The sequence below is a fragment of the Vicia villosa genome, unplaced genomic scaffold (assembly GCF_029867415.1).
Source record: "Vicia villosa cultivar HV-30 ecotype Madison, WI unplaced genomic scaffold, Vvil1.0 ctg.000113F_1_1, whole genome shotgun sequence".
Classification (NCBI taxonomy): Eukaryota; Viridiplantae; Streptophyta; class Magnoliopsida; order Fabales; family Fabaceae; genus Vicia; species Vicia villosa.
Window position 1 is genome coordinate 1,486,190 of NW_026705021.1, and position 72,089 is coordinate 1,558,278.

Sequence of the window (72,089 nt, forward strand, 5' to 3'; positions counted from 1 at the left end):
TAGCCGGAAAATTGAAGCTGTGATTAGGGAAATCGGGAAGTTTACCGTATTTTGCCGGAAGGAGTTTCCGACTACGAATATTGAAAGTGAGTCTCCGACTCTTGACAGTTGGTTGAGTCTCTTGAGGTTCTTCACTTGTCTCTCCAATCTTATTCTTTCCCTTTGCACTTCTTGAAACTTTGGGTGCCATTGTTGAAAGAAGTTGAGAGTTAGGGTTTAAGTTGGGATTTTCGGATTTGATGAGTGGAGGAGAATTTGAGTGAGATATGTGTAAGAATGGAGGATTATATAGAGTTTTGAGGTAGTGGGTGTTTTAATTTTGAGAGTTATGGTGAGATAGTGGAGCTTTTAATTTGGTTGACAATGGAGGTGGAAGGTTTTGGAGAAGATGAAGATGAATGTTGAATGAGAGTAAATGAGTGAATGTGAATTAGTGAAAGTGTATTTTAAGAGATAAGTAGCATTTAAGAGATATAACAATAAAACTTAAAATATTAAATAAAGAAAAGTATACGTTACAGCCTAAAGAGGAAAACGAAAATCTGGAAAAAGTACGTGGGAACCGGTTCGTCCCTACATGGGAACCGGTTCCTGAAGAACACAGAAACAACGCCTCTGGAAATTACTATGGGGAACCGGTTCGTCCCACCTGGGAACCGGTTCCTAGGCTGAAAATTTCCAAAAACTTTAATTTTATGAAATATAAAGCATACATATCATACATATTTACCAAGTCATAATGAATGAACATTTATAAGGCACTTTTAACTTATAAAATTTTAGAAACGTGTACCTTTGATGTATGAAAATGACGAATAAATTTTAAACATCACCTTCGTCTAAAATTCCAAGCTCTCGTCGAATTTTGTAAAACGATTCTTTTGGGAGAGGCTTGGTGAAGATATCCGCAAGTTGATTATGAGTATCTACAAAAGTGACTTCAACATCTCCTTTAAGCACATGATCGCGAAGAAAATGATGTCGAATGTCTATGTGTTTGGTTCTTGAATGCATGACCGGATTCTTTGTAATATTTATAGCACTTGTATTGTCGCATCGAAGAGGAATGCATCCGAGATCAAGTCCGTAGTCACGAAGTTGTTGCTTAAGCCAAAGAATTTGTGCACAACAACTACCCGCTGCTATGTATTCCGCTTCGGTCGTACTAAGAGCAACACATGCTTGCTTTTTACAAGCCCATGATACTAATGCATTTCCAAGAATGTGACAAGTACCACTTGTGCTTTTACGATCAGTTTTACATCCTCGATACTTAGTAATATCAATTGGAGTACCGGATTCATTTTGATCAACATATGTACCGGAGCCCATTGGAGTATTCATTGCTTTGCAATTATCCATATCAAACTTCTTCAATAGTTCTTTACAATATTTGGATTGATTGATAAAGATTCCATCTTTGAGTTGCTTAATTTGTAGTCCAAGAAAGTAGTTCATCTTTCCCATCATAGACATCTCGAATTCTCCTTGCATCATCAATGAGAATTCCTCACACATTTCTTTGTTAGTCGATCCAAAAATGATATCATCAACATAGACTTGAACCAATAAAGTGTTACTTTTGATTTTCTTAATGAACAAAGTTTTATCAACCTTACCCTTTTCGAAACCCTTTTCACACAAAAAATTGCTAAGTCTATCATACCATGCTCTTGGTGCTTGCTTTAAGCCATAAAGAGCCTTTCTCAACTTAAAGACATGTGTAGGATTCTTGAAGTCTTCAAATCCCGGGGGTTGTTTGACATAGACTTCTTCATTGATGTAGCCATTCAAGAATGCGCTCTTGACGTCCATTTGATAAAGCTGAAAATTTAATGAACATGCATAAGCAAGTAAAAGACGAATAGCTTCTAACCTTGCAACCGGAGCAAATGTTTCTTCAAAGTCGATTCCTTCTTCTTGATTGTAACCTTGGGCCACCAATCTTGCTTTGTTTCGAACAATTATACCATTCTCATCAAGTTTGTTCTTAAACACCCATCGAGTACCTATGATATGTTTATTACTTGGTCTAGGAACAAGTTCCCAAACTTGATTTCTCTCGAATTGATTTAATTCTTCTTGCATTGCATTTATCCATTGATCGTCTCCTAAGGCTTCATCAACTTTGGAAGGTTCAATTTGAGAAACAAAAGCCATGTGTAAGCAAGCATCTTTGAGATTTAATCTTGTTGCAACTCCTTGACTAATATCACCAATAACTTTATCAATAGGATGATCTCTATGAGTTCTCCATTCTTTTGGTAGATTATTGGTGTTTGATTCTTGTTGTACACTTTCTTGTTGAACACTTTCTTGTTGTACTTCCGGTGCCTTCACAATTGTATCATTTGAAAGTTCTTCTGGTGCCTTCACAATTGTATCATTTGAAGGTTCTTCCGGGGGTAAATCTAAAGGATCATCATCATCACAAACAACTTCGTCGGATTTCTCATCAAACTTACCAAGATTGTCTTTGTCATTGTTTAGAACAAATCACTTGCATCCAAAAATGTGAAAGTGAGCAATGTTTGGCTTTCTTCCTTTGAAGAGTTCATATGGAGTCTTCTTTAAGATAGGTCTAATGATTACTCGATTTCCAACATAACATGCCGTACTAACCGCATCCGCCCAAAAATATTTAGGAAGATTTGCATCACTAAGCATTGTTCTTGCAAGTTCCACTAGAAACCTATTTTTCCTTTCGACTACTCCATTTTGTTGTGGAGTTCTTGGTGCTGAAAAATTATGAGAGATACCATGTTCTTCACAAAATTCTTCAAACGATGCATTTTGAAACTCTCCACCATGATCACTTCTTATGGATACAATCTTTAATGATTTTTCATTTTGGATTTGTTTTGCATACTTCTTAAAGGCTCTAAAAGCATCACTTTTCTGCACAAGAAACAAAGTCCAAGAATATCTAGAATAATCATCAACAATAACTAAAGCGTATACATTACCTCCGAAGCTTCTTGTCCTTGATGGACCAAATAGATCCATATGCAACAATTGAAGTGGTCTTGTTGTAGTCACCACATTCTTTGGTTTGAAAGATGATTTGGTTTGCTTTCCCTTTTGACATGCATCACATAGTTTATCTTTGACAAACTTTATCTTAGGTAAGCCAATAACAAGATCATGTTTGGTTAACTTATTTAAATGATCCATATGAATATGGGCTGCTCTTTTATGCCATAACCATGATTCATTATTGTTTACCAAAAGACATTTTACTTTCAAAGATAAATCATTTAAAGAAATCATAAAAATGTTATTAATTCTTGTACCTTTGAGTTTTACCTTATTGGTGACTTCATCGATGATCAAGCATTCTTCCTTAGTGAATTTGATCTTGAAGCCTTTGTCACAAAGTTGGCTAATGCTTAGAAGATTATGCTTTAGTCCTTCAACATAAAGAACATCTTCAATGGATGTGAAAGGTGGTGCACCAACTTTGCCTTTGCCAAGAATTCTTCCCTTATTGTTGTCTCCATAAGTGACAAAACCCTTGGCCTTTAACCTTAGATCTGAAAATTGGTTTAGGTCTCCCGTCATATGCTTTGAACAACCACTATCTAGATACCATAGGTTTGAGGTGGTCTTCAAGCATGCCTACAAAACAAATTAAGTTTTATTAGGTACCCAAGTGGCTTTGGGTCCATCATAGTTAGTTCCTTTCTTCACCCATACATAATGTCCACTAGGAACACTAAAGTTCCTTACATAACAAGCATTTGGTGTGTGACCAATAATACCACAATAAAAACAAGTAGGTTCAAAGTTACTTCTATATCTAGGAGGATAAGATTTCTTCTTAACAAAGTTCTTCCTTTTAGGATAATGTTGCATTACTTTAGGCTTGATCACTTTCTCTTGAATTGGTTGGTTACTAGCCTTGACAAAGATAGTCTTGTTGGATCTTGGTTTATCAAATTTAGAGAAACCAAGTCCGCTCTTATCATTGGAGTATCTTTGTGTGCTAAGAACATTTTCCAATCCAATTTGCCCTTTTTCATATCTTTCTAAAACACGTTTTAATTGGACAATTTGGAAGGAAAGCGATTCACAATTCTTGCATGCAACATTATCTTCTTGAACACTAATCATTTTTTCTTTGTCATCTTTATGTTCTACTTCAATTATCTTAACTTTCTCTTCTAAAGATGATATTATTTTCTTTTGAGATGAGATAGTTTTATAGAGAATTTTGCATTCTTTTAATAATTCATCAATTGCACCTTGTGCACCATTATCAAAAAGAGAGTCATCATAACTAACCTCGCCTTCTTCATCGTCGGAGTGGTGTGATGCCATTAGTGCTAGGTTTGCACTTTCGTCACTATCGGAGTCCGATGAGGAACTTACTTCATTATCTTCCCATGCTATGTAGGGCTTTTTATTTTTGAACTCCCTTTTGCCTTTGAATCCATTCTTCTTCGAAAGCTTTGGACATTCCGGCTTTATGTGTCCTTGTTTCCCACATTCATAGCATGTAACTTCTTGTGATGAAGTGGATGCTTCTTTATCTTTATGCTTTGAGAATTTCTTTCTTTTGACATAGTTAGTATTATCAATATTATTTTTATTACCAAAAAATTTGCCTAACCTTTTTACAAGAAGCAAGAAGTTTTCATCTTCATCCGATGTATCTTTCATTTTGCTTTCTTTTGAATCTACTTTTAATGCAATGCTTTTGGATTTCTTCTCTAAGTTCTCATGCTTTTCCAATCTTCCAAGTTCTGTCTCATATTCTTGAAGTTTTCCAAATAGTGTTGCGGAAGTAAGTTTTGATAAATTCTTCTTTTCGGATATCGCCGTCACTTTTGGTTGCCACTCCCTTGTCAAAGATCTGAGCACTTTAAGATTAAGTTCTTCGGTAGTAAGAGTCTTACCAAGTGCCTTCAAGTGATTTGTCAAATGTACGAATCGTTTTTGCAAATCGAGAATAGTTTCTCCGGGCTTCATTCTAAACAGTTCGTACTCTTGGCTTAAAGTATTCAACCTTGATCTTTTAACTTCAGCGGTACCTTCATGAGTTTCTACAAGAGTATCCCAAATTTCCTTTGATGTTGTACATGTTGATACTCGGAAGAATTCATCCATACTAAGAGCACCATGAAGAAGACTGATCGCCTTTTTGTCAGCAAGAACCCTTTTTCTATCATTATCATCCCATGACGCTTTAGGTTTCTCTGATCCAACACCATTAACGACCGTTGTAGGAACATGAGGACCTTGTAGGACAGCCTCCCAAACTTCTTCTCCTTGTGCTTCTAGATGAGCCTTCATTTGGATTTTCCAAAAGTCAAAATATTCACCACAAAACAATGGAGGCTTGTTGTTAGAACCACCATCTTTGAAAACCGGTCTTTGATTTGCGGAAGCCATTCTGGATCTTTAGGAACAAGTTACCTATAACTTGCTCTGATGCCAAATGTAAGTATAAGAGTGCGCCTAAGAGGGGGGGTGAATTAGGTTTTCAAAAATTTAATCGGTTTTATGAGAATACTTCTAATAATTTTTGGTTAAGTGTTTGAAGGTTTTTGTAAGGTTCTTTTCTTTTCTTTGGTATTGGTGATGAAAGCGATAAAGTGCGGAAAAGTAAAGAACGCAACGATATATACTGGTTCCCCTCACAATCCGAGAGTACTCCTGTCCCCTTTCAAACACGAAAGAGATTTCACTATAGTTAGAATTATTGTACAAGCCTATGCCTACTATCTAACCTATAGGGTGATCAAAGGTTCTTAACACCTTTAAGACCAAAACAACACTAATGTGAATGAAGAACAATCCTCTTCAAACACACCACTTACTTCCAACAATCCTGGATAGTAAGGAGATAATTTTCTTTGAATTTTTACAAGAGATTTAGATGAAGTTTGTATAGCACTATCAATCTTGGATTGATCTTCTTCTTCAAATAAACAATTCTCAAAATGAATATAAGTGTTCACAATGTATGCATGAAACTTTGAATGGATTTCTCAATGAAAATGTGTATAGAAAGTTTCACTTGAAAATAAGATTTGATGAACACTTGGGAATATTGAAAGATGAAGAATGTATGGTTTATGAATTGTTAATGAAGAAGGTGAATAATAATTCTGAAATATGTAGTATTTATAATGTGTTAAACACCTCTTTGAATGGTTATTTTTCCATGAAACAATGCAATGATCAAGTGGTAAGAAAATGGATTCGTTTGAATAAGATCATGCAATGAAAAAACACACTGGTTCAGTAGGAACCGGTTCCTGCCTAGGACAACCCGGTTCCTGCTGAACGTTACAGCAGAAATTTCAAATTTTGAACTGAGGAACCGGTTCCCACCTAGGGACAACCCGGTTCCCCATAGTAAAACACAGAGAACTGAAAACTGAGAAAGCTGGGAACCGGTTCCCCTATAGGGACAACCCGGTTCCTAAAACCTTTATTTTGAATTTTAACTTTGAAAAAGGTTTTAAATGTTCTTTTGAGGGATGACACTTTGTAGTATGTTTATGATATGCATGAAAATATATTTGTGAACAATTATATGTCAAAGTGAGTATTGTTTATACCTTTGACATTTTAGCTTGATTCTTGAATCTTCACAATTTCTTCAAGACTTTGAAATGATGTATTTTTGCTTGATACTTGAAATTCTTTTTGCACATCCTTTATAAAAGCTTGATGTCCATATTGTCTTCATCAAAACACACTATGCTTGAGAAGCTTGCATTTACAGTCGGGTGGTGTCCTCGAAGACCAGCCGAGGAGATGGCTGCCCCTTGGTTTCCTCTTGATACGTTTGGTTGCTTCTTGTCAGTGTGGCTGACAGGTGGCAGTTGTGGAGACTGTCATCATTGCAGCGCCGTTTTTAGGCATAAATGCAGACTGCGCCGCTTGGGTTTCCAAAGTTGTTTCGTGACGTGGCATCTTTTCGTGGATGGAGCTGCCTTGGGGGTGTAATCAATGATGGCGTCTCCTAGGCTGCCTAGGCTATCATGACACCCTTTGGCCTCCTTCCCCTATATAAGGAGCGAGAAGACCATTCATTCGTCACTTAACATTTTGCAAACTTACAAGACTCGCCCACAGCACTCTTCTTCGTCTCGCACATCTTTCCTCCGCTTCTTCAAGTAAGTTCCTCGTCTCCTCCTTGCTTTTATTTAAGTTTTATGTTTAGCTTCGAGTGCGGCGGGCAGGATTGATGAGTGTGTCGAGCAAGCTTCATGAGTTTGCCGAGTAGTCATAGGAGATCGTTGTTTCTTTCATGCGTTTGTCGAGTAAGATTTGAGTGAGCGGGACAGGAATAGTTGAATTAGACGTCCAGGCTTTAGATTTAATAAAGAATAATTTGCATGAGACGAGCGAAGGAGACGGCATGCCTCAGTTAGGGTGTGAGTTTGCCGGGGAGCTAGATGCACCTGCCGTCCATCGCTGTACGCGGCGACTTTACTTTGCGGGTACTTCTAATTTGGTTCGTCGGTATCCGATGGGGGTGGAATTCTTTCCTCGTCTCTTTTCCTCGCCCTTTAACTTGACTTGCGGTGGAAGGGTGGATTTGACCAGTCGAATTCACTGTTTCCTCTGCTTTTCAGGTAAATGGCCGACGAGAACAAAGACGATGTCGTCTTCGACATATCAGACGGGGATGAAGCTGTTGGTTGCTCGCAGGAAGAGGGCGTTCCCGTCGTCGAGACTTCCCCGAGGAAACTTGAGGAATGGATGGCCGTCGCTCCGAGGACGATTGCGTCGCGCTTCTCGACGCGTCCTAAGGAAGCCTTTAACGTGATCGAGGACCTTGACCAGGACGAGGAGCCTTCTTGGGGCGCCTTTGTGCCTAAATCTCACCAGAGGATCTGCTCGCAATTCCCTGGTCCTCGTTTCGCAATGTATGAGTTCGTCTTTAAGGAGGCTGGTCTCCGTCTTCCCTTCACTCATTTGCAACGGAGTGTCTTCAGTTGGTTGCGCTTGTGCCCGTCTCAGCTTCATCCCAACGCTTTCGCGTTCTTAAGAGCCTTCGAAATCGTATGTGGGTACCTGGAGGTCGAAGCGACCCTGCCTCTTTTCTTCAGAGTGTTTCATTTGCAGAGGTTGCGCGATCCGGACGGCAAGTGGAGTTGGGTGTCCTTTAAGCAGCCGAAGAAGCTGTTTGCCATTTACCAGGACTCTATCAAGCATTTCAAGAGTCGGTATTTTATAATTAAGCCACTTACTCCTGAGGCCGAGAATCATTTGTTCGAGGAACGCGAGTATATTGAGGATGGGGTGAGGAGAGTGGGCCCAGCTGCTCGGTTCCTGTTGGAGTGGCAGCCTGACCACTTCGAGCATGGGACCGACTATTACATCTTCCGGGACGAGGATCTCAATGAGCGCGATACGGGGGGGTATCAGCGGCTCGCTTCTTTCGTGGATGGGTTTAGACCGGCAGTATGTACATATCCCAACGGGGATCCCTTAGTTGAGGAAGATGGAGGCCCTATGCTGGAGCCTCGGCATATCAACACAAAATCCATCCTCGAGTGTGGGAGTTACGGGGATGCGATAATTTTGTTAGGTGAGATAACTATTTCTTGTTCGAATAATATCCTTTCGGTTCTAACTCTTTATTTTGCAGGAAAAATGGCCGACCTGCATGACAAGATTGTGAAGATGAGGGCAAAGACCAAGGGGCCCGTCAAGCTGACCGTGAAGCGATCGCGGGTCGAGGAGGTCAAGGCGGCTCCTGCGGGTGCGCCTGATGGTGGCTCCCCTTCGTCGGTTGGGACGACTTCGGGAGGTTCTCCGGCCGGGAAAAAACAAAAGAACGAGGGGACCCCCGAACTTCGCCCCCTTATTAATGACAACCCGTCCGAGGATGACATAGTGCTGCCCTCATGTACTTTGCACAGGGGGATCTTCTCGAAGAGAAATGTGCTGCTGGAGCGCGAGGAGGTGAGGCATATAGTCAGGCGTGATCGGGCGGCCCGGGATAAGGACTTGTCCGAGGATCTCGAAGGGATGATGAGGGTGGCCGCCCTGGCCTTGGCCCTCAATGCCCAAAGGGTTTGCCCTCAGAAGGACTTTGATGCTCTGCAGACCAAATATGATGAGCTAGAGCACGAGTTTGAACAGTACAAGGATAAGTATGAGGTTCAGAGCGGCATTGTTGAAGACCTCTGCAAAGAGCAAAACAAAGTCAGGGCTTTGGAGGCCGAGGGAGAAAGGCTCCGTGAGCGAATTGCTGAATTAGAGAGGTCTCATCTCCCTGCTGCCGAGGAAGATGAAGACGAGAAGCCTTGGTGACCCGCTCCCAGCTTCTGGGCAAGGTGAGGGAGCTGGAGGTCGACTGTGTCGCTACTCTAGGGGTTGGATTTAAAGCCGCGGTGGATCAACTGAAAGTCCTCAATCTGCGCTTGGTGACGAGGGGCATCGGTCCGTACAACAAGGTTGTGGACGGACGGATTGAGCCGAATCCGGAGTTCGAAGACTGGGAAGATGAGCAGGAGCCCCAGGGTGAGGACAACGGCGCCGAGGAGGAGGATGGTGACGTCTAACCAGTTTCTTTTTTATAGTGGCCTGCGTGCCAATCGTTTTGTGGCCTGCGTGCCAATGTTTTGTGGCCTGCGTGCCAAAGTAGTCAGTTGGGCGATGCCCGGATAATTTTTGTAATATTTGGATATCTCCGGCCAGTTTGGTCGGTTTTTAATATTGTTCTGCGTTTTATGCTCCAATGTTTATTTGTGCTTATCTGATTTTATCGTTGAATATTTATGTTTGTGCTCGACCGAGGTTTATAGCCCGGGCGTGTAGGGAACGGTCCGGGTGCGCAGAGCAGGTGTGCGCTATAAGCGAGCTCGAGGCCGCGGTTGGGGCCAGGTGCTCGCGGCGTGAACGGTCCCATCGTGAGCTGGGGTTCTGCCTTGCAGGTACTTCCGCGGAGGGTCTGTGTGTAAGGCCCGCCGCATAGTCGGCTTTGCCTCCTGACAGGGGTTATCCGACCGTAGCTGTCGTGGAGCGTACGCGCTTGTACCATGGCGCGAGTCCTTGCCCAACCTTTCCTCGTGTTCGCTACGAGCGGCCGGGTAGCGTTAGGTTGTTTCTAACTGTAGTAGCGTATGAGTTTTTCAGCGTTCCAAGGTCGAGCAAGTTTTTCGCCGAGAAGGTTTTCGAGGTAATATGCACCGTTTTCGGTTTTATCGTAGACTCGGTACGGACCTTCCCAGTTCGGGGCTAGTTTGCCCTCGCGCGAATCTTTCATGTTTCTGCGGAGAACCAAGTCTCCGATTTCGAATCCGCGTTTGATAACTTTAGTGTTATGGCGTAAGGCTATCTGTTGTTTCAGTTTCGCTTCTCGGAGGGAGGATCCTGTTCGGATTTCCTCGACCATGTCGAGCTCTTCTCTCATAGCTTCGTCATTGAGTTCCTCCTCGAGAGGTGACTCAGTCCGACGAGATGGTTCTCGGATCTCCACGGGGATCACGGCTTCGGTGCCATAGGTTAACTTGAACGGTGTTTCGCCTGTGGTCGAATGTGGGGTCGTCCTGTACGCCCAGAGGACGCTGTGTAGCTCTTCGACCCAAGCCTTTTTCGCCTCGCCTAACCTTCTCTTTAGTCCACGGAGAATGACCCGGTTGGCGGCTTCAGCTTGTCCGTTCGTTTGAGGATGTTCGACTGAAGTGAAGTGCTGTTTCGTCCCGAGTTTGGTTACGAACTCCTGGAATTTTTTGTCCGTGAACTGGGTGCCGTTATCGGTTATGATCGCCTGTGGCACCCCGAACCGAGCGAGTATGTTCCGCTTATAAAAGCGGAGTACGTTTTGGGACGTGATTTTGGCGAGCGCTTCAGCTTCTATCCATTTCGTGAAGTAATCTACAGCGACCACTAGGTATTTATTTTGGTAGGACCCGACCGGGAAAGGTCCGAGGAGGTCCATTCCCCATGTGGAGAAAGGCCAAGGCGAGGAGAGAGATTTGAGCTCGTTCGGGGGCGCCAGGTGCATGTCGGTGTGTCGCTGACATTTATCGCACTTCTGGACGTATTCTTTGGCATCTTGCTGCATGGTCGGCCAATAGTAGCCGGCTCTGAGGGCTTTCCTCGTCAGTGATCGTCCGCCGAGGTGTTGGCCGTTGATTCCTTCGTGAAGCTCTTGGAGTACCTCAAGTGCTTGCGAAGCGTCGATGCATTTAAGGAGAGGGATGGAGAAGCCTCGTCGGTATAGTTTGTTTTCGATGATAGTGTACGAACAGGCTCGTCTTTTAATCGCTGAAGCTTCCTTTGCCTCAGCGGGAAGTTCGTCTTTCGTGAGGAAGTTATATACTGGGGTCATCCAGCAATGGTCGTCCCCGATAGCGAATATTTGTAGAGCCCGCGCGTTTTCGCCTATGCTTGGCCTGGGTAGGATTTCCTGGATGACCGACTTGTTTCCTCCTTTCTTTCTTGTGCTCGCAAGTTTGGACAATATGTCGGCGCGCGAGTTGTGTTCTCGGGGGATATGCTCGACTTCTGCTTTGGTGAATTTTTTCATCTTATCCTTGACGAGCGTGAGGTACTCGGCGAGTATGTCGTTTTTGGCTTGGTAATCGCCGCTGATGTGGGATGCGACGAGTTGGGAGTCTGTGTAGATCTTGACCTCTTGTGCGCCCACATCCTCGGCAAGTCTCAGGCCTGCAAGGAGGGCTTCGTACTCGTCCTGGTTGTTCGACGTGTTGAAAGACAGGACTAAAGATACTTCGATGATGAGTCCTTCGTCGTTTTCTAAGATAATTCCTGCCCCGCTTCCCGATAATGCAATTGTACAGGGTTTTACAGTCGATCACCAAGAATCTGGTTTTGACTTGCCTGGAGGCTTCCCCTTCTCCGAAGGTGACAATCAGCTCGACGTAACCCCATGGTTTGGTAGTAGCTCCGTTGAAACCTTGGAGGTCCGAACCCACATAGGGAGTGAAGTGTGAGTAGTCCAGCTGGAGTGTCTGGAAGAGGTGGGAATACATGATGTCGACCGAGCTGCCTTCGTCGACCAGGACCCGTCGGACGTCGAAATTCGCCATTCTAGCTCGGACGAGCAGGGGAATTGTGGCGTTTGGAGCTCCGCCGGGCAGTTCTTCCAGGTAGAAAGTGATTGGTTCTGACTTTCCCTGGAACTTCCGCAGCGTAGGGCCGAGGTCCGCGTTGGCGCTGAGCAACTCATCGAACTTTCTCTTGACTGAACTGATGGTGAGGGAGCCTGGATCCCCGCCGTTGGAGACGACCATGGTGAATGGGAAATTTTCCCATTTGCTGAGTGCGGTAAGGATCCCGGCTGATGGCATGAAATCCTCTGGGCGAGTGACGGACAGTGCTACTTGTAGGGGCCTGTCATCCGGCGAATTCCCTTCGTCAGAGTTTCTGTGGTCGTTCCTTCGGGAAGGTTCCCCTTTCTTGGTGTATCTCGAAAGGCGACCCTCCTTGATCAGTGTTTCAATGGCATCTTTGAGATGGATGCATTCCTCGGTCAGATGGTCGTGACTTTTATGGTATTTGCAGTACTTTGATTTGTCGGTTCCCGGCCTTGCGGGGTTCGACTTCGGGGGCCTGATGTTTGATTTCTTGAAGTCGGTGTTTTGGCATTCGGCCAGGATCCTCTCCCGCGAGGTGTTCAGAGGGGTGTAGTCGTTGAAGCGACCAGATGGTCCTCGGCGCTCTTTGATGTCGAGAGATCTGTCGTCTTTCCTTTTTTCATGCCCTCGCTTCGAGCTTGGGTGCTCATAGTTTGAACTGCGAGCGGCGTCACTGCCTCGCGAGGCTTTGATGGCAGCAGCCTCTCCTTCCTCGAACGCGATGAAAGCTTGAGCTTTACGAAGGAGGGCGTTCATGGAGTGGACCTTCTCAATCTTGATGGCCTTCTTAAAGTCACTGCCGGGGAGAAGTCCTCGTTCTAAGAGGTATCTCTTCATGTAGTCTTCTGTTTGTACTTGGACGGCCTCCTTGTTGAACCTATCGAGGTAATCCCGAAGAGGTTCGTTGGGCCCTTGTATCACGGCCTCGAGATTGGCCTCTGATTTCGGTTGTCGTCGGGAGGCTGTGAAATGGCTCAAGAAGAGTTCCTTGAGGTCGGTCCAGGAATGGATGGAGTTGGGACGGAGGTTTCTATACCAAGTCATTGCTCCCTTCCTGAGGGTGGTCGGGAAGATGCGGCACTTGATAGAGCCCTTGATATTCAAGTCATTGCTCAATTTGAATTATGCTTTCATTTTTCACACGCCGTCCAAACTTTACTTTTTTTTTTTTATTCATTACAATATATTAGATACAGGAATTAGGTACAATTAGATATAAGTTAGTGATGCGTTACTCTAATTAGTTAGTTGGTATTAGACTTTTTAACTAAGCATGTTGAGGTTACTAGTGAAACCTCAAATATCAAATCATTATTCCATTACTTTTGTCTCTTTGATAGGGATGTTTATATCGATACAATGTTGTTTCAAAATCAAATGCATGTGTGGTTTTTTTTTTTTTTTTGAAAAGGCTAAGAAATATATTAATAGGATACACAGCATAAGTTATGCCATGATAAGTTATGCCATGATGCTGGTACAAGATTACATTTATATATAGTGCTAACAGAAGCCAAACATTAAACTTCTAAGACCACCATTACAAGTATAATTAGACCACAAAAATTAAACACGCAGCAGCAAGACACACACCGATCTACATCCAGAGGTAAAGTGTGTGAAGGGTAGGAGATTGAGATAAATGAGAAGGTGAAGTTTTTAGAGAAACATATGTTTGGAAGAAGAAAGGTGGCTTGGGAAATTGAACAAAAGTAAGCAATAGGTAAATGATTGAATCACGTAAACTACTTTTCTTGCTTTTATTTTTCAGGTTTTGGAACAGCTGAGTGTGAATGATAGGAGAGCTTGGGTAATTATATTATGTAGTTTATGGCTTAGTCGCAACATCTGCAACACCTTTGAAAAAATTATCCCTGTTTGGGTTAGTGTCATTGAAATTTATGATTATATTTAATTTATTTATTTTTTCTATTTACTATTTATGTGCATGTTTGGTTTGGTTTTTGGAAAAGTCAAAAGTAATTTTAGAAGTGTAAATTGATTCGGGGTGATTTTAAGATATTTGGTTAGACAAAAGTAAAATTGATTTCGTCTCTAGAATTGATTTTACTTGAAGCTAGAATTTGTAGCTTTTGCCTCCAGAATTGACTCTGGATGATTTTTACGCTGTAATTTATTATTCAATTCACTTTTACATAAATGTATTCAAACATATATCAATTATGCGAAACTCAATTCTGATAAAGTCAAGGGTTAATACTCATTTACCCTTGCCATATAGGCGAGTTTTGATTTACCCCTTTAAAAAGAAAGTTTTGGATTATCCCCTATAATTATAAAGTTATAAGTCTTTTTCCCCTTAAGAGGAAAAATTACCCCCTTGAAAATATATTTTTTTGATTTACCCCCTGATTTTTACACACTTAGGGGGTACCCAAAAATTACAGGGGTAATCCAAAACTTTTTTTTTTAAGGGGGTAAATCAAAACTCGCATATATGACAGGGGTAAATGACTATTAACCCTAAAATCAATTCTATCAAACTCAATTCTGCTAGAAAAATTTCTGTCTACTGCCAATCCAAACACACCCATGTCTGATACCCATATGACAGTTATACAACACATGTCCAATAACTAAGACAAGTTTTCTTTAAAAAAAATTGTGTTTTTCCTTTCCTCAACACACTTTATACATTTTCTAGACAAATCTCACACACGAGTAAAATGGTTAAACATTTATCGAAACAATATTAATTAAAGACATTAATTTTGATTAGAATATTTTTAATTCTTTTGATATTAGATGAATAAGTAAAACTCAAATACTATGTCATATATAGCAATGTCGGTGTCCTAGATTTTTGATATATTGATATCGGAGTGTCCGTGTTCGTGTCATAAAACAGTATTTCTGTCGTAGTCTGTGCTTAATAGATCTCTAGAAGGTATTGAATAATGTTTGGGTAATGATGTTATGGAGCTTATGACTTAATTGCAACCACAAGTTATGGAACCACAATATTTAATTGTTAGCATTTATATTAGATTTTGATGTACATTTTCTGACCTCCAGGCATTTATCATTACAAGTCTTGATACCACTTAGTCAAAAAAGAGTCTTGGCAGTTGGTCCTATAGAAAATTGGAAAGAAAAGTATTTAAGAAGCCGCCACCTGCCCCAGTCAATAGTGGCCATATGACCTGGTCATGTTCCTGATTTTTTTTCCAATTCTCCATTCTTTAATTACTTTCCATAAAAGCCTGTATAGTAGCAACATACAATATCACTAAACAACAATCATAACATCACACTTGCAAGAGTAGAGTAATGAAACATATCATCATGCCAATTCATCTTCAATTCTTGATATCAGTTTTGCTGTTCCTCTCTGTGCCAGTTCTATCCCAACTTGACCACCTCATGTTTGCAGGATTCAAGGATGTTGATCCCAACAATCTAACCTTGAATGGAATTGCAGAGATAGAGAAAAACGGCATCATAAAGTTAACAAATGAAACAAGCAAATTATTGGGCCATGCTTTCTACTCTCAACCTATTCAGATAAAGAATTCAACAACTGGTAAAGCTTTCTCCTTTTCTTCATGTTTTGCTATTGCTATTGTTCCTGAGTATCCTAGACTTGGCGGTCACGGCATGGCTTTCACAATAGCACCTAGAAAAGATCTCAAGGCTTTACCTATTCAGTATCTTGGTCTTCTCAATTCAAATGATGTTGGTAATTTCTCTAACCATCTTTTTGCTGTTGAGTTTGACACTGTTCAAGACTTTGAGTTTGGTGATATCAATGATAACCATATTGGAATAGACATCAATAGTTTGCAGTCAAATGCATCTGTTAATGCAAGCTATTACACTGATGATTCAACTTTACAGAATCTTAATCTCAAAAGTGGGAAACCGTTTCTTGTTTGGGTTGATTACGATTCTTCATCGGATCTTATTAGTGTTACACTTTCTCCAACTTCAACCAAACCGAAAAAACCATCCTTGTCTTTTACTATGGATCTATCACCTATTTTTCATGATACTATGTATCTTGGTTTCTCTGCTTCAACTGGTTTACTTTCTAGCTCTCATTATGTTTTGGGTTGGAGTTTCAAAATCAATGGACCAGCACCTTTTCTTGATTTGTCTTCACTACCGCAACTTCCACAGCCAAAGTCGAAACAAACTTCTTTGATAACCGGTGTTTCAGTCACAGCTTGTGTTATTGTATTATGTTCTATAGCAGTTTCTATTTACCTTTTCAGAAAAATCATGAACGCTGATGTAATCGAAGCGTGGGAGCTTGAAATTGGACCACATAGATACTCCTATCAAGAGCTTAAGAAGGCTACAAAAGGCTTCAAGGAGAAAGAGCTACTCGGGCAAGGCGGTTTCGGAAGAGTTTATAAAGGGACATTACCGAAATCAAAAGTCCATGTAGCTGTCAAGAGAGTTTCACATGAATCAAAACAAGGGCTGAGGGAATTCGTATCGGAAATCGCAAGCATAGGCCGGCTTCGCCATAGAAATTTAGTTCCGTTACTCGGATGGTGTCGTCGTAGAGGCGACCTTTTACTTGTATACGATTTCATGGCGAATGGAAGCTTAGATAAATATTTGTTTGAAGATTCGGAAAATGTGCTAAGTTGGGAACAAAGGTTTAAGATAATAAAAGGGGTTGCTTCGGGCCTTTTGTTTCTACATGAAGGGTATGAGCAAGTGGTAATACATAGAGATGTTAAAGCTAGCAATGTGCTGTTAGATTTTGAATTCAATGGAAGATTAGGTGATTTTGGATTGGCCAGGTTGTATGAACATGGTGCTAATCCAGGAACCACAAGAGTGGTAGGAACATTAGGCTATTTGGCACCAGAGTTGCCTAGAACAGGAAAGGCTTCAACAAGCTCTGATGTATTTGCATTTGGCGCGCTTCTGCTCGAGGTTGCTTGCGGAAGAAGGCCCATTGAGCCTAAGGCATTACCAGAAGAGTTAGTGTTGGTGGATTGGGTTTGGGATAGGTTCAAAGAAGGAAGAGTACTTGAAGTAGTGGATCCTAAAATGGATGGTGATTTTGTTGAAAGTGAGGTAATGATGGTGTTGAAATTGGGATTGATGTGTTCAAATGATGTTCCTACTATAAGGCCTAACATGAGACAAGTAGTTAGGATTTTGGATGGAGAAGTTGAGTTACCAAATGAAATGAGAAAGCCAAGAGGTGTTGAACCACAAGAAGGATTTGATGAATTCTTGCTTGCTCTTGGAACTTCTTCTTCATATGAAAAGACAAATTCAAACTCCTAGGTTGTATATAAAGACAAGAGTACTATCTCTTATGCTAATTCACCCAATAACTTGGTAATGTAAATACCCGTGAATGATCCGAGACTGTGCGGTGTTGGTTACCACTTACCCCTCTCTCACTCTCATACATTTATGTAAATTTGTAATCTATTTGTAATGCTAAATTCTTCCTGTCCTTATAATTGTTCAATATCTATGCCTTCTGAGATTTAAATTAATTTAAGTTAAAACTCACATAGCTTAAAGGAAAACTCATTTTACATCATAAAGCTACTTCTATTAATTTGTTCAGAAGTGAATCTAGAGCCAACAATGTAGATCGAAACCTTGTGCCTAATTTTGTCGACAATAAGAACAATGATAAATGCATAAGAAGAACAGTAGTGAAATCATTCGAAAAAAGTACCTAAATTTACCAACAGCATCACATTATCAGCATTTTGCAATTCATTAAAACATATACTAATTCAATCTAAAAACAAGTTTTGTAATCAAACATTTCTTGTTCCACTGCATTTGATTCCTAAACATATCTAAACCAAAAATTAAGAAAAACCAATTACCAAAGTCTCTACTTCATGATCTTGAAGTACTTGTATTTGTCTTGTTCTTATGCATTTCATCGTTCTCCTTCAACCTATTCATCTCGGTCTCATATTCTTCAAGCTCTCTGAACAATGAACCCAAGTGCATGGTTGAGAAATTTCTTGACTTCACAATAGTTCTAACCTTCCGCTGCCACTTCCTACTCAAACATCTCAAAACTTTGTTGACCAAATCTTCATTCGAAATTTCTTTTCCCAACGAAGCAAGATGATGAACAACATCATAAAACCGCATTTCCATATCGCGTATCTTCTCACCATGCTTCATCCGAAATCTCTCATATTCACCGGTTAGACGGTCAATCTTAGCCCTTTTGACTTCACCGGTCCCCTCATAGACATTTCGCAAAGTGTTCCACATTTCTTGAGCAGTCTTGCAGTTATGGTACATAACAAAAGAAAGCACATCATTACTTATGGCACAAATTATCCAGTTTTGTGCCCTCGAATCATGATGAACCTTTTTCTCCTCCTCATCCGTCCATAGCTCTTTCGGCTTTTCGATAGTCAAGCCGTTAACCGTAGAGTGGGCACAAAGGGACCCTCTTCTATGGCAAGCAAGGCATCAAAATCAAAAGCCCCAACGTAGGCTTTCATTCTATTTTTCCAATAATGATATTTTTCACCGTTGAAAAAAGGGGGTCGTTGTCCATAATCATCATCAGAATCAGAAGAGATGTTTGAGGCCATTACAAACCCTAAAATTAGAGACGAGGAGGTTAACAATAAAGTTACAAATAACGGTGCAAAATGTTACATGAGTTATATTTTCATAAAAGGAAGCGGAAACGATACCTGTTGGAAGAATATGGAAGAATGTGAAGATGGCGCACAGAGAATACGTAAGTAAGGAAGTAACTCACATCATCACATGGGAATCTTTATAATGTTTGGATTTGGAATTCAAAATTTTAAAACATTTTAAAATTTGAAAAATTTAAGTTTTTTTTTTTTGACAAGGAAAATTTTAAGTTATCAATTGAAATTCTATTTTTGAATTCTTTTGCTTAGAAGAATTACTTGCGTTCAGGTTCAGGCGGGCACGCCGCTTTCTTTAATGCGCAAACGGCGAGTAAAAATATAAACGGTGTTTTATATGTGTTAACTTTTTATTTTAATTATAATTATTTATAAAATAAAAAAATAGAATAAAATAGATATAAAAACTGCAGTTAGTAAAAAGACTTTGAAGTAAAAATTAAAATAGGCTACACTAAAATTATGTTTGCCTTAATATATATAATAATTATAGATTATTTATTAAAATTTTAATGTTATTTTATAAATTTTAATATTTTGAGACTAAATTAAAAATTTGGAAAATAGGGACCAAGTTGTAATTTTAAAATTTTTAAAGGAACTAAATTGTAAAATTATTAAAGGATTAATTTGTAATTTAAAAAAAGTAAAGATAATATCATAAATTTAAAAAAAATATATATGAGAACCAATTTGTAAATTTTGAGATAGTATAATTTAGGGGTGGCAAAACGGGTCGCCCTCTCCGCCTTAAGCCCGCCAAAAACACAAGCGGGACGGGCATGCCCGCCAAGTAAAATGGGCATAAAAATCATGTCCGCTCCGCCAAAATGATGGGTTGGCGGGCGGCGGGCTTACCCACCTATTTTTATTTATATATTTTTTAATTTTTTTAATAGATTAGTAGTTTTTTACCTTTTAATTAAATTTTTCACTTACTTTTTAAAACAATTTTTTATAAAAACAATTTTTTAACAAATTTTACTTAAAAAATATTACATATATATACAAATAAATATATAAATAAACCATCAAGAATTGGAATTATTAGAATTAACTAAAAAAAGTGAATTTTGGAAGAGGGGCGGGCTTTGGCTGGTGGCGGGCACTGGCGGGGAAGGCTATGGCGGGCGACGAATTTTGCGGGGCGGGCTTTGGCGAGCGGCAGGCCTAAAATCCCAACCCAACCCGCCATTTTTTGGCGGGTGCGCGGACCGGCCCGACGGGTCACAATCCGTTTTGCCACCCCTAGTATAATTAGGGGTGGCAAAATGGGTGGCCCGCTCTGTTTAGGTCCACTCTGTTTAAGCCTGTCCAAAAGCGGAATGGGGCGGACTAACTTAGATGTCTGAGCTCAAAAGTCAAGTCTACCCCGTTTACTAACGAGTTGGTGGGTTGGCAGTCCAGCCCGCTAATTTTTATATTTTATAATTTGATTTACTACATAATTTACAAAAATTTTAATTAATACCAAAAAGGTCTATAAAAGATTTTTTTAACCACACACAATAGAATTTTAACTTGTCATATAAGTACAAACAGTTCAAAAAATAAAATAAATAAAGATCAATTACAGAAGAAAAAAAACTTAAGCACAATAAAAACGTATCAAAATAAATAAACAATACATATCATTCTAATCCTTTTTAAAAACTAACTACTAAAAGAATCCGATTAAGAATTTACACAACACAAACAACGATAATAATTAAACTGCATAATATATCATAATGCATAAAATAGTAGTGCATAAAATATCAACACTTGACTTTCTCACTGTTTACATTATATAGACTCTCATATTGACTGATTCCTTAATAGTTAAATCCTAAAATTATCAAATGTATACACTCATCAAATTCTTCATTTTCTTAAAATTAACATTTATTTTAAAGATAACATATGAGCAATTGTATTGACAACTTAATAATTATGCATGTCATACAATTGTTTTTTTATTACAACTTTTTTTAATCAACACATGTATTAGAGAGTTATAGAAATGGCGGGTCAAACGGACTAATCCTGCGGACCTGGTCCATTTTACCACCCCTAAATATAATGGTATGTGATTTTACATTCACGAAATAAAAGATAATTTCAAATTTTTTGATTTTTATGTATTATTTCAAAATCATGTTTTCTTGTATATTAACACAATTTCCTTTTCTTAGAATTAGCATCTATTTCTAAAGATAACATATGAGTTAATGTATTGACAACTTAATAATTATGCATGTCATACAATTGTTTTTTATTTCAACTTTTTCCAATCAGCACATGTATTAGAGAGTTATAGAATAACATTACAATTATAATTTAATTTGTATGTATAATAATTTAGAATACAATCAAATCAACATCATCCTACGAGAAGAGTGTTGTTTTGATTCTAAGTAAAAAAAAAAAACAAAAAGTCTGCAGGAAAAATCCGCCCCGCCCGCCTTGGCCCACTTTTTTTAAACGGGTTAGGCGGGACGGGCCAACTTAAGGTACCGAGCCGAAAACCTCAGCCCAGCCAGGCAAAAATGACAGGTCAAACGGACCGACCTTGCGGGCCTAGGCCATTTTACCACCCCTAAATATAATGGTATGTGATTTTACATTCACGAAATAAAAGATAATTTCAAATTTTTTGATTTTATGTATTATCTCAAAATCATGTTTTCTTGTATATTAACACGATTTTTTTATAGAATTTAATTAAAATATACTGATGGTGAAAAGAAGTTTTATACAGGAAATGAATCTCAACCGTTAATCTGTTAAAATTAGTTGACTTTATTTTAATTTCAATTAAACTAATTCATTTGAGTGATGATGAAGCATTGATTGATTAAATTTTTTTATTTGTATTGGAATGATACTATGGTTACTGGAAAATAATATAAAGAATGTCCCAAGATTCATTAAATCTCTAAAATTCTAAAATTATATGATTTTGCAATTAATTTATATTTATATTAACATATGTGCAGGGGCGGAGCCAGGATCAAAATCCAGGGGATTCCCATGATGAAAATAAAATATACAAAAAATGTACGAAAAATTAATGACAAGAAATATGATTATATTACTTAATAAAAATGTACTAGTATTTCAATTACAACTCAAAAATAGAAAACATTCTAGTCTAATCGTAAATGCATTCTTCTCTTGTTCATACCTTGGAAACGCTTGATGATATCCATATCATCGATTGTATTAAACACCTCTTTCTTCACAAATTTCACTAAGCAATCATTTAGACATGAATTAGCCATTCTACTTCTCAACTCATTCTTAACATATTTCATCCCCGAGAACACTCGCTCAACACTTGCAGGCGCCACCAGTAAGGACAAAGCTAGTTTGACAAGTGTATACACAAACCTAAATGTCTTATGCTTCTTTGTTTGAACAAGAGTCCTACAAAGTTACGAGATGCCAGTCAAATTGGAAAAGTGATTGTCCATCTTGACACTCTCAATATAAGTCTCCAACTCACTAGATAATTCCTTATTTATAAGATCCTCAAAGTCATTTGGGTACAATCTTGCCTATCTCACAAGTGATTTGACGTCAAATGATTCAAATGAATAACAAGGACTCAAGCAAGCAACACAATTGATCAACTCAGTATTTTTAGGTGTAACCCAATCATTCAACTATTTCAATACCTCATCTATGACATGTAAGAAGCAATCATTCTTGAAATAATGAAAATTTGTAACAAAAGGAGCAAGTCGTTTGGATTTATTATCTTTCACATACCGAGACTCCATGTCAGGCACATCAATTTCAACATTACCACAAGAAGCCACAACTTTCTCATAAAGTGTTTCCCATCCACCATCTCTAAATTCTTGCAACTTTTTCATGCATATTTGGACAATTTTCATGGCATGCACAATATCTTGATCCCCCTTTTGCAATGATTGTGACAAATTATTTGTCAATGATAAAATCTCAACCATTAAGTGCAACATAACCACAAAACTAAAAGTTTGCATAACAAGTAACAAACTTTTTGGTTCACCCTTAGAATGACTATCACTTTTCAAACACTTCAATAATAGGAGTAAACAAATCAACAAACCTATTAAGAGTTCGAAAGTGATATCCCCAACGTGTATCACCAGCTCTTGCAATGGACAACACTTGATTTAAACCAGTACTAGTTTCCACCAATTCTTTTTCAATTAGATTTGCAAAATGAGCAACTTGTTTATTCCGAAGTAGAGCTTGTCTTTTGTTAGATGACCGTAAGAAAGTAACAATACGAGACACTTCACAAAAAAACCAATCAACATCTTCACGCTTTCTCGCTATTGAAACAAGAGCCAATTGAAGTTGATGACCAAAACAATGGACATAATAGGCTTGCAGATTTTGCTTTTGAATCAAAGTCTTCAAACCTTCAAATTGACCAGGCATATTACTTGCTCCATCATTGTATAAAGTTTCAATTGATTCAATTGGGTTGAATTCGAAATTGCAAATGGCATCACCATTATCACATAGTTTCAATGGATTAAACTAAGTTGAATAAAAAATTTGATAAATAATAGAGAAACTTATAAGAAGAGAGATATTGATGCAGTTGCTACTTAGATTAGGAGTGTTGTTTTGTTAAACCTAAAATACCAAAGTGTAGTAAAAAAAGGGTTAAAAGAGAGGAGGATAAATTAGTAAAAAAATTAAAAAGTGAAGGGTATTCTAGGGGATACCCAATACCCCTCTGTCTCCGCCCCTGCATGTGTGATTATATTTATTTTAATTGTGTTGGATAGGTGTAATATATATATATATATATATATATATATATATATATATATATATATTGATCTTTACGAGCAGAACAAATGGCCGACAATCTTGAGGCTTGAACTTCTAGGCGGCTGAGAGAAAAAAGATGGTTGTACCTGCAAGGCACTCTGATGCCAAAGTAAGCGTTTGGAGAACAAGGTACAATAGAAAAGTGAGAGAATTTGGGTTGAAAAGATATTACCTTGCCCTTTAGGATTAGAGGGCTATTTATAGGCTAGTTATATGAAAAGGACTCCATCTTTTGAGGGCCCACGCGTGGTTTCCAGCCAAGAAACGCGGATAACTAGCCGTAGTCGAGCACGAGGCTTCAGAGTGCCCGATTACATCTTGTGTTTGCCAGGAATAGGCCGGGGAAGGCTGTCGCATGTGCGGACCAGAATGCCTTGGGCCAAAGAATGGATTGGCCCAATTGGAACAATTGGGCCAGTCCAGAACAGGAGCCCCCCAAGTCGTTGCTTCCGACCGTGGGAGTGACGACTTTAAGGAAGCTAGGCAGAGGAAATCTACTGGGGAGATGGACCTGGTGCCTCCAATCGGGCCAAGAAAGTACGGGGAAAGGGATGGTTAGGTCGGGAGCTAGGAGGCGTGTCTCTTGGGAGTTAGCTGTTTGAGATATGTGTCGCATTTAATGCAAAATGATGACTAGTCTAGTCGTACGCTCTTAGGGTTGATGATGACCCTTCTATTCACAGAGGTCACATGCGGTGCGCGTGACGTTTCTAGGCGCCTATAAATACTTTGAATTGTCTTCTTTTTCAAACTTTTCAAGCCTGTTCCCTATGCGCTTCTTCTCCCGTCGCCGACCACGTCTTCCTCTGTGACATTTCATCAGCTACAGTCGTAATCTTCATCAGAATCATAATCGTAAGTTTACACCTTCGTTTTGTTCCCTGTTCTTTTTTCATTTGACTGCCTAGAGATGTATGAATGCGGTTAGGGTCAGGTTTTTAGCGTGACTTTAGATGTAAGTTATGTGGTTTGTTGGTGGTAGACGGTTGAGAAGACTGGTTTCTCCTCCGTTGACGATTGTGAATTGGTAGGCTATTTGTTGTGAACTTAGCTTCTGCTTCACTGATTATTTTTAGGGATTCTGTGTTTCCCGTAGCTTGTTTTTAGGTTTGTCTCTGGAAGTGTTGCCCTAGGGGTAGTGTGTATGTTTAGCCCGAGTTAGCGTGAAAGGCGTTTTGCTCGACGACCAATATTATTTTATTTTACTAATTAAAATAATTCCACTTATTATTCTAATTATTCTAAAATACACCAAAATTCATCAATACACCTAAGCATCACGCAAATCACCATGACATCACATGAATCATCAAGACATCACATAATTCATCATAATCTCAAACATCACAGATCATCATAAACCATAATAAGGACTCAACATATCATCACATTTTCAATACTTCAGAATGACTCACTACGCCAAATTTAAGCTACTAAAGCGCAGCTACTAAAGCGCTTTTAGCAAAAGCGCTCTCGTAGGGTTCGCTAAAAACAAAATTAATAAACAAGGGAAAATGATGCAAAAAAAGCGCTCTGGTAGGGGGGGTATGAGAGCGCTTTCAAAAAGCGCTCTGGTAGGGGGGGTATGAGAGCGCTTTTAAAAAGCGCTCTGGTAGGGGGGTTATGAAAGCGCTTTTAAAAGCGCTCTTATAGGGTGGGTGCTACGAAAGCGCTTTTGGGATAAAAGCGCTCTGGTAGGGGGTGTTATTAAAGCGCTTTTGAAAAGCGATCTGGTAGCCCATTTAAAAAATTATATATTTTACAAACACACGCGTTTTGTTTCAGATCCAAAACACGCGAAACCCTAGCATAGAAGAGAGAGAGAGAGAAAGAGGAAGAAGCTACACTCCCTCGCCTCCACCCCGTTACAGCCGAAGTGGAGGCGGAGGAGGAGGTCGCAGTCCAAGTCCCCGTCGCCGTCACCAGTCTTCTTGTTCGCAACCTCCGCCATGACTGTAGGCAGGTTTCTTCTCCTTTTTCATCAAATCTTTCATTTTTTTCCTCCAGAATCAACAATTGAAATGGATTGTTTAACATCGTTGTGCATTTTTTGAAATGGATTGTTGTTGTTTATGTTTTGATTGGAATGAAAAGTGAGTATTTAATTGGAGATTAAGCAATATAAAAGTATTAAAAGAAAAATAAGTAGTAGAAGTGAAACATTGAATAAAAAGAGGAAAAGGGTAAAGTGAATCATTCCTGGGCTGCAGGAAACAAATTTTTATTTATAATTTCCCAAAAAAATCCGCAGCTATACCTTTCGAATATTTTTTTTGCAGGTAATTCGTGTTTTTCTAGTAGTTGTATAAATTCACTTGTGAGTATTAGTGAGCATTCAACTGCATAAGTCTTTACTTTTCATGTTAAGGGCATGTTTAGGTGAAGTTATTTTAGCTTATCTGTTGACTGAAGTATGCACTTGTTATGGAAGACAATGCGAAAAGAACTTATGACATTTTCATTAGTTGTTTTAAGCTTATTTTGTTTAGCTCTCTTATTATAAACATTTCATATACAGGACTTGTTTGTTACATATTATAAAAAAAAAAATTTGTTTTATGTTGCTTGTTCAGAGTTTGATCCTTGTGTTGATTTTTATGTTTACTTCGTATGAAATCTTTTGATTTTTCTTGTTATGAATTTTTTTTTATGTTGGAAATTGGAATTGTGCAGGAATTTTGGGTTGGAAATGAAGAGCTTGTCAATCTGTATGAGAAGAGACTTGGTGATGCTGGATATATTCATTTTAAGCTCGGAAGGACTAACAACTGTAGGCAGGTTTCATCAACTTTTACATGATTCAAGATTTTCTATATGTAGTTAGTAATAATCACGTTTTTCTATTGTAGGTTGAGCTTCAAACAGTGGATGGACTGGTAAAGGATAGAACACAATGTGCCCCTGCCGATTATGTTCCATAGAATATGAATCAAGTAATTGTACCCCGAAGTCTTCTGTGGAAGGATCCTTCGGGGTACAGTTATTTGATTCATATTCTGTGACACAATACAACATAGCTCAGGTGACTACTGGTTCTCCACTAAAGCATCAATACAACATAGCTCCAGATAATACAGGAAGCGTACATTGGTTGCATAAGAACTCGGAAGTTGTTTCCCATTTAGTTGTTTTGGTTTAGAAATATGTGAATTGGTTTAGTTGTTTTGGTTTAGAAATATGTATATATGTATTTTGATTTACATTAATGGCATATAATATAATACTTTTTTTGTATATAATCGATATCGATTATAATGGTATATATCGATTTGAAATGATAAATTATAGGTTCATGAAAAAATACTGCCAAAAAATAGTAAATTACAGGTTCTAAAATATTGCTGCCAAAAGTGCAGGTTTAGAAATAATAAAAAGCATAAAAAAAAAAAACGCAACATACGAAAGCGCTTTTGAAAAAAGCGCTCTTATAGGGGTGCCTACCAGAGCGCTTTTTCCTGAAAAGCGCTCTTAAAGGGGGGCCTACAAGAGCGCTTTTTCCAGAAAAGCGCTCTTATAGGGGGGGCCTACCAGAGCGCTTTTAAAAGCGCTTTCGTAGCCTATGCCAGCGCTGGCTTTGGCAGCGCTTTAAAGCGCTGTTAAAGGCAAAAAAAAGCGCTTTTAAAAGCCTTGCGCGTTGTAGTGACTCATAGATTCACGCTAAAATAATTAAATAAATAATTAGTCTAGAATTTGGGGTGTTACAACTCTCCCCCACTTAGAATATTTTCGTCCTCGAAAATTTATCCGATTCAACTACTCCAACTTTCAATCACCAAAACCTACATAATAAAGATTTTCGACTTAACTCTTCGAAAGTTCTATTCCAACAGGTATTCTACGCTCTCGTAATTACCGAATACTTCAAACTTAGATCCGTAAGACAACACCTCAGAACATTCAACATAAACATACGTATTCTTGTTCATTCATCAATGCACGAATACAAAGATGATAAATGCAAATCATTGAGACCGACTCACGACTCTATGCAAATGCAATGCGGTACCGACTCAATCATCTCAAGTTCACTCAGGAACTTATTGGAACCATCGTTCGTTACTTAATCTAACTCACCGTCGAGCATACGATGTTCACCCATTGTTCACACCCCACACGGGCACACAATGTTTATGGATTGCTCACACCTCACATAGGCACACAATCCGATTGCTCACACCTCACATGGGCACACAATTGTTTGTAATCATCGCTCACACCCCACATGGGCACACGATGTTACGACGGATTCTCATTAGAATCACACAACACAAGAATGTACATCATGATTTTTCACATTCAAAATGACTCAAGACACTTTTGAAATGCATACATATTCACAATATATATTCATGCATTCATCTCATACTATCACATACAATCCACATACATTCACATCAATTACGCCAAACTTCAACGAACTCATTCACGATTAACATGCATTTACCTTTAATTTAGACAATGCATTTATTTGCCAAAGGCCGCGCAATTCACAACGGATTCCACAATCTAGGATTCACTCCATAAGGCTACCCACAACAAATCGTATAACAACACACACAATTCTTTAAAAATAACCATTGACAAATCAAATAATACTCAAGCGCTCGGCTTGACTTCAACCAATTCAACATACATACTATACTAGTTGTCATGACACATCTATCCATCAATTATGATTCCGTCTACTATCAACAACAGATTAAGGGTGACCAGTTCCTCAATTTGCCAATAGACAGCCGATAACCATAACAGTGGCATAAATAATCATTACCCAACGACAATAGCGTACTTCAACTTGTGCCCAAAGTCCGTAAGCATAATGTTCCGCCAATTCTCTAAGGCCTACCAACGTCTTCTTAGTTTCCTCAATTCCAACCTCGTAGTACCATACAATTATTAATTAAACATCCTTCTAACCTCGGGAATTGTTACTACATCAAGTACAATCCGATTCGGTTCGCTCTAATTGCAACTTTCATCCAAGTTAAGAATTTCAACAACGCTAACCAACCAAACGTCTTTCTTTTATTCTCAGAACCTTTATAATCCACCTAATTTCACACTTGGCCTCATTCAATTCACAACTCAACATTATTATCGCGATCTCTCTTGAATTCGTTCTCCTCTCAACATTACCATCTCATAACATCGTCATTATAATCATTCTCATTCTACATAAATTGCATCTCTATGCATTTTTCGATACAGTCGCATTCCTACAAATACTAATGTTTCATCAATATTTTACATTCTTCTTCACCTTTTCAATTTTTAGAAGAATCACCCAACTTCAAACACAATTATTTTTTTCCAATACAGACCTCTCAAGCACAAAATTATATTCCAAAACGAAGGGAAATTCGTGTAGATTCTAGAACATCAAGAATCGCTCAAATCCGAGTTACGAGTAAAAAGCTATCATTCTTGCAATGGGACTGGTTCAGAATTCCCGTATGCAGAATTTTCCAAAAAGTAAGCATCAGACCCAAATATTAAAACGCACTTTTCTCTCTCTTCACAAACTTCCTAATGACAAATCTTATATGCAAACTGTAGGGAATTTTGTAAGCTTTCCAAAAAGTCCAGAATCGCTTCGATAACGTTTGCACTCTTACCATTAACATCACCTTGAACCAACTTCTACATACTAATAACACGTCCGAGAGACAAACCTTTCAATTATTTCTTCCATTCATTCAACTCTAACACTAACATCCCGTGCAGTACCAACAAACAAGTCTAGTTCTAAGAATAAGTGTAACCGCAACTTCACCTCTGTCCAACATTATCCTGTCACAATTAAATATGTTACAGCTACTGCAACCATTTTTATAACAAATTTCATCTCGTAAGCTTTCCGACACTTCAAACATAACTCAAATTGGATGTCCAGAACTCCAGTTATGAATTTTCGATGTTTCATAACGATTTAGCAATTTTCCTGCGTTTTGCTTACGAAAATTCCGCTCCAAAACTCATCCTCTTCAAATCAATCACATTCTTAACATCCCCTTATCATATCTCTTCGCTTCCAAACTTCTTATAACTTGAACAATACATTTCATCGCCAAAGTTTGATTTCTGAAACATCACGACATCAACCCTCTTTGCAAACTTGCAACTGAATCTCTTTCGAGGAGCAAGGCTTCTCCCCCACTTCGCTCAACCCAACTCCTACAACAAAACAAACAAGTACCAATAGTGATTCACTCACATGTCGCGTACCAAGGGATAATACGCCGACAGTATTCAATTGTCACGCAACTCAAATGACTCGACACTTGGCCGGACGGACCGACCTGCTCTAATACCACTATTGTAACACCCTTCTAAATACCCCAAAAAACATAGTACAAAATCAGAGTTAAACATGAATTCAAGGGTGTCACAATTTAAAACAATTATACGTTCCAGGTGTAATCATGCTCTACTGAGAAAACAACATATAATTAATTCAAACTCATGTTTTATCACAGTGGAAAAATCAATAATATTTGGATACTCCATGAAACATCATTCATAAGGATCTAAGCCTTTTTATTTCAACAAAAGAGAATTATCCAAACCAAATAATAAATAAATAAAAGAGTATGATAACTCTTAAAACATGCGTCTCAAGTGTTACAAGTATTCAGAGCATGACACCAACACCTAATTATTAGACTAAACGATAACTTCCTTAAAAGCCATCCTCACCAAACATCTAAACCACTTAGCTTCAATCTGAAAAATAAGAGTAAGGGTGAGACTACATCATAAATTAAATAGCATTATAATCGCCAGATATAGAATTCCTAAGCAATTATCCACCCTACTTAGCATATTCCGATTTATCAATTCATACCAATCACAATCATTAATCAACACACAATATTATAATACTGGAACACTTCCATTCATGTTATAATGATTCATACACCTAATGCAATGCAACTATATGCATGTGGTACCAATCATGGGTTTCACCCATCTCACCGATCCACCATCATCAAGGATACGACTACTTCCACTCACTAATTCCATACAATGGGAATTAGCGACCACTGATCCATCTACGTCGGGATTCAGCCACCATATGATTCATAAATGCATGCACCATCTATCACATGCTAATCACCACTTTAAATCATATGAACATCATCAACATAATTTAATTCACCACACAGTGCAAACAACAATAACACCTCTTACAATCGTGTACCAAGTACAACAAATCAACCCAACAGCAACAGGGCATTTACATCATCATTCATTAAAACACATGATAACAACATTTACCATGAATAACATCCATCTGCATCATCAGTCATCAAAACATCCATTTGCATAACAAGCAGAAGCAATCACATTATAACAACATACATCATTGCATATATTCAATTATGCAAACAACGAACCATTGCACCTCATCAATTATGCAATACAAGAATAAACCACATTTGGAGAAAACAATATTTTTCAAAATAAAATCAAGTTATTGTTGTTTTCTTTATTTCATATGGTAGAATATTCAATTTAAGGGACAACGTCCAAAACGGCGTCTAAAACGGACTTACGGTTTGAAAGTTAGGAGCTTTTGAAGTTAAGTGAAATTTAAGAAAATCCGTGGAACCCGATTCCTCCCCATCTGGGAACCAGTTCCTGCTGAACAAAATCACCTCGTTTCGGGTTTTTACTATGGGAACCCGGTTCCTCCCACATGGGAACTGATTCCTGACGCTGTTATAGCAGAAAACTCCAATTTTATGACTTTTCTTCATTCCTACTTTCACTATCAACACTAAATACGAACCCACACATTATAGTGACCAATTTTCATCAGTTTTCATGATTCTAACACAACAACAATGCAATATAACTATCATCCATCAATTATAACAAACCAATTGCATCATATTCATCAAATTGGGCATGTCAGTGTCAGAATTTCATAAACCCTAACATCCTAAATAGAGGTTCAAACTCTTAATCTATTCTACCATCATCAAAACTATAATACTAGTTAATAAAGAATAGTCACCCCTTACCTTAATTCACGGTTGAATTCTATTTCTCTTCGCGTTCTCTCTACGTATTCCTCCATATTCTTCGTGCCCTAGCTCTCTCCCTCTGTCTCTTCTCAAAACTTTGATCGTACAGAATGAATCCCTCTTTCCTCCTTTCTCTTTTTACCCCTAGGATCCCTAATATGGTCTTCCCATATTGCCCTCACTTACTCTTCACAAATGACCACTCTTACACTTAATATCTCTAACACTGATATTATTTTATTTTACTAATTAAAATAATTCCACTTAGTACTCTAATTATTCTAAAATACACCAAAATTCATCAATACAGCATCACGCAAATCCCCACGACATCACATGAATCATCAAGACATCACATAAGTCATCATAATCTTAAACATCACAGATCATCACAAACCATAATAAAGACTCAACATATCATCACATTTTCAATACTTCAGAATGACTCATAGATTCACGCTAAAATAATTAAATAAATAATTAGTCTAGAATTTGGGGTGTTACAGGTTGGCCCAATTAGAGTGATTGGGCCAATCCATATATATATATATATATATATATATATATATATATATATATATATATATATATATATATATATATATATATATATATATATATATATATATATATCTTGATTAATTCAATGGTTAGCATTGAATCCTCTTATCAAGTAGCACTGGAATACGTTCTTTTTCATTTTACTTATAACTTCTCTTTGTTTTTTATACCTTCTCATTTGATTTTTTCTTTTCTTTTTCTTTTTTTTTTCAATATCCTTCCTATTTTCCATCTCCATCAAAATAATATACAATATCTTTTCATTTATACATTTTTCTTTTTTAAAGATGGTTTCTAATATCATAGTCGTTGATGATATTGTTGTTGGAAAAATAAATTGGAAAATACATGTTCATGTAGTTAGTCTTTGGAAAGTTCCAGAACACAACAATCCACAAGATACGTTAAGTATGGAATTGCTTCTCCTACATGAAAAGGTATATTGATATGACTTTTATAAAGAATTTTTTTTTTTTTAGTATATGATTATTTGTTTTATTTCCTCTTCTTAGTTGTCAAAGATTCAAGTTTCTATAAAGAAGAGTTTCTATAAAGAAGAAGGATATCAACCAACATGGTAAACAAAGAAAAAGCTTCTCCTACATGAAAAGGTATATTGATATGACTTTTATAAAGAATTTTTTTTTTTTAGTATATGATTATTTGTTTTATTTCCTCTTCTTAGTTGTCAAAGATTCAAGTTTCTATAAAGAAGAGTTTCTATTAGGGGTGGACAGGCGGTCGGATAGGGTCGGATTCGGGCCCAAAACACCAATCCGGCCCAATCCACGGGTGACACATAGTAGCCCAATTTCGACCCTATCTGATATTGGGTTTTTTCGGGTTCGGGCCCAATCGGTTCGGGTAACTACGTCGGATTATTTCGGATGGTAAATAGTGTTGGGCCAACTGAAAATCTAGCCCAAATAACAAAATCCAAAGGTTTTTTTTTTCAGTTTTTTTTTTTAAAATTGTATTATTCAAATTAACAATCTATTCATAATTGTTGGACTCAAATTTCAAACCCAATTTCAACTGAGTTGGGCCTTATTTTATTTACACATGTACTATTTTAAATTTTTTTTAGAAAATGGGCCTTATTTTTACAAAAATTAATTTAAAAAATTGTTATAAACATTTAAATTCAGACTTAAACTCTGATTTATACTTGGCCCAAATCCAAATTCAAATTCATCAGACTTTAAAACTGACATAACAGTCTTTAAAACTGAACCAAATTTAAACTTAATACAAGCGGTTGAAACATAAAACAACCAAATTCAAACACATCTAAGCACCATATAAAATCTAAGTTTTTTGAGCATATAAATGTTTGCTCAAAATTAATACAACCAGTTTAAATTTAATAGCACCAACACAAACACAACCAACCTAGCACAATTAATATAAAACAAGAGCTATCTTTTATAAGCTTCATAATCCTTTTCTCCCATTTCCTTCAATTCCTACAAACAAATGGCGGGTATCAAACAAACTAGCATATGAAAGTTCAGAAATCAAAATCAAAACAGAACTAAAAAATTCAAAATAGTGGCGAAGTGGATTTTAAAGTAAATATTCAAGAACATATTACTAGTAGGAATGCCATAAAATATATTACTAGTAAAGTAATATATTACTAGTAATTGGCAGCATTCATATATTGAAGCACTCATGTATTACTAGTAATTGGCAGCATACAGCCATAGGAATGCCATAAAATAAAAAACTTTAAGTAAATCAGTGATAGAATTATGTTCACAAATCATACCCCATTGAAAAGCACCTTCCTGTGTTCCATCTAGCACCGTAACCGCATCAGCATCAGATTTCAATGTGCTTCTGTATTTGTTTTAATGGGATTTTTGTGAGTCCTTGTACACAAAAGTAAATTGATTAGGGTCCATCTTTGAATACAAGAATACATGGTATACAAGTACCAACAACAATAGCCATTTTAGATCAGACAATGATAATAAGAAGAAACACAAAATAGGTTTTGGATGCCAGTCCTGTCATTTTACAGAAGAGTATGTTGACTTGAAAAATGATATAAAAAACTGACGACAAGCATAAATGTATGCCGCAACACATACCATTGATATTTAACAACAAGAAGATGACCACAAAGAGCCAAAGATACCAACTGCAACCATGAAAATATAATTAGAATTGATATTACAAAAATCAATAACATTATGCAATTAAATGAACAACATTACAACCGTATAATTTTCTTGGCACCTAAACCGATGAATATGTGTGATTGTGATATGCATAGAAACAACTACTCTTGAAAAAGTTATTCTTCAGAAGCATATACCTTATGCCAACAACTATCTTGAATTCATCTTCAAGGGCACGGATCATATACTTGTGAAAATCAAACTTTGGGTTTGTCTTGCAGTGAGTCTACAAGAAAGAAATATACCAAAGGATATTATTATGATTCATTTATTGGAGCCAGGAAATTACAGCCAACTGAGAGATTATTTGAAACCAAATATGGTACATTAGAAGCTTACCATAATGAACCCGAGCCTTAATGTCACATAGTCTGATTCTGTCACAGAACCATAAAACTGCTTGAAAAAGGATTGCTGAAAGAAGTTTTAAAAAATTAGTATAAATAAAAACATGGAACAGAAACTCACTTAGATTAGATTATCTAAAAAGTCAGCATCTCTTGTAATATCATCCAAAGAGCACAAAAATCCCATTAAAAGAAACAGGAAGATGTGAATGGAGATGTTGCGACCCTACTACAATCAGAATTGAATAACGCTCTCAACCTCACTTTCTCATCAAGGTATATCTGAAAACAATCCCTAGCTATGGTTCTCCTTGATGGTATAGTAAATTGGGGCTGCATTTGGTTACAAAAGTACTTGAATCCCTCCCCTTCAACTGTAATAAATGGCTTCTCATCTAAAATGATAAAGTAAGCCAACCCCTTTCTACAACCTAAAGGATCAAACCTAGAAGATGTTGAAACGAAAACACCTCCCTGAGTTGTCGAATATGTCAATATGGTTTGGGTAGGGTCGGTTGACAGGTTCAACGGATACTTAGGACATGTTTTCATATGACTCTTTAAGTTAGAAGTTCCATGTTTCTTAGAGTCACACATGTACTTCTGATGACAATACTTACATGCCGCAGTAGCGGGATCACTATTAGGAATAAGGTTAAAGTGGTCCCATACCTCAGACCTCTTTCTAATAGCATTTGCATTAGCTCTTCTTTTCTTCCGACCAATAGGAGGAAGATCCGCGGCTGGCTCAATGGGTGTTGTTGCTATTATAGTGTCTTGCTCCATAACTGAAACAAATGAGCAAACAATACATTCAATTAAATTCAACTCAACCAGATACTAGACAACTAAGAACATATGAGAGCAGACCCTGTTTTCCAACATCAGTAGCAACCTTGTTTCCCCAATGTACATTTAATCATTTAATCATGAAGCTTCATAACAAAAAACAAATAGAATACTCAATTGGCAGCACAGAAGTTTCATAACAGAAAACAAATAGAATCAATTGATAGCACATAAGCATTACATACGTAGGAACAAATAGAATCAATTGACAGCACAGAAGCTTCAAGGATCTCACATGTGCCTTCCATGATTATCATATTTTAAAACTTAGTAGGATCTTTTAGAAGGATTATATCCATTTCATTAAGGAGCAATTTTAAAACTTGATATTAATGTTTTGGTGCACGGTGAACTAAGGTGTAAATCACATTTTGCCACCATAACTTAAAATCTATTAAGCACAGAACTTGAGTACAATTAATATATTTTTGCTTGGAAACTAAGTCATGAATGTGGAAGCACAAAAGCATTAAGTGTAAGATACGTAGGAACAAATATAATGAAACTAAGTCATTATTTTAACATTTAATCATTTAAGGTGAAAACTTCTTCACTAAAGTTGACTATTAGTTCTTCCACTTCAAACCATTAGTGATAGTAGAATACTCAGTGTACAATTAATCATTTAATCATGAAGCTTCATAATAGAAAACAAATAGAATATTAATCATTTAATCATGAAGCTTCATAATAGAAAACAAATAGAGTACTCAATTGACAGAATAATTTTGTGTTAATGGTCCCTTTGAAACTTTCAAAACATAATGTTTAGTATCTATACATACTGTTATTTTGTGTATTTTCAACTCCTTGCATATCTCGAACTCCTTGCGTATTTCCAGCTCCTTGCATATTTCCAGCTCCTTGCATATCTCAAACTCCTTGCATATATCAAGGAAGAAGTTACTGACTAATTACATAATACTTCATATCAATAAAAATCACAATAGATAACTACCTCTTTTAATTAGAACAGGATGTATAGGCAGCTTCTTCAAACTGAATTCTTGGTTAATCTAAGAATGCCTCTGTAACAAATCACAAAATGAATCATAAATTAATATAAGCAACAAAAGCACATATTAAACTTACAATAACACATTAATCACGCATAAATTAACATAAGCAGCAAAAGCACTCAAGAAATAACAAATTAAGCTAATATTAACCACCTGAGTTGCAGAAGTTCGTCGAAAATATGTCTTCTCTTAATTTTTCTGAAAATATGATAAGAAATAACACATTAAACTCTAAATCACAAATGGAGAGAACAAAAAGCGACCAAACCGAATCAATGTTGAAAAGTTACGAAACTTACTTTCTATTGCTACCGTAAATGAAACCAAACCGAGTCAACGATGAAAGCTGAGCTCGTATTTCAGTCGAATGTTGAGGGTTGAGGCATGTGGTTGAACGAGTGTCGTGATTTTGAAAGGTTGAAGTTCGAGGTTGAACGAGAAAATACAGAGATCTTGAGATTATTGTGACAATGTTAGGTTGAGGATAAAAGGTGTGGATGGTGGTGGCGAGTGGCGACGACGGCTGTGGGTGAGTTTTTTACTATGGTTAGGGTTTGACGCCATGGAGATGGACGGCGGCCAAGAATGTCGTGTTGTGTTTTAGGGTTACTGGAAACTTTTGTGTAAAAATGAATACTGAGTTAATGGATTGGGGCATTGGGTTGGGCCTATCATTTTTACACTAACTTGGGCCATATAATAATTAACATTTAATAATAATAATAATACAGCTTCGGTCGGGTTCGGGGTCCGACGGGTCCAATTTATCCATCCGAACCCGACCATGTTTATCCTACTATAACCGTTCCTTTCACCCGCTCAACCCGCAGACCCGAAACAACCCGACCCGGTGCCTAACTTTCCATTCGGATCGGTCGGGTATTGTCGGGTGGTATTCTTTTGTCCACCCCTAGTTTCTATAAAGAAGAAGGATATCAACCAACATGGTAAACAAAGAAAAATCTCGGTACTCATAATTTTAAAGATGCTTGTTTGGGTGACTGGATTTGATTACTTAAAAGTTTTAAGTCAACCAAGAATTGAACCTAGTACTAGTATGTTAATGAGCAACATTTCAACCAACTGAGCTACAATTTTTTATTGAAACTAAATGCTTTTTATTTATTTTACTTATTAACGTTTTAACTGGATAAAAAACTGTACATATTAATTACAAATTTTTTTATAAACTATTAATATATATACTTTTATATAAAATATATTTATATTAAAACTGTACATATAAAATGAATAATTTTTTTAAAAAAAAACTGTACATATAAACTGAATAATTTTTAAAAAAAAACTGTACATATTTATAATTTTGTTTGTTTATACAATATACATATTAATTTATAATTTTGTATGTTTTATATAATATATATTAGAATGATTTATAAAAATGATTTATAACAATGTACATAAAAATGACTTATAACACAATTAATTTTTATATATAACTGAATTTTTAAAAATTATTTTATTTATTGTATATATTAACTAGGCTTAATTGCAACTTTAGTCCCCCTATTTTGTTTTTTTCTTGATTTTAATCCCTCTATTTTAAATATCACTATTTTAGTCCCCTTTTAAGTTTTTTGTGCAATTTTCGTCCCCCTATTTTGCCTTTTTCTGCAAAATTAGTCCCTATTCCTGTATCTTTTTTAATAGAAAATTTAAAAGGAGGACCAAAATCGTGGTTTTAAAAACGAGGGGACTAAAATTGAGAAAAGGACAAAATAGAGGGACCAAAGTTGCAATTAAGCCTATTAACTAAATAAAATAAATATAGATGATGCAATAATTATAAAACTAATTATATTTTTCAATTATAAAACTGAGCAATAATTAATAAATCCCCAACAAATATTAACGTTTTATTTTTTTATATAATATATTAACATCTCAAATTTATAAATTTCTAAAAAAACTGAGCAATTCCTATAAAAAATTGAGCAATATTAATTTATATTAGTTATACTAACTTTTTATATTAGTTATAAATATACTTTATATATTAATAGTTAGTTTATAATATTTTAATGACTCCTAGCATAAATGTTAACATTTTTTTTTGTTTTATATATATGTTAAATTTTTTTATGTTAACGTTAACAACATTCATTTTGTTTTATATATATGTTAAATAAATGTTAACGTTCAGTATATATATATATATATATATATATATATATATATATATATATATATATATATATATATATATATATATATATATATATATATATATATATATGTATATATATATATATATATATATATGTATATATATATATATATATATATATGTATATATATATATATATGTATATATATATATATGTATATATATATATATATATATATATATATATATATATATATAAATTTTTTTATTTTATATGTTAAATAAATGTTAACATTCAGTATATATCTTAACATTTTTGTTATTACATTTAAAAAAGTTAATTAAAAAATTAATTAAAAACGTCAATTAAAAATGTTTATTAAAAACTAGAAAGTGTTATAAAAATTTAATTTAAAAAAGAATTATCAATTTATAAAAATAAAAAACTTTAAAAGTTCAATTAGAAAAAAATTCAAACTTATAAAAATTCAGACTTAGAATAATCCATTTATAAAAAAAATTTCAATGCAAGTGTTAACAAATGAAAACAGCTAGCTTAATGATTTGGTGCTTAGCATCAATGAGTACACTCGTGGGTTTGAATCCGATAGGAGGTAAGTTTTAACATTTTATTTCTATGTTTTCAAACAATATTGACATGTCATTATTTAAATAAAGGGAAATTAATACATAGTCAGCAAAATTAATGCCACATAAGAAGATCCCCCACGCCCAATCAGCCAAACAAAGAAGATCCCCCACGCCCAGTCAACCAAACAAAGGATAGGGGGTTCTGAAAACAGAATCTGTGTTTTATAGAAGGCGGTTTAAAAAAAAAATTCAGGGGGACAAAACCGAATATCGCCCTAATGACAAGGGGGTGAATTGCATTTAACCTTATTTTTAAATCAAATAACAAGTCCCGAATTTACTTGGAATAATACTTGACAATATTTAAGTGATGACATTTTACATAGACAAGGACGCGTTTTACAATTTCCTTGTAATAAACTTTTTTTTTTTCACTTTTTAAAATTACATTATATTATTTTATTGACATAAATTATATTTACTAATTATTATCTACATATTATGATATCATTACTTTTTACAGATTTAGTTTTGTCAAAAGATGAATTAAATAATTTAACTTTGATGGACATATAATTATTGTTACAAGGAAACAACAAAGGCTTGAAAGATTTCCCAAATATGCCGCAAGCAAACATGTCCTTGATTTCTACAACTCATAATCGTCTTATTTAAGACGAGCCTAATTATGATCGCCAAAGTCTTCATATAGAGCACTAAAAATTAATTTCGACAGAAGATCAGATGAACATATATGACACAATCATAAGTAGCACCAATGATAATCGAGGTGGTCTTTTATTCCTATATGATTATGGTGGAACTGGTAAAAAACTTATTTGGAGGGAAATTTTTTCAACAATTAGATCAAAGAGAGATATTTTTTTTGACGGTAGCCTCGAGTGGAATATCATCGTTACTTATTCCTGGTGGAAGGACAACCCATTAAAGATTCACCATACTAATAAACATCATTGAGAATTCTACGTGTTGTATTAAGCCAGACGAGCTAAATAGCTGGATTAATTGTTAGGTCAAAGCTTATTAAGCTAAATACTTAACCACTTTAAGAATAAGAATAATACTTTGTCATTTTCATTTAAACTGTATTTTGAATTTTTGTATTTATAATTCTAATAAACATAATATTTTAAGATTAAGAATAAAGTAATTTAAATAAGAATAATAAATAATTTAATAGGCCGGGGCGGGGTGGGGGTGGGTGCAGGGCAGATATTCACATCCTCCACCCCCATCCCTGTAGATAAAAACTAAATTTTCCCGACATCCTCCTTTCCCAATTAAATAGTTTTTTTTTTTTTGTTAAATTCAGAGCGAGTGTGATCGAGTCTAAATTTTTTCAATACCTATTTCTTTCACTCTAGCAACAACCCAATGCACCAATGAATATTTCAATCCTTAAGATTGAAAGAATTAGTTCACTAATCTCACATATTCAGTTTTAGAAAATAATCTTACCATCAACCTTGTGAGCAAGAATTATCTCTTGCAAATACATAGCATTTAAAATTGACAAAGAATTAATTGAAATTTTAAATGGCATCCATCTCCTCTCACACCTAGCCTCATTAGTCATCAAAATCATTTGTCATCACTCATGCCACTACCCCAATGGTTGACTAGTCACTAAATTTGATATATGAAGCTTATGCATTTTTTCTCATAACAATAATTCATCACAAATTTTAAATTTAAACACCTAAAATTCAAAAACAAGTTATCCCATTAAATCATTCAACCATTTAAAAACAAAATAGTTTGTGATGGTGGTATAAAAAATGTTCACCATGTACACTACCATTGTTTTTGGCACCAATATATACAACTCATCCCCACCAAAACATCCACAATAGCTTCATCCACTTTCTCCAAATTCGAATAATGCAAAGTTTGCAACAACAAAACAGTTGGTTTAGTCTCAAATTTTAGCTTCTCTAAATTCCTCTCCGCCTGCCACTTCAATGTATCATGCGCCAACGGTGCCAACCATTCCATCACCTCCTCCGCGGCATCGCGCCACCGTTCCATCGCCTTCGACTTCCCCTCCTCCTCTTCTCCCACCAAACTATCCACCCCCTCCTCCCATTTCAACCACTTCTCCCTCAATTTCCCTCTCAACTTTATCTGCAATCCCTCCGGCAACATCTCATACAACAACTTCCGCGCGTCTTCTCCAATCGCTGCCGCAGCATGCACAATCCTCTCCGTGAAAAGAATCACATTTGCATACCTTTGTGAAAGCCCTACTCCACCCACAGTCGTCCCCGGCGCTAACCTGAAAACAATATTATTCGTCGCCGCCACCTTACCATTACCGAAAGTATCCACAGCCGGCACCAGAGAATGTGAATGACTATGAAAATGAATCACACCCACTTTGTTACACTTCAAAACATAACCATCATTTTTGTTTTTTTTCTTCAATGATTCCTCTTCTTTATCAAATATACTAATGTTTATCTTATACAATTCACTATGTTCCATTCTACAACAACGATTATCAAACTTCATTCGAAAAACTCCTTTAACCTTAACACCATTGTTATTATTATTGTTGGTGATGTTGTTGTTGTTGTTGTTGCAACCCGTAATCAAAGATCCAAAAATAAAAGAGATTCTAGCATAAACAATGCAAATAATCTGAGCCATTAACCCAGCAACTTTATCAAACGTTAAATTCCAAAGCGAAATTTGTTTATAATATTGCACTTGTCTCTTATGAAAAATGATCCTATCATTGAAACATTCAACTTTCACCTTAAGCCCATTATTAACTCTCATTGTTCTCCATCTCTGCATCTTCTTCTCCGAAACTTCCATTTCAGACAAAGACTCCATAGAATTCAGAAGATTCCTCGTTGCAGAAACGAGTTTCTCCATTTTCTCAATCACCTTCTCGACATTCTTCGTGCCGAATTCAAGTTTCTTCAAATCCACGCCACCGTTTTTCATATCAGCATACACAGCGTCGAAATGGATGAGGCTCTTGCTCGAGCAACGCGAGCCGAGACGCGAGACGGCTGCGGCGGCTAAGTTGAGATCCTCGAGGCGTTCGGCGCAAGCGAGGTTTAGGAGGAAACATTCGTCGGGGGAATTAAGGTTGGCAACGCCTCTGGATTTGATGACGTGGCGACGGAGTTTGTGGATTTCGACGTCGGTTAATGATTTGTAGAGGGAGACGAGGCGACACATTGTTTTAACGGCGTCGAAAGAGAGGATACCAAGGGTCTCTAACGGTGACGGCTCTTCGATGTGGAAGAACGTGAAACATAATGTTGACCCTTGACAACGAGCCATGGCGGTGGAGACCACGGCCGTCAGGGTGGTGGCGGCCCTATATGTTTCTGTTTTTCAAGGTTTAATAATATGTTCCAAGATAATTAAAATGTTTTTTTTTTTTTTTAGATTTTGAATTTAGAGTTTTTTTTATGTAACTATTTTGGAAAGGGTTTGTGTTGGTTTTGGATGATGTTGGGAAGAGAGGGTTAGTGCTGGGTGTATGGACAGAGAGGATTTAGTTTTCATAGACATTTGTTACCACTGAAATGAATGATATAGCTGGTGTATTAATTTTTGTAAGATGAGATTACAGGATTTATATAGTTTAATAACTTGTTTAACTTTGTTAAAAAAATGGTTTAACTTAGTAAAAACAACTGCCTTAACCTTTCAAGGATGTAAAAATAAAAATGTTATTAAAATGTGTTTGTTATTACGACAATATTTATAACAAACTTTTAAATTTATTCATTATTTTTATAATTTTAAATTTGTTTAAAATTTAAATTAAAAAAATAAAGTTTCATCTTACTTTAATAATTAATTATATATATATATATATATATATATATATATATATATATATATATATATATATATATATATATATATATATATATATATATATATCCGACATATAAATTTAATAGAGCGCAAATTCCAATACAAGGAGGAAGCAACCGTGATGAAAATGGATAAATATAATTCTAAGCCTTCTCACGCTACCTTATCCGAAAACATATTCTACATCGTCAGATCACCTTATCCGAAAATATATTCTACACCGTGTTACCAAAGTTTTCAACTTCCCTATATTTTTAGAAAGAATGGGAAGAAACGAAAGAGAGTCTGGTCGAAGAAGGTTCAACGCAGAGTCTAACAAGGCTCCGTCGAAGCAAGTTGTAGCACGTCTGCCCTTAGAAGATGCAAGTGTCAAAGGTCTAGCTTCTAAAGCTAGTCGAAGGGCGGGAAGAAAAGTGGCAGTTGTTGGTGGTTTTATATGCTGAGACACGTGGAGAAGTTCTGTTTAATATCTTGTGCATGGTGGTACACGTGTCGTCAAGAGGTTAAGGCACTACGCCAAATTTGGCTTTTAACAGCACACCTACGAAAGCGCTTTTGCCCAAAAGCGCTCTGGTAGGTTTGGCTAAAAACAAAATTAAAAATCACGCTAGAAAAGCGCTCTTATAGGGGGGGGGGGTAATGAAAGCGCTTTCTAAAAGCGCTCTTATAGGGGGTGGGTATGAAAGCGCTTTCTAAAAGCGCTCTTATAGGGGGTGGGTATGAAAGCGCTTTTGAAAGCGCTCTTATAGGGGGTGAGTACGAAAGCGCTTTTAGTAATAAAGCGCTAGTATAAAGGGGCATATGAAAGCGCTTCTGAAAAGCGCTCTGGTAGCCCTTTTTAAAATTTTCATAAAACTAAAACACGCTATTTTATTCAGAAACCCAAAACTCCTCCGTACATCTTCTTCTTCTTCCTCGCTCACGTATACTCTCTGCTTCCTCGCTCTCACTCCCTCCGCCGTGGTCTCAGCCCCTCCTCCGTCCCTCCGTCATCGTCTCAACTAGCCGCCGTCGTCGTCTTCTTGCTGCTTCTCTCAGAATCAAAGTCTTGTGGGATTTTAGGGTTTTTCTTGGTCAAAAATCAAAGTCCAGTTCTGCTTCTGTTCAGGTAAAGTCTTCCCACTATTTTTAGAGCAAATTGTGAGAATACTTTGAAACATTTATGAGATATAATGGTATAGTTTACTCTAAAAGTATGATATCAAGCAAATAGTTTCTGGTTCTGCTTCTGTTCATAATTTCTGTAATGTAGAAATTTGTTTTTGTGTTACTATCTTATTTGATCCTGAAGTGATAATGGTATAGTTTATGTAAATACAAGCTTCTCAAGCATAGTTTGTTTTGATGAAGACAATATGGACATCAAGCTTTCATAAAAGGATGTGCAAAAAGTATTTCAAGTTTTAAGCAAGAAACACATCATTTCAAAGTCTTGAAGAAACAATAAAGATTCAAGGATCGAGCTAAAACGGCAAAGGTACAAACAATACTCACTTTGACATATAATTGTTCACAAATATATTTTCATGCATATCATAAACATACTACAAAGTATCATCCTTCAAAAGATCATTTAAAACCTTTTTCATATATAAAATTCAAAATAAATGTTTTAGGAACCGGGTTGTCCCTATGGGGGAACCGGTTCCAGGCATTCTCAGTTTTTCAGCATTCTGTGTTTTACTATGGGGAACCGGGTTGTCCCTAGGCAGGAACCGGTTCCTCAGTTCAAAATTTGAATTTTTCTGCTGTAATGTTCAGCAGGAACCGGGTTGTCCCAGGCAGGAACCGGTTCCTACTGAACCAGTGTGTTTTTCCATTGCATGATTTCATTCAAACGAATTTATCTTCTTACCACTAAATCATTGCATTGCTTCATGGAAAAATAACCATTCAAAGAGGTGTTTAGCACATTATAAATACTACATCTTTCATAATCATTAATCACCTTCTTCATTAACAATTCATAACTTTCATAAATTTTCATCTTTCAATATTTCCAAGTGTTCATCAAATTCTTTCTTTCAAGTGAAACTTTCTATACACTTTTTCATTGAGAAATTCATTCAAAGTTTCATGCATACATTGTGAACACTTATATTCATTTTGAGAATTGTTTATTTGAAGAAGAAGATCAATCCAAGATTGATAGTGCTATACAAACTTCATCTAAATCTCTTGTAAAAATTCAAAGAAAATTATTTCCTTACTATCCAGGATTGTTGGAAGTAAGTGGTGTGTTTGAAGAGGATTGTTCTTCATCCACATTAGTGTTGATTGATTTTAAAGGTGTTAAGAACCTTTGATCACCCTATAGGTTAGATAGTAGGCACAGGCTTGTACAATAATTCTAACTATAGTGAAATCTCTTTCGTGTTTGAAAGGGGACTGGAGTACTCTCGGATTGTGTGGGGAACCAGTATATATCGTTGTGTTCTTTATCTTTTCGCTTTTACCGCTTTCATCACCATTACCAAGAAAAAGATAAAAACCATCAAAAGCCTTCAAACACTTAACCAAAAATCAGAAAAGACTTTCTCATAAAACCGATTAATTTTTGAAAACCTAATTCACCCCCCTCTTAGGCATATCTGATACTTACATTTGGCATCAGAGCAAGTTATAGGTAACTTGTTCCTAAAGATCCAGAATGGCTTCCGCAAACCAAAATCCAGTTTTCAGAGATGGTGGTTCTAACAACAAGCCTCCATTGTTTTGTGGTGAATACTTTGACTTTTGGAAAATCCGAATGAAGGCTCATCTAGAAGCACAAGGAGAAGAAGTATGGGAGGCTGTCCTACAAGGTCCTCATGTTCCTGTAACTGTCGTTAACGGTGTTGGATCGGATAAACCTAAAGCGTCATGGGATGATAACGATAGAAAGAAGGTTCTTGCTGACAAAAAGGCGGTCAATCTCCTTCAAGGTGCTCTTAGTATGGATGAATTTTTCCAAGTATCGGCATGTACAACATCAAAGGAAATATGGGATACTCTTGTAGAAACTCATGAAGGTACCACTAAAGTTAAAAGATCAAGATTGAATACTTTAAGCCAAGAGTACGAACTGTTTAGAATGAAGCCCGGAGAAACTATTCTCGATTTGCAAAAACGATTCGTACATTTGACAAATCACTTGAAGGCACTTGGTAAGACTCTTACTACCAAAGAACTTAATCTTAAAGTACTCAGATCTTTGACAAGGGAGTGGCAACCAAAAGTGACGGCGATATCCGAAAAGAAAAATTTATCAAAATTTACTTCCGCAACACTATTTGGAAAACTTCAAGAATATGAGACGGAACTTGGAAGATTGGAAAAGCATGAGAACTTAGAGAAGAAATCCAAAGGCATTGCATTAAAGGTAGATTCAAAAGAAAGCAAAATGAAAGATGCATCGGATGAAGATGAAAATTTCTTGCTTCTTGTAAAAAGGTTAGGAAAATTTTTTGGTAATAAAAATAATATTGATAATACTAACTATGTCAAAAGAAAGAAATTCTCAAAGCATAAGGATAAAGAAGCATCCACTTCATCACAAGAAGTTACATGCTATGAATGTGGAAAACAAGGACACATAAAGCCGGAATGTCCAAAGCTTTCGAAGAAGAATGGATTCAAAGGCAAAAAGGAGTTCAAAAATAAAAAGGCCTACATAGCATGGGAAGATAATGAAGTAAGTTCCTCATCGGACTCCGATAGTGACGAAAGTGCAAACCTAGCACTAATGGCATCACACCACTCCGACGATGAAGAAGGTGAGGTTAGTTATGATGATTCTCTTTTTGATAATGGTGCACAAGGTGCAATAGATGAATTATTAAAAGAATGCAAAATTCTCTATAAAACTATCTCATCTCAAAAGAAAATAATATCATCTTTGGAAGAGAAGGTTAAGATAATTGAAGTAGAACATAAAGATGACAAAGAAAAAATGATTAGTGTTCAAGAAGATAATGTTGCATGCAAGAATTGTGAATCACTTTCCTTCCAAATTGTCCAATTAAAACGTGTTTTAGAAAGATATGAAAAAGGGCAAATTGTATTGGAAAATGTTCTTAGCACACAGAGATACTCCAATGATAAGAGCGGACTTGGTTTCTCTAAATTTGATAAACCAAGATCCAACAAGACTATCTTTGTCAAGGCTAGTAACCAACCAATTCAAGAGAAAGTGATCAAGCCTAAAGTAATGCAACATTATCCTAAAAGGAAGAACTTTGTTGAGAAGAAATCTTATCCTCCTAGATATAGAAGTAACTTTGAACCTACTTGTTTTTATTGTGGTATTATTGGTCACACACCCAATGCTTGTTATGTAAGGAACTTTAGTGTTCCTAGTGGACATTATGTATGGGTGAAGAAAGGAACTAACTATGATGGACCCAAAGCCATTTGGGTACCTAACAAAACTTAATTTGTTTTGTAGGCATGCTTGAAGACCACCTCAAACCTATGGTATCTAGATAGTGGTTGTTCAAAGCATATGACGGGTGACCTAAACCAATTTTCAGATCTAAGGTTAAAGGCCAAGGGCTTTGTCACTTATGGAGACAACAATAAGGGAATAATCCTTGGCAAAGGCAAAGTTGGTGCACCACCTTTCACATCAATTGAAGATGTTCTTTATGTTGAAGGACTAAAGCATAATCTTCTAAGCATTAGCCAACTTTGTGACAAAGGCTTCAAGATCAAATTCACTAAGGAGGAATGCTTGATCATCGATGAAGTCACCAATGAGGTAAAACTCAAAGGTACAAGAATTAATAACATTTTTATGATTTCTTTAAATGATTTATCCTTGAAAGTAAAATGTCTTTTGGTAAACAATAATAATGATTCATGGTTATGGCATAAAAGAGCAGCCCATATTCATATGGATCATTTAAATAAGTTAACCAAACATGATCTTGTTATTGGCTTACCTAAGATAAAGTTTGTCAAAGATAAATTATGTGATGCATGTCAAAAGGGAAAGCAAACCAAATCATCTTTCAAACCAAAGAATGTGGTGACTACAACAAGACCACTTCAATTATTGCATATGGATTTATTTGGTCCATCAAGGACAAGAAGCTTCGGAGGTAATGTATACGCCTTAGTTATTGTTGATGATTATTCTAGATATTCTTGGACTTTGTTTCTTGTGCAGAAAAGTGATGCTTTTAAAGCCTTTAAGAAGTATGCAAAACAAATCCAAAATGAAAAATCATTAAAGATTGTATCCATAAGAAGTGATCATGGTGGAGAGTTTCAAAATGCATCATTTGAAGAATTTTGTGAAGAACATGGTATCTCTCATAATTTTTCAGCACCAAGAACTCCACAACAAAATGGAGTAGTTGAAAGGAAAAATAGGTTTCTAGTTGAACTTGCAAGAACAATGCTTAGTGATGCAAATCTTCCTAAATACTTTTGGGCGGATGCGGTTAGTACGGCATGTTATGTTGGAAATCGAGTAATCATTAGACCTATCTTAAAGAAGACTCCATATGAACTCTTCAAAGGAAGAAAGCCAAACATTGCTCACTTTCACATTTTTGGATGCAAGTGCTTTGTTCTCAACAATGACAAAGACAATCTTGGTAAGTTTGATGAGAAATCCGACGAAGGTATATTTCTTGGTTATTCTCTTTCTAGTAAAGCATATAGAATTTATAATAAAAGAACTTTAACTATTGAAGAATCCATGCATGTATCTTTTGATGAGACTAACACCTCCAAAGAGGAAATAGTTGTTTGTGATGATGATGATCCTTTAGATTTACCCTCGGAAGAACTTTCAAATGATACAATTGTGAAGGCACCGAAAGAACCTTCAAATGATACGATTGTGAAGGCACCGAAAGTTCAACAAGAAAGTGTTCAACAAGAAAGTGTACAACAAGAATCTAACACCAATGATCTACCAAAAGAATGGAGAACTCATAGAGATCATCCTATTGATAAAGTTATTGGTGATATTAGCCAGGGAGTTGCAACAAGATTAAATCTCAAAGATGCTTGCTTACACATGGCTTTTGTTTCTCAAATTGAACCTTCCAAAGTTGATGAAGCCTTAGGAGACGATCAATGGATAAATGCAATGCAAGAAGAATTAAATCAATTCGAGAGAAATCAAGTTTGGGAACTTGTTCCTAGACCGAATAATTAACACATCATAGGTACTCGATGGGTGTTTAAGAACAAACTTGATGAGAATGGTATAATTGTTCGAAACAAAGCAAGATTGGTGGCCCAAGGTTACAATCAAGAAGAAGGAATCGACTTTGAAGAAACATTTGCTCCGGTTGCAAGGTTAGAAGCTACTCGTCTTTTACTTGCTTATGCATGTTCATTAAATTTTCAGCTTTATCAAATGGATGTCAAGAGCGCATTCTTGAATGGCTACATCAATGAAGAAGTCTATGTCAAACAACCCCCGGGATTTGAAGACTTCAAGAATCCTTCACATGTCTTTAAGTTGAGAAAGACTCTTTATGGACTAAAGCAAGCACCTAGAGCATGGTATGATAGACTTAGCAATTTTTTGTGTGAAAAAGGTTTCGAAAAGGGTAAGGTTGATAAAACTTTGTTCATTAAGAAAATCAAAAGTAACACTTTATTGGTTCAAGTTTATGTTGATGATATCATTTTTGGATCGACTAACAAAGAAATGTGTGAGGAATTCTCATTGATGATGCAAGGAGAATTCGAGATGTCTATGATGGGAAAGATGAACTACTTTCTTGGACTACAAATTAAGCAACTCAAAGATGGAATCTTTATCAATCAGTCTAAATATTGTAAAGAACTATTGAAAAAGTTTGATATGGACAATTGTAAAGCAATGAATACTCCAATGGGCTCCGGTACATATGTTGATCAAGATGAATCCGGTACTCCAATTGATATTACCAAGTATCGAGGTATGATTAGTTCTTTATTGTATTTGACGGCAAGCCGTCCTGACATAATGTTTAGTGTTTGTCTTTGTGCTCTCTTTCAAGCAAATCCAAAGGAATCACATCTTATGGCGGTTAAAAGGATCATGAAGTATCTCAAAGGAACGACCAACGTTGGCTTATGGTATCCTAAAGGTAGTGTTTGCAATTTAATTGGTTATTCTGACGCGGATTATGCAGGATGTAAAACTGGTCGTAAAAGCACAAGTGGTACTTGTCACATTCTTGGAAATGCATTAGTATCATGGGCTTGTAAAAAACAAGCATGTGTTGCTCTTAGTACGGCCGAAGCGGAATACATAGCAGCAGGTAGTTGTTGTGCACAAATTCTTTGGCTTAAGCAACAACTTCGTGACTACGGACTTGATCTCGGATGCATTCCTCTTCGATGCGACAATACAAGTGCTATAAATATCACAAAGAATCCGGTCATGCATTCAAGAACCAAACACATAGACATTCGACATCATTTTCTTCGCGATCATGTGCTTAAAGGAGATGTTGAAGTCACTTTTGTAGATAGACATAATCAACTTGCGGATATCTTCACCAAGCCTCTCCCAAAAGAATCATTTTACAAAATTCGACGAGAGCTTGGAATTTTAGATGAAGGTGATGTTTAAATTCGTTCGTCATTATCATAAATCAAAGGTACACGTTTCTAACATTTTATGTGTTAAAAAGTGCTTTATAAATGTTCTTATATTATATCTTGGTATTTATGAATGATATGTATGCTTTAAATTTCATAAAATTAAAGATTTTGGACTTTTTTAGTCCAGGAACCGGTTCCCATGTGGGACGAACCGGTTCCCCATAGTAATTTCCATAGGCGCTGTTTTTATGTGCTTCAGGAACCGGTTCCCATGTAGGGACGAACCGGTTCCCACGACCTTTGTCCAGATTTTTTTTCTTTATTTGGCTGTAACGTAAACTTTCACTTTTTCTTATTTTTTTGTTTTATTATATATCTCTTAAAAGCTTTTTATCTCTTAAATCTACACATTCACTCATTCACAACCACACATTTACACTCATTTACTCACATTCACTCTCATTCAACATTCATCTTCATCTTCTTCAAACCTTCCACCTCCATTGTCAACCAAATTAAAGCTCCATTATCTCACCATAACTCTCAAAATTAAATCACCCACTACCTCAAAACTCTATATAATCCTCCATTCTTACACATACCTCACTCAAATCCTCCTCCACTCACCAAATCCGAAAATCCCAACTTAAACCCTAACTCTCACCTTCCTTCAACCATGGCACCCAAAGTTTCAAGAAGTGCAAAGGGAAAGAATAAAATTGGAGAGACAAGTGAAGATCCTCAAGAGTTCCAACCAACTGCCAAGAGTCGGAGACTCACATTCAACATTCGTAGTCGGAAACTCCTTCCGGCTAAGTACGGTAAACTTCATGATTTCCCAACTCATAGCTTTAATTTAAATGCTAGGTTAGCTAATGCCGGTGTTGCAAATTTTGTGAGTGATCATGGAGACTATTACCCGGATTTGGTTAGGGAATTTTACCATAACCTTAAGATAGTGACCAATGATTTTGATGAGTTCACTTTGGTATCCGAAGTTTCAAGAAAAGAGATTTGCTTAGATGTTGAGGATTTTGGGAAACTATTAGGAATTCCATATGAGGGTTTAGTGCTCCTTCAAGGTAACATTCCGGAGGATTGGCAACCGTATAGTAAGATTGATGTTTTTGTGGATATGTGCCGACCAACTCAACGCGACACAGTTCGCCAACAGCTTGCTACCAAGTTTAACATGTTCGGTTCAAGCTTATCGGTGAGTGATAGGATGCTCCATCTTATCATTGCTTATGTTTTATTTCCAAAGAATTCTAACCAATCCAGGGTCAATGAGTTCGAGTTGATGGTTTTGCTTGCTCTAAGACGTGGCATTGAAATCAATTGGGCTCTTTCAATTATGCGCCACATGCATCTTATGGCTTCCCTTAAAGGAGGCTTACCTGATGCAAGGGCCATCTCTCATATTGTTCGGAATGCTGGTGTTCTCCTCCAAAGGGAACCGAAGAAAAATATGGATGAACAAGAGTGTGCTATTACCACCGCTACCGCTCTTAAAAATACAGGAATTGTTACGGATCGTGAAGGTAGATTTTTCTACAAAGTTGACTTCGAACCGGCCGTGCCACAAATCCCTCAACCTCCCGAAGGTGGATACATAATGGAGATGATGTTTGACAAACTTTGCTCCATTCAAACATCGATTGATAACAACAAGCGGGAGAACAACTATGAGCATAACCTTATGAGAAGACAAATGCGGGAAATTCAACGGACTCAAAGGCGGATCTTGGCTCATTATGAGGGAGAGGAAGAAAGTGAAGAAGAAGATGAACAAGATGATGATGATGAAGAGCAAATGGATGAAAGTGATTAAATTATGTGCTCTTTATTATTATGCTCTATTTTATTGTTGGTTTTTTTTTATGTTTTAGACATTGTTCCCTTTATGTTTCGTGATGTTTAGGATTATTTATGTTTATGTTGTACTCGTAAAAAACTACGTTTCGTATTGTTTAGTCGTGTTATGTTTGTAGTATTTCAATTTGTGTTATATTTGTGATATTTCACCTTGTGTTTATATTTCATATCAACTTTCTCTTTTTCCCCATCCTTTTTGATAATAACAAAGGGGGAGAAGAATATGCATATGTTTTTGTGTTGTTTTGTTTCAAAGAAAAAATGCAGGCCATTGTTAACATTAACAAATGAAACTCATCACCATAAATCAAAGAAGGAATCATGGATTTAGGGGGGGTCTCTAACATAGGGGGAGTCTTGCATTGTTCAACATAATTTCAAAAGCACAAAACAACTTTTTCAAAACATTTTCAAGACTTGGTTGTCATCATCAAAAAGGGGGAGAATGTAAATACAAGCTTCTCAAGCATAGTTTGTTTTGATGAAGACAATATGGACATCAAGCTTTCATAAAAGGATGTGCAAAAAGTATTTCATGTTTTAAGCAAGAAACACATCATTTCAAAGTCTTGAAGAAACAATAAAGATTCAAGGATCGAGCTAAAATGGCAAAGGTACAAACAATACTCACTTTGACATATAATTGTTCACAAATATATTTTCATGCATATCATAAACATACTACAAAGTATCATCCTTCAAAAGATCATTTAAAACCTTTTTCATATATAAAATTCAAAATAAAGGTTTTAGGAACCGGGTTGTCCCTATGGGGGAACCGGTTCCCAGCATTCTCAGTTTTTCAGCATTCTATGTTTTACTATGGGGAACCGGGTTGTCCCTAAGCAGCAACCGGTTCCTCAGTTCAAAATTTGAATTTTTCTGCTGTAACGTTCAGCAGGAACCGGGTTGTCCCAGGCAGGAACCGGTTCCTACTGAACCAGTGTGTTTTTCCATTGCATGATTTCATTCAAACGAATTTTTCTTCTTACCACTAAATCATTGCATTGCTTCATGGAAAAATAACCATTCAAAGAGGTGTTTAGCACATTATAAATACTACATCTTTCATAATCATTAATCACCTTCTTCATTAACAATTCATAACTTTCATAAATCTTCATCTTTCAATATTTCCAAGTGTTCATCAAATTCTTTCTTTCAAGTGAAACTTTCTATACACTTTTTCATTGAGAAATTCATTCAAAGTTTCATGCATACATTGTGAACACTTATATTCATTTTGAGAATTGTTTATTTGAAGAAGAAGATCAATCCAAGATTGATAGTGCTATACAAACTTCATCTAAATCTCTTGTAAAAATTCAAAGAAAATTATTTCCTTACTATCCAGGATTGTTGGAAGTAAGTGGTGTGTTTGAAGAGGATTGTTCTTCATCCACATTAGTGTTGATTGATTTTAAAGGTGTTAAGAACCTTTGATCACCCTATAGGTTAGATAGTAGGCATAGGCTTGTACAATAATTCTAACTATAGTGAAATCTCTTTCGTGTTTGAAAGGGGACTGGAGTACTCTCGGATTGTGAGGGGAACCAGTATATATCGTTGTGTTCTTTATCTTTTCGCTTTTACCGCTTTCATCACCATTACCAAGAAAAAGATAAAAACCATCAAAAGCCTTCAAACACTTAACCAAAAATCAGAAAAGACTTTCTCATAAAACCGATTAATTTTTGAAAACCTAATTCACCCCCCCCCCCCTCTTAGGCATATCTGATACTTACAGTTTACTCTAAAAGTATGATAGCAAGCAAATAGTTTTTTCTATGTATCTTTGGCTTATGATTCATCATAATGGTATAGTTTACCATGTACAATGTTTGACAAGTCTAATATATCTTATCAACAAATAATCATAGCCTGATATATCTTTGCCATTATATCCAAATCAAATCCCACTCTCCTTTAATATATCTTGTCAAGTTAATTCTTCCGATTTCTCTAAATAACACGATATCACGATAGAGGACGGTTATTGTATTTTGAAAGTTAAAGAAGATGTTTGTGTTATTTAGCTAAATCTAAAGGGAGTTGAGTGTATTTTCCTCTTTATTTTGTTAGACATCAATGCTGCCCCGTTATGAAAATACATGCTAAATAGTTGTTTTCTCATGAGATATAATTGCTCCACCTTGATTTCTCCATTTGTATGACTCGACTATGATTTGTGGTCGTTTTCACGACGTTGTTTTGACATGCGTAGTTGCTGCCCCGGTTTCTAAGTAGTTGTTAAACTTTGATTTAACTTGCGGTACTATGTATCTAGAATTGCTATAACATCTGGGTTATGATTATTTTTCAGGGGATACTAAAGATTTTTTAAAAGAATATCACTAGAGACATCAGATTAGCTTACGGTGTGTGGTTCCAGAAGTTTCTGAATTTCTCTAAAGGTAATTAGTTATTCTTTTGCTAATATAAAAAATGTATGTCAAAATAATATTAATCTTTTCTTAATCATTGTAGTTTGTGCTACAGTTTGCATATAGTTCCTTCACTTTTATGATATTTGTATTTAACTGCATCGTGTGTGTGTGTGTTTGTGTTTAATTTTACAGTTACTTTGAAGTCTCTGGTTTCTACTTGTACAACACCGATTCAAACCTACCCATCTCCCACATAAAGTCTAACTCAGGTTACTATCCCTTTCTTCTTGCTTATAGTTTGTTATTTTCTGCTTATAGTTTATTGTTTATGGTTCTATTTAATATCAATTTAGTGTCTCTCAACCAGTTTTTTGGTTTGTGGACTTATATTACCTTGAAATAAGGTAATGTCTTCTTTAAGAAATCGGGTATTCTGATTAGGTATTCTGATTAGGTATTCTATTATGATGATAGCTATTTATTATCTTGACAGAATTCCTTAGTACCTGATAGAGAAACCAAGAAGCATTTGTATAGCTTAATCAAGACATGGATAAGACATGGATGAATTCAAACCGATTGTCGAAAGAGTACGAGAAAGGGGTATGGGAATTCGTTGAGTTTGCGGTTGCGCACTCCGAAGACCCGCTTCGAATGTCGTGTCCTTGCCTGGGTTGCTGTTATGGGGGTAAGGTTGACGGGAATAAGTTGGCATCCCATTTACTACGGTTTGGAATTGATAGAAGTTATACATGTTGGACAATGCATGGTGAGAAAACTAACGGGAATGCTGAGTCGAGTTGTAATAGGAAGTATGCTTCAAACGACGATTGCACAGACACATACGATTGCAATCGAGTCAAAGAGATTGCAGAAGCGCTTGAAGAAGATCTTGCGGATTGTCCCAAAATGTTTGAGAGGTTGGTAAGCGATGCAGAGAAACCGTTGTATGAGGGTTGTACAAAATTCACAAGATTGTTTGCGGTGTTAAAGTTGTACAACTTAAAGGCGGACAATAGATGGTCGGATAAAAGTTTCACAGAGTTATTAGCCCTTATGAAAGATATGCTACCAGATGATAATGTTCTTCCCAATCGAACGTATGAGGCCAAAAAGATGTTGTCCTCTATTGGCATGAGCTATGATAAGATACATGCATGTCCAAACGATTGCGTTTTGTTTCGAAACGAGTATGCAGCGTTGAATGAGTGTCCTAAATGTGGTGCCCCTCGATATAAGAAAAAGTTGTCTCCTGCTAAAGTCTTATGGTATTTTCCTATAATTCCGAGATTTAGACGCATGTATCATAGTGAGACCGATTCAAGACACTTGACTTGGCATGCAGATGAAAGAATTATTGATGGAAAGTTGCGACATCCGGCAGACTCACCACAATGGTCGAAAGTTGATACTGATTGTCCTGAATTTGGAAAAGAAGCAAGAAACCTTCGGTTGTCATTGTCTACTGATGGAATGAACCCGCATGGTATTCAAAGTATCTCGCATAGCACATGGCCTGTGATTCTTATGATTTATAACCTACCTCCGTGGCTATGTATGAAGCGTAAGTACATGATGTTATCTATGCTAATTTCTGGGCCTAAACAACCAGGGAATGACATAGACGTATACTTGGCACCCTTAATCGAAGATTTAAAGTTTTTGTGGGAGAACGGTGTGGAGGTTTACGATGGGTATAGGAAGGAAAGTTTCAACTTGAGGGCGATGTTGTTTGGAACAATTAATGATTTTCCAGCATACGGAAATCTATCCGGGTACAGCAATAAAGGTCAAAAGGCGTGTCCTATTTGTGAAGACGAAATCGATACGACACGATTGGAGCTTTGTCAGAAGAATGTCTTTCTCGGCCATCGTAGATTCTTAAATTCTAATCATCACTACCGTGGGTGGAGAAAAGCATTCAATGGAAAGGCCGAACATCGTACAGCCCCGCCTTTTTTGTCAGGTGATCAAATTTTTGAAAAGGTGAAAGATATGAGCACTCAGTTTGGCAAGCCTTTTGCACATTCACTTGTCAAGGGTGGGTGGAAGAAGAAGTCAATTTTTTTTGAACTTCCATATTGGAAGTCGTTGTACGTAAGACATTTCCTGGATGTTATGCATATTGAAAAAAATGTATTTGACAGCATCATAGGTACGTTACTCAATATACAAGGAAAGTCTAAGGATGGCCTCAACATAAGGAAGGACATGGTAAACATGGGAATGAGAACTGAATTGGGACCCGTGACGAAAGGAAAACGAACATATCTGCCACCTGCTGTTTACACTCTATCTAGAAAGGAGAAGAAAACATTGTGTAAGTTCCTCAGTGAAGTTAAAGTTCCAGAAGGCTACTCTTCAGATATTAGAAGACTTGTGTCCATGAAAGACCTCAAGTTAAAGAGTTTGAAGACGCATGATTGCCATGTTATAATGGAACACTTTTTACCAATAGGTATACGTTCTATTCTGCCAGAAAAAGTAAGAAGCGCAATAACTAAGCTGTGTTTCTTCTTCAGGTCAATTTGCAGTAAGGTGGTCGATCCCGCGATCTTACCAACATTGCAAAAAGAGATAGTTGTTACTTTATGTGATCTTGAAATGTATTTTCCTCCCTCGTTTTTTGACATAATGGTTCATCTAGTCGTTCATCTTGTGAAAGAGACACAATTGTGCGGACCAGCTTATATGAGATGGATGTACCCTGCTGAACGTTATATGAAAATATTAAAAGGGTACGTGAAAAACAGAAGTCGACCGGAGGGTTGTATTGCCGAACGATACATTGTTGAAGAAGCGGTTGAGTTTTATACTGAATATCTGTCAAATGTTCAATCAATTGGACTCCCCAAATCTCATATTGTCGAAAAAAAAGAAGGAAAAAGGCTAATTGGAAATAAAGTTGTGACAATATCAATGGTCGAACGGGATCAAGCGCACTTGTATGTTCTGCACAATGAGATTGAGGTTGAGCCGTATGTTGAAATGCACAAGGTTGTTCTCCGAGATTTAAATCCAAATAGAAATGAGAACTGGATAGTACGAGAGCACAATCGAAGTTTCATACCGTGGTTTAGGGATCGTATTTATTCAAAGTATCATTCAGATCCTGCTTCAGTAACAGAAAAGTTGAGATGTTTAGCCTATGGTCCAAGTGTAATTGTGCTTTCTTATAGCGCATACGCAATTAATGGATACACATTTTATACCAAAGAACAGGATGATAAAAGTACTATGCAAAATAGTGGTGTTACCTTGGTAGCTGAAGCAATGCACATATCAAGTGCGAATGACTTAAATCCGAAATTTGCAAATTTGTCATATTTTGGGGTTATCGAGCGCATTTTGGTGTTTGATTACGCGAAGTTTCAGATTCCTGTATTTGGTTGGCATACGAATGGATAAGTCAGGACTTTTGCAAGTGGATCTCAATAGGGTAGGGTACAAAGATGAGCCTTTCATTCTAGCCTCTCAAGCTAAACAAGTGTTCTATGTCAATGATCCGACAAGTACGAAATGGTCTATAGTGCTTTTATCTAACAAAATAATTGATGAAAACATTGAACATCAAGGTGATATTGGTGTTGGCATTGAATCTTGTACAAGAAACGATCAAAATGAGAATGAATCTTGTACTAGAAATGATCATAATGAGGGTATTTGGATCAATCCAACCGTCCGCGTTGTTAAAAGACGCGTAGAACACAATCCTACCAAGAAAAGAAAGAGACGTTAGTGATAAAGGTAATAGTATACATATTCCGACTAATTTGCTTTATTCAATTTGTACCGATTGTTTTATTCAATAGTATAGTACTTATTCAATTTTGGTGCATATTCTCATTTTGTACATAACTTTTGAACCATGTATCCGTTTGTTGACTTCTTTACATGTAACTATACTATTTTGACGATTCCGGAGCTGCTCATGCACTTATCTTTACATTTCGGGACTGTTTTTTATCGGTTTTGCTTCTGCCCGTAATCAAAAGTCGGGCTTAGGGTCTGAATTTTGGAAAACCGACTTTATTTTTGAGTCCGTGGGGACGTTTTACCATAGCCATGTAAATTTCGTTCAATTCCGACAACTTTCTTTTTTGACGCTTATTTTGATTTGTACCGATTTCGTTTCCGATTTACTTGTACATGCATGGTTTGACTTCCATTTGACTTGTATAGATTGTTAGCTTATTAATAGTGTACTAATGTGCTTTAGTTTGTTTGATACAGGTTCAATGGCTCCGGATAGAGATGCTCCACCTGAAAACTCACAAGAAAACTCACAAGAAAGAGATGCTCAAGAAAGAGATGCTCCGGATACAAATGCTCCACCTGATACTGAAGCAAAAGAAGTTGCACGAGGCATCACCATTATGAAGGGAATCATTCGACATGGAGACCAAGGATTAGTATACCATTTGGATTGGAATTCTGATAAACAAGCAATTGGTCCTAATTCTGCAAAGTTGGCAAGCTATATTGGTACACTTGTTCGTATGCATATTCCGGTCTCCATAGCTAAATGGAATCTGAAAAGCGAAGAGTTGGATGCGAAAAAAAAAGCGATTTGGGACGAGCTTCAGGTATATATCATATATGGTTAATTGTTGTTATTATCTTGACAAAAAATTGTTTAAATTACTTATACTAACACACTATGCGTATGTTTTTTTGCAGAGGACTTTTGAGATACCAGATGATCGTAGACGCTACATACTTAGTTTGGCCAGCAAAAGATATAGAGGGTGGAAAGCTTTTTTGACAAACACCTATCTTAAGGATAAAGATGGAAACTTTCTTGAAGAGGCACAGGGACGGCCAAAAAAGTATGAGATCTTCATTGATGAAAAAGATTGGGCTGAGTTTGTAAGGCAAAGAGATGAAGATTTTCGGAAAAGGAGTGCCACGAATAGTGCGAGAGCATCCAAACCCGCATATCCATACAAAAAAGGGCGTTTGGGATATGCACGCTTAGAGGATAAAATTGTAAGTAAATAGAAATACTTTTAATTAATTGTCTAAATGTGCATGTTTTATTTGACGATTTTATCATTTGTGTCAATGCATAGTTAGAGGAGACTAAAAGTGAGGAGACTTCACTTCCTGTACATGTGTTGTGGAAGGAAGCTCGTGTGGGCAAGAATCAAGCTGTCGATCCCGATGTTCAGAGAGTTTATACTGAATGTGTAAGTATAATGCTGTGTCTTTAATTAAATCAAATGTTTTTTAATATATAAATGATTTTTTATCTCCACTAATAATTATTGAAATGTAAATGAATTACAGGAGACCTTGTCGCAATCGGTATCCACCGGTGATGGGAGCGTACTTAGTAGAGGACTAGATGCTCCTGAGTATCCCGGTCGGGTGAGGGGTAAGGGTCATGGTGTGACTCCTGTAACACCCCTTACTAACCCCGCGGAAATTTAAAACAATTATTCAGAGTACATGAAATAAGGGTGCCACAATTCATAATAAACAAACATCATTCAGTCATGTCATGCATTCACTGAGGTAATCATCATAATTTAAAACGGTTCATGTTAACACAGCGGAATTTTATCAAAAACGGACTAAGTTTAACATCTTCAAAACTTATCCTTCAAAACATCAAAACATAACTAGAGTCATAATCATAAACTCTAAACAATCGCGTCCCCAGTGTTACAACTATCAGAGCATGACACCTGACGCTACTAAAACACTGACTCATGAGCTAATCCTCACCGAGTCGAACAGCCGCTATCCTTAATCTGAAAATGACAACATGTAAGGGTGAGTCTCATCATAATTAACAAATGTTATAAGGTTATAAAGCCATAACACATCACAGTTGTATCATTCACCCAATTGTTTCATAAACAGACATTCACAACAAGCAAACCAAAATCAATACATCATTAATATTTACAACACTGGAATACATCCAATCATGTTATAAATTATGCATATGTATGAACTGACACTATGCATGTGGTACCAATCATCATCAAATGGGGATAACCCATGACCGATCCAACATCGTCCAAGATACGGCCCTGCCAGCACAGATTCCACACGATGGGAATCATGCCCTTCACTGATCCAACACACCCTTATGGATACAGTATCATCAATGAACATGAATGAATGCAACATATATAACATACTTATACCATCATCATCATCAATCATCAACATCATCATCATCATTCAAGTATGTTCATATATATTAACATCATTCAATTACAATTCCATAATCATCATACACAAAACATACACGTATTTGCATCAATCTTCATACTCAACAAGAATAGCATACATGTATTTTCATCATTCTAAAAAAAACCAATCAATCATCATCATATAGATTATCCTACAAGGTTCGTTTAGCTCAAAACGGCGCATCAAACGGACCAACGGTTAAAAAGTTATGCATCTTGAACCTTTTTAAAATATCTCAAAACACCAACAGCACGCGGCGCCATCACCCGTTTGCGGCGCGCACTGAGCGTCCCAAAATTCATTGGCTCTCTGCCAAGCTGTTCGCGGCGCAAACATCCACACGCGGCGCGAAACGAGAAAAAAAGTTACGCCTTCGCGGCGCGAACACAGGTACGCGGCGCGACCTGAGCGTATCACAACTTCCTGCCATTTTGCCCACCTGTTCGCGGCGCCTCCATGTGCACGCGGCGCGAACCGGTGAATTCAGAAACCCCAACCTGCAGAAAACAGCATTCTATGCATTCCAAACACACCCAAACCATACCAGTACGAACCTAGAGAAATAGAATGCACAAACAACACCAAATACGTCTCATAATACACCATTTACACATCAATTGAGACCATAGCAACGCAGACATCATAGATTCAAACATAGAGATCAAACATCATACAATTGACTCAATCCCTAAACCTATCATATGACTCAATCGACCCGAATTCCACATCTACTCAGTATTATCAACCCCTAACCCGATAATAGATGATAATTAGATAAGTCCCCCCTTACCTTAGACAAATTCTTGATTCTTGGTCTCTCCCTCTACCGTTCTCCTTCACGTTCCTCGTTCCTCAGACTTCTGTTCTTTCACGTTCTTTCTTTCTTCCCAATTCCAATTATTTTATGAAAAGAATAATAATATTAGTAAAGGGCCTTCCTATATCACACCCCCCCTTTTACTATTTCTCACATGGCCCAAATGCCATAAACCATTATTTATTTATTATTTTCACAAAATCCTTAATAATTCTAATTATTAATTCAATATTCTTGATTAAATTAATATTAAAATTATACGGGCGTTACAACTCCAACCTCTTTTTACAAGGGTCCTAGGAGAAGATCAAATCTTACCAATGAAGAAGTGTTGCAAAAGTTGCAGGAATTGCAAGCACAAGTCTCTGAATTGCAAAGAGATAAAGATATGTATATGAGAGAAAAGTGCAACACTTCATCGGTGAAAGAAACTAGTGATAAGGCTAGTATCAACTGTCAAAGGAAATTTCCCGAGGTAATTATAAATTTTTTTCCTTACAAATTGTTCTATTTTATTAATGATAATGACTTTATATTTACTATTGTTTTAGGGCATTTCATCTTGCCAACTATACTTATCGTCACCGAATTATCGACTAGTTGGCAAGGGAAAAGTGCACAACACTTTGGGAGATTAACTTCACCATAGACCGCTCCCGGATGGACACCTGAAAGTATCGGTGGATGTTGTATTAGATCATGATGCGATGCTACCAGTACCTGACATGGTCTCAGAGACGACATTGCTGCGAGATGCAATAGGATCATTTGTTGCATGGCCCTCGGAGCTCATTACCATTAGTGATGAGGTATATTGAAAATGATTATGAATCATTTAGTTTTCGAATGTCAATTCTAAACCGTTTATTAATTATTTTTTACATTTTAATTTTAGACTGCTCCTATAAAACCCGCAATTAAGGGTAACGGGATTTTACAGGAGGAGGAGTCTGTTGCATCACTAAAAGAGGTACATTTAAAGTGTTAATATATAATCTGAATCTAAATCTGCATGATTTTATATTTTACCTAACTTATATGATTTTTAGGCATCCGCTCGGGAGTCACAACAAGTGACGCAGCAAGTTCGTAGCGTACCACCCACTGGTCCTCCGAAGATAGCGGCAAAAAAAGGCGGTGCTTTTGTGCCTCGATACCGGACGACGCTCGCAACAATGGTTGATATGTACGATTTGAAGGATGGTGCTTTACGTGAAATCAATATGGATGAAAGTGTCTTCGGTATTGAATTCATGTCACATATTGCAATTGATGACTTGGAAGAGATTTTTACGCATGAACAACTAGGCGTCGGTAATATGCACTCATACATCCGGTAATATTCACTCATCCGATATATTATTTAATTAGTCCCACAATATAATTTATTTACACATTTCAATGAAAATAATCTAATGTTTATTATGTTTTTATTTAAGGTTGTTGTATGACAGAGTGTTGCGCGGGACTGTATTGTCTAACAGATTCCGTTTCGTGTCTTCCGCCCATTGCAGCGGAATGGCAATTGATTCGGAACCGGAATCAGTTAGACAGCTCTTAGTCGATAGATTCATGTCCACTGGCAATTCAGAAAGTCTGCATCTTTGGGCGTATAATACCCGACCAGTAGGGTTAGTTCTCATTCTTGGTTCATCTAATCTCTGTTTCTTTTGTGTATAGCAAAATTTTCATATAACCTATTGTTTTAATTTATAGAGCACACTGGTTGTTGCTTGCTATCAACCCTATAAGAGAAGTCGTGTATTATCTGAATTCGGTAAATGGTGACTGGACCAATTATCCGGCTATGAAGGAAATCGTTGATTTGTAAGTGGGATCGTTCTAAATATTCGTGTATATTTATATATTTACTTATTTGTGGGATTGACCTAAATATATGCTTTTATATATTTGTTAATTAGATCAATACAAGTGTTCCGAAGTCAACGGGACGCACAGGTATCCCGGACTAAATCAAACAACATTACTTGGATCAAAGTGCAGGTACATTATTTTTCACAATTTTGCTTATAATATTTATGCTACTTGATAAAACAAGACAACTATAAAATCTTATTTGTTTTTCTATGTAGTGTCCGCAACAGCGAAACAGTTCAGATTGCGGATACTTTGTTTTGAGGTTTATGAAAGAAATCCTTCAGGCGAATCAATTAGAGATTCCGCTCACGGTATGAATTTATAACTTAAGATAATTTCATATAATTTATTACATTTAACTAAATATATCATTCATATTATGTTTTTGTTTTGTAGTACCTTGACGAATTCCGTGCTGCTGGGTACCCGAGACTTAAGTTGGAAGAAATCAAAGAGGATTTGTGTCACTTTTATATTAAGCAATTTTTCATGTAGGATTTGTGTCGATTTGAACTATAATATTATTGATATTGTAATGATGTATATATATAATTTTGGATATTATAATGGTATTATATTAGTATATATATATTGTCTTACTGATGGCTGAAATTATATCGTCGAAAATATATTACAGGTCGAAAATATTACAGGTTGAAAACATATTACAGGTCGAAAATATTACAGGTCGACTGAGAGGATTAAATTACAGGCTGCACATTAAAATACCTCATTTAGCATCGACAGCGCTTTTAAAAAACGCTCTTAAAGGTCCACCTACAAAAGCGCTTCTTAGTAAAAGCGCTGCCAAAGAATAATAAAAAAGCATAAAAAATTAAAAAAAAAATGCAACATACGAAGCGCTTTTGGAAAAGCGCTCTTATAGGGGGGCTACCAGAGCGCTTTTTCCAGGAAAGCGCTCTTATAGGGGGGCCTACCAGAGCGCTTTTTCCAGAAAAGCGCTCTTATAGGGGGGGCCTACAAGAGCGCTTTTTCCAGAAAAGCGCTCTTATAGGGGGGCCTACCAGAGCGCTTTCTGAAGCGCTTTTGTTACCTACGCCAGCGCTGGCTTTCACAGCACTTTTAAAGCCCATAAAAAGCGCTTTTAAAGCCCCAGCGTGTTGTAGTGAGGAACCGTCAGAAATAGTTATTTTGAAATGCCTATTTAAGCAGAAGAATAGAATCATTTTAGGGGTCCGCAATTTTATACTTTATGACAAACTCAATCTCTACACTGAAAATGAGAAACGAGTGCAGTCTGAAAATGTATGTTTGTGTACCAATTTACTTTTAATGCAATCATTTACATCCTTTTTATTAATACCATTTTGTTTCTTGTTTTCCTTCCACGCTTCATCTTCTTTTATTTTGCATTTGTTTCAGTTAAAGTCTTTCACTTGTTTTCCTTTTTCTTTACATTTATTGTTGTTGGTCTTTATCGCATTCAATTGAATTCCATCCTCGCATTTACTACTTTCAAAAGTCATTTACTTTCCACTTCTTTGTCATTCATTAAAACTTCCACATTAGGCGAAAATATACAACAAATCACAAATTAGCACCATTGTCTGGAATATTCTAGTTGATTCCGCAAAGTAACCTTTAAAAAGGAAACTAGCGATTATTTACCATTTTTCAGGGTAAACAAATTGGCATGCCCAGTGGGACACGTTAGGGCTAAATATTATCATCTGTTTTAATCAAATCGAAAGTATGTATGAGATTAAGAAGTGGTAGGCAATTGAGTGAAATGTCGAATAACAACACTTCAAATAATGTCGCTCCACCTAGAAACAATATAGATGTGGTTCCAACTGGAACGTTACCATAAAATACGGTGTTTATGTCGCCAACACGAAATTCTAATAATACTGGGACAGTGGCAGCCACTGTATCGTCGCCAATATGTTCGCCATTCCAGTTGGCGAGACCATTATTTCAAGGAGGAATTCCTCCACCTGGATTTTCCCAATATGGAATGCCTACATCAATGATGATGGGATTACATACTAATCATGCTACTTATTCTGAAAACATGATGGCTACAGGTACTTCTTATAATCCAGGAGGGCGAACCCCAGGAGTAGGGTATTTGCCACCACCGTCACCGATGTTAAATACGTCCTCCATGATTTCACTTAGACAACAGATGGATGAGAGTAATCATGATATGGTTAATGCTTTGATTCAACAAATTGGGACTATATTCACTCCCATGATAAATAACACAAACCATAGTTATGAAATGTTAGCCAATCAAATGTCTAGAATAGCAGATTTCTTTGGGACACCACTGGTTCAACCTAGGCATACGTCCCAAGTGTCGAACGTGAGGGTAGTCAAAACACCAGAAAATGGGGTTGATTTAGGTACTCAACATCAAGCTACAGAGCGAGACGATGAAGAACATTTGGAACAAAATATACCCAGGGTAGTACAAAGAAATCAAGATGCGGAGCAAGTTTTAAGAAATGTTCAGCAAAATAATTTTATGGGTCATAATAACATTTCAAATGTACTAGAACAAATCTTAGTCCAAAATGGTATAAATGTGGGTTTGCATAGACCCAACTTTGTATCTCCTCTGTCGGAGTATATTAGACAAACTGAGTTACATAGAGGTTGGAAAGTCCCAAAATTTACAAAGTTTGCTGGCGAGACTGGCGAATCTACAGTCGAACACGTTGCTAGTTTCGAGACGGAAGCGGGAGATCTTGCTAATAATGATAATTTAAAATTAAAATACTTTCCTAGTTCTTTAACGAAGAATGCTTTCACTTGGTTCACCACTTTGCCACCTCAATCAGTGTTTTCGTGGAACCAATTAGAAAGACTGTTTCATGAACAGTTTTATATGGGACAGTCTAAGATTAGTTTGAAAGAGTTAGCAGGTGTAAGACAAAAGACGTCTGAGTCGATAGATGATTATTTAAATCGATTTAGATTATTAAAGGCTAGATGTTTTACACAAGTCCCAGAGCATGAGTTAGTCGAAATGGCTGCTGGTGGTTTAGACTATTCTGTTAGGAAAAAGTTAGACACTCAATACTTGAGAGATATGGCGCAGTTAGCTGATAGGGTTCGCCAGGTAGATAAGATCAAATAAATATCATAAGAAAGAAACGTGGCATATGTTGCAACAGATGAGTTAGACTCAGATAGTAGTTATGACGAAAACGAGGTTAACGTGGCTGAGTTAAAACCAGGACCTCCGTATGTTTGTAAATTACTCAAGCCTTCGAATGGAAAAAATCCTGTAGAAGAAAACCAAAATGAAAAGTTCACAAATAAAACTTATACTTTTGATATAACAAAATGTGATGAGATATTTGATTTGTTAGTTGCTGATGGACAAATCATTATGCCTCCAGGATTAAAAAATCCTCCTTTAGAACAAAAGAAGAAAAGAGGATTTTGTAAATTTCATAATTTTTTGGGCCATAAAACATCTCAATGTGTGCTTTTCATGGATTTGGTGCAGAAGGCTTTGAAGGAAGGTAGACTGCAATTTGGTGGGAAGCCAAAATCATCAATGCAAGTGGATGAAAATCCAATGATGATTGGAGAAGATAACTGCACTGAAGTTGCTGATATCATGATGGTCGAAACTACTGAGCATTTTGATGAAGGAAAGAATGTGGCTACTGATGGCCAGATATTGAGCATGGCTTACCCTAAGCCAGCCGAAAGTTTGCTGAGGTTTTTGGAAAGATGTCACAAAAACAATGCATAAGTTGGATTTTGCCCAAGATGTGACGCTGTGTATGATGTCGATGCTGCGAAGAAAATTAGGTTTGATCCTAGACGAGGCCAAAAAAGTCAATTTTGGTTTGCAGGAGAGAGGAGTATGACTCGTAGGACTGAAGTTTACAGGAAGAAATTCGAAAAGCCAAGAACTTTTCTTCCCCCATCTGACGTTCCCCAAGATAAATGGGTGAATCCTGTCAACTTTTAAGGAGGAAAGTGCCTTGAATGGAAGATCCAAGAGGCAGGAGCCAGTGCTGAGAGATCAAAGGGAAATGGGTCAAAGAAAAAGGACTACATATCCCCAAATTACAAAGGGAAGAATCCAATGACAAGAAGTCAATGGAGACGATACCAGAGAAATCACAAAAATAGAGGTATTCCGTCAAATCCAGTTCAGATACAGTTCGACAGATACCAACCAAAACCTTATCAGAAAAAGTTAACAGAAGAGCAAATAAGAGTAGCTAAGAATCGTTTATCGACTGGTTTAGTACTAGGAAAAGAAATGGTGGAAAATTCACCAAATACTAATGTTGGTAAAGAGCTGGAGTATTCCCCATTGTTAGACGAAAAGCTCGTGGACGATAACTTTGACGTGGAATCAGGCGAGTTATTGATTAACTGCGGGATTGTGTCCATACTTCCTGCTGAGTTCGACAGGGTTTCAGAGGCTTCTGAAACCGGAGATGACTTTATGTTGGACGAAAAGGAAGAAGATATGCCTGTCTGTTATTATGTAATGGAAAATGGCGTAGTTGAGGGACAAAAGGCTGTATTTGAAAAACCTGATTATGGGATGAAATACCATCTCAAGCCTTTGTTCATACGGGCAAAAGTAAATGGTGTGTCTGTCAATAAAGTGTTTGTTGATGGTGGGGCGGCTGTGAATTTGATGCCTCACTCTTTATTGCACAAAATTGGAAAATCTGATAGAGATTTAAGGCTTCACAATATGGTGTTGTCAAATTATGAAGGTAAGACCAGCGGCATCCTGGGAGTATTACAAGTGAAATTAGCTGTAGGTTCGACAGTAAGGCCCACTATTTTTATGGTGATTGCTTCAGAAGAAAATTTCAAATTGCTGTTGGGTCGAGAGTGGATTCATGGGGTAGGAGTTGTCCCGTCAACATTGCACCAGAGGGTTGCAATTTGGAGAGAAGATGGAATCGTGGAAAATGTGGAGGCTGATCAGAGTTATTATAAAGCTGATGCAAGCAAAGTGAGTCAAAGACACTTTGAACAGCATTTGGCTAACGTAGGTCCTTGTTGTAGAGTAGAGGAAATATATTCTTCTGACGAAAGTGTGTCTAAATACTTGAATTTAGACCCCAATTATGGTTTTATTTGGAATAAAGATGACCCAAATGAGCCAATGAATGGAGAAAGTCCGCCTGATGGGTGGACAATGATTGGTGACAATGACTGTTGAGTCAATTTATTTGGCTCGAATTATGGCTTATTTAGCCGAAAATAAATTAAAAGCGGCTCTTAAAGCCGACTTAGAGGAAAATATGGCTTTAGAGGCCATGCTTACAAACGAAAATACTCAATCTAACAAGTTGGATTCAGAGTTTGAAAGGTTTGATGGGATTTATGATGACGAACCTCTTAGATTCAAAAAAGATCCAGATGAACCGCATAGAAGGATGAAAGCTCAATATCCTCTTGAGGAAATTGACTTGGGTGAGGGTTCATTGCGACGACCAACTTATGTTAGGGCAAAGATGGATGTCGAAATGAAGATTAAATTAACTCAGCTTCTCAAGGAATACAAGGATTGTTTTGCTTGGGATTATAATGAGATGCCTAGTTTGAGTCGAACTGTGGTAGAACATCACTTGCCATTAAAATTTGTGCAAAAGCCAGTAAAACAAGCTCCAAGAAGATTCTCCCCAGATGTCATGGCGAAAATCAAAGTGGAGATTGAACGACTTTTAAAAAGCAAGTTCATTCAAACTGAAAGGTATGTCGAAATGGTTAGCTAATATTGTACCTGTCACTAAGAAAAATGGGACACTTCGGGTGTGTATAAATTTCAGAGATTTGAGTCGTGCTACTCCCAAAGATGAATATTCCATGCATGTGGCTGAAATGTTAGTTGACTCAGCTGCAGGCTTTCAATATTTAAGTATGTTAGATGGCTATTCAGGATATAATCAAATTTTTATCGCTGAAGAGGACGTACCTAAAACAACATTTAGATGCCCAGGTGCTTTAGGTACTTATGAATGGGTGGTGATGCCGTTTGGTTTAAAAAATGTTTGAGCCACTTATCAAAGGGCAATGAATTTAATGTTTCATGATTTCATAGAGCATTTTATGCAGGTTTATATTGATGACATAGTAATAAAGTCATCATCTGAAAATGAACATTTGAACCACCTTCGACAGTCCTTTGAAAGGATGAGGAAGTACGGTTTAAAAGTGAATCCTTTAAAATGTGCTTTTGGTGTTCATGCAGGGGATTTCCTTGGTTTTGTGGTGCATAAAAAGGCATTGAAAAACCAAAACAAGACCAAGGCAATTTTGGAGTTGCAAGCGCCAGACACAAAAAATCAGTTACAATCACTGTTGGGGAAGATTAATTTCTTGAGGAGATTTATCTCAAATTTAAGTGGAAAGACGAAACTATTTTCGTTGTTGCTCATACTCAAGATTAATGATGTATTCAGATGGGAAGAAGAACATCAACATGCGTTTGATCAAATCAAGGCATACTTGACGAAGCCTCCCATTTTAATACCCCCAAATAGAAATAAGAATATGAAATTGTACATAGCTGCATCTGATTCGACAATTGGGAGCATGTTATTGCAAGAAGATGATCATGGCGTCGAAAGAGCTATTTATTATCTAAGTAGAATTTTAGTGGATGCAGAAACTAGATATTCTGATATTGAAAAACTATGTTTATGTTTGTACTACTCATGTAATAAGTTAAAGCAATATATGAAACCTGCTGATGTGTATGTCTCGTCTCATTATGATATTATTAAGCATATGTTGTCCAAACCTATTTTGCATAGCAGAATTGGAAAATGGGCGCTATATTTAACTGAATTCTCTTTAACTTATGTTTCTTTGAAAGCTATGAAAGGGCAGATAGTAGCTGACTTCATATTTGACCATGGATTGAATGATGTATCAGTAAATATGGTCACTCAGACTATGTGGCAATTGTATTTTGATGGTTCCAGTCATAGAAATGGTTCAAGTATTGGGGTTTTAATTATATCTCCCCAGGGTATAGCTTCGACGTTTAAGTACAAGATCAGTGAAGCATGTTCTAATAATGAGGTAGAATATGAAGCTTTGATTACTCGATTGAGAGCTCTTTTAGATTTAGGGGCTACTGAAGCCAGATAAAAGGTGACTCCGAGCTTGTTATTCGACAAATTAAAAAGGAGTATAAATATATTAAAGAAAATTTAATCATTTACTATGCTCTAGTAATTCAGTTATTGGAGAAATTTCACATGGTGCATATAACTCATGTGCCTAGGATTGAAAACAGTGCAGCAAATGAGTTAGCACAAATTGCTTCGGGATATCGAGTTTCTAAAGATCGACTGGGAGAGTTAATTGAAGTCAAAGACAAAGAAGTCGAACGTTATTACCCTGCTTTGTCAATAGCAAAAATTGGGGGGGGGGGGGGAATGTGAAAGTGAAGGCGAAGGTTTAGAAACATATGAAAGTGGTGAAATTTTTGCCATTGACGATATGACAGATGCTGATTGGCGAAAACCATTGGTACAATACTTAAACAATCCAGTTGGGGTGACTGATCGGAAAATTAAGTATAGAGCTTTGAGTTATGTCATATTAGGGAATGAATTGTATAAGAAGACAGTCGAAGGTGTGTTAATGAAATGTTTAAGTGAGGCTGAAGCATTTATAGCTGTATCTGAAGTACATAGTGTTGCTTGTGGGGCACACCAATCAGGCTATAAGATGAAATGGCTTTTGTTTCGACGCGGGTTATATTGGCCTTCAATGTTAAAATATTGTATTGAATTTGCAAAAGGTTTCCAAGAATGCCAGAAGTTTTCAGGTATTCAACATTTACCCGCTAGTGAATTACATGCAATAGTGAAACCTTGGTCGTTTCGAGGTTGGGCTTTAGATTTAATAGGAGAAATAAAACATGCTTCGTCTAAACAGCAGAGGTATATTTTAGTTGGGATAGATTATTTTACGAAATGGATAGAGGCTATCCCATTAGTGAGTGTTAATCAAGAAAGTGTGATTGATTTCATACAAAAATTTATAATTTTTAGATATGGGATACCAGAAACCATTACTACTGATCAAGGATCAGTCTTCACTGGTCGAAAAATGAAAGAGTTTGCAAAAGAAACAGGTTTCAAGTTGTTGATTTCGACCCCATACTATGCCCAAGCCAATGGACAAGTCGAAGCTGCTAATAAAGTTATCATAAATTTGATAAAGAAGCATGTGGGAAGAAAGCCAAAGAACTGGCATCAGACACTTGACCAAATTTTATGGGCTTGTCGAACTTCCCCAAAATAGGCAACAAATACTA

The 72,089-nt window shown here is 36.7% G+C and overlaps 3 protein-coding genes and 2 long non-coding RNA genes across 5 annotated transcripts; 2 read left to right on the plus strand and 3 right to left on the minus strand.

Annotated features, from left to right (window-relative positions):
• The first annotated feature begins 15,144 nt into the window (after positions 1-15,144).
• LOC131624287 (L-type lectin-domain containing receptor kinase S.4-like) lies at positions 15,145-17,900 on the plus strand. Its single transcript, XM_058895235.1, has one exon. It carries the CDS (start codon positions 15,363-15,365, stop codon positions 17,340-17,342), a length of 1,980 nt encoding a protein of 659 aa, XP_058751218.1. The 5' UTR covers positions 15,145-15,362; the 3' UTR covers positions 17,343-17,900.
• A 15,462-nt stretch (positions 17,901-33,362) lies between these two features.
• LOC131624258 (uncharacterized) lies at positions 33,363-34,821 on the minus strand. Its single transcript, XR_009290557.1, has 5 exons — positions 34,641-34,821; positions 34,439-34,527; positions 34,212-34,261; positions 33,887-33,989; positions 33,363-33,581 (listed from the first exon to the last, which is right to left on the minus strand). It is a non-coding gene; the product is annotated as an uncharacterized LOC131624258 (long non-coding RNA).
• A 1,472-nt stretch (positions 34,822-36,293) lies between these two features.
• LOC131624259 (uncharacterized) lies at positions 36,294-37,411 on the minus strand. The gene is made up of 4 exons (XR_009290558.1): positions 36,816-37,411; positions 36,670-36,714; positions 36,456-36,525; positions 36,294-36,378 (listed from the first exon to the last, which is right to left on the minus strand). It is a non-coding gene; the product is annotated as an uncharacterized LOC131624259 (long non-coding RNA).
• A 3,639-nt stretch (positions 37,412-41,050) lies between these two features.
• On the minus strand, positions 41,051-42,553 carry LOC131624272 (protein PSK SIMULATOR 1-like). The gene is made up of 2 exons (XM_058895219.1): positions 41,910-42,553; positions 41,051-41,741 (listed from the first exon to the last, which is right to left on the minus strand). The coding sequence occupies exons 1-2, from the start codon at positions 42,551-42,553 to the stop codon at positions 41,051-41,053; spliced, it is 1,335 nt and encodes a 444-aa protein (XP_058751202.1).
• Positions 42,554-63,182: 20,629 nt separating this feature from the next.
• On the plus strand, positions 63,183-64,313 carry LOC131624260 (uncharacterized). Its single transcript, XM_058895210.1, has 6 exons — positions 63,183-63,257; positions 63,361-63,552; positions 63,638-63,748; positions 63,844-63,925; positions 64,015-64,110; positions 64,196-64,313. Exons 1-6 carry the CDS (start codon positions 63,241-63,243, stop codon positions 64,292-64,294), a joined length of 597 nt encoding a protein of 198 aa, XP_058751193.1. The 5' UTR covers positions 63,183-63,240; the 3' UTR covers positions 64,295-64,313.
• Positions 64,314-72,089: the final 7,776 nt, after the last annotated feature.

Bases quoted from the DNA above. Each gene is read 5' to 3' on its own strand.
- LOC131624287 (XM_058895235.1), top strand. From the start codon at position 15,363: ATGAAACATATCATCATGCCAATTCATCTTCAATTCTTGATATCAGTT.
- LOC131624272 (XM_058895219.1), bottom strand. From the start codon at position 42,553: ATGGCTCGTTGTCAAGGGTCAACATTATGTTTCACGTTCTTCCACATC. The intron at 41,742-41,909 runs GTTAATGGCTCA...TCGTTGTTGTAG, and splicing joins ACGTTTGATAAAGTTGCTGG to AATGGAACATAGTGAATTGT.
- LOC131624260 (XM_058895210.1), top strand. The intron at 63,749-63,843 runs GTAAGTGGGATC...TTTGTTAATTAG, and splicing joins ATGAAGGAAATCGTTGATTT to ATCAATACAAGTGTTCCGAA. The intron at 63,926-64,014 runs GTACATTATTTT...TTTTCTATGTAG, and splicing joins TTACTTGGATCAAAGTGCAG to TGTCCGCAACAGCGAAACAG.